The sequence below is a fragment of the Oncorhynchus tshawytscha genome, linkage group LG19 (assembly GCF_018296145.1).
Source record: "Oncorhynchus tshawytscha isolate Ot180627B linkage group LG19, Otsh_v2.0, whole genome shotgun sequence".
NCBI classification, from domain to species: domain Eukaryota; kingdom Metazoa; phylum Chordata; class Actinopteri; order Salmoniformes; family Salmonidae; genus Oncorhynchus; species Oncorhynchus tshawytscha.
In genome coordinates this window covers 54,537,735-54,602,425 of record NC_056447.1, presented here as the reverse complement: position 1 = coordinate 54,602,425, position 64,691 = coordinate 54,537,735, and the positions used below count along the sequence as shown (strand labels likewise).

General features: G+C 42.7%; 1 protein-coding gene, 1 long non-coding RNA gene, 1 other non-coding gene and 2 pseudogenes across 3 annotated transcripts; 4 read left to right on the top strand and 1 right to left on the bottom strand.

Moving 5' to 3' along the window:
• Positions 1 to 21,258: 21,258 nt before the first annotated feature.
• Positions 21,259 to 21,425, top strand: LOC121840131 (annotated as a pseudogene).
• A 1,292-nt stretch (positions 21,426 to 22,717) lies between these two features.
• LOC112219249 lies at positions 22,718 to 22,908 on the bottom strand. The gene has a single exon (XR_006079424.1). It is a non-coding gene; the product is annotated as a U2 spliceosomal RNA (small nuclear RNA).
• Positions 22,909 to 25,653: 2,745 nt separating this feature from the next.
• On the top strand, positions 25,654 to 25,779 carry LOC121840133 (annotated as a pseudogene).
• Positions 25,780 to 27,150: 1,371 nt separating this feature from the next.
• On the top strand, positions 27,151 to 37,903 carry si:dkey-29p10.4. The gene is made up of 9 exons (XM_024422404.2): positions 27,151 to 27,599; positions 28,344 to 29,301; positions 29,519 to 29,654; positions 29,872 to 29,967; positions 32,546 to 32,647; positions 35,282 to 35,428; positions 35,626 to 35,648; positions 36,711 to 36,856; positions 37,755 to 37,903. The coding sequence occupies exons 1-9, from the start codon at positions 27,329 to 27,331 to the stop codon at positions 37,901 to 37,903; spliced, it is 2,028 nt and encodes a 675-aa protein (XP_024278172.2). The 5' UTR covers positions 27,151 to 27,328.
• On the top strand, positions 37,881 to 39,115 carry LOC121840105. Its single transcript, XR_006079413.1, has 3 exons — positions 37,881 to 37,967; positions 38,603 to 38,725; positions 38,897 to 39,115. It is a non-coding gene; the product is annotated as an uncharacterized LOC121840105 (long non-coding RNA).
• Positions 39,116 to 64,691: the final 25,576 nt, after the last annotated feature.

The window sequence follows — 64,691 nt, the reverse complement described above, 5'->3', positions numbered from 1 at the left end:
AGGTGTAGTAGACCTTACAGTGAAATGCTGAATACAACAGGTGTAGTAGACCTTACAGTGAAATGCTGAATACAACAGGTGTAGTAGACCTTACAGTGAAATGCTGAATACAACAGGTGTAGTAGACCTCACAGTGAAATGCTGAATACAACAGGTGTAGTAGACCTTACAGTGAAATGCTGAATACAACAGGTGTAGTAGACCTCACAGTGAAATGCTGAATACAACAGGTGTAGTAGACCTTACAGTGAAATGCTGAATACAACAGGTGTAGTAGACCTTACAGTGAAATGCTGAATACAACAGGTGTAGTAGACCTCACAGTGAAATGCTGAATACAACAGGTGTAGTAGACCTTACAGTGAAATGCTGAATACAACAGGTGTAGTAGACCTTACAGTGAAATGCTGAATACAACAGGTGTAGGTAGACCTTACAGTGAAATGCTGAATACAACAGGTGTAGTAGACCTTACAGTGAAATGCTGAATACAACAGGTGAGTGAAATACTGAATACAACAGGTGTAGTAGACCTCACAGTGAAATGCTGAATACAACAGGTGTAGTAGACCTTACAGTGAAATACTGAATACAACAGGTGTAGTAGACCTCACAGTGAAATGCTGAATACAACAGGTGTAGTAGACCTCACAGTGAAATGCTGAATACAACAGGTGTAGTAGACCTTACAGTGAAACGCTGAATACAACAGGTGTAGTAGACCTTACAGTGAAATGCTGAATACAACAGGTGTAGTAGACCTTACAGTGAAATGCTGAATAACACAGGTGTACTAGACCTTACAGTGAAACGCTGAATACAACAGGTGTACTAGACCTTACAGTGAAATGCTGAATACAACAGGTGTAGTAGACCTTACAGTGAAATGCTGAATACAACAGGTGTAGTAGACCTCACAGTGAAATGCTGAATACAACAGGTGTAGTAGACCTTACAGTGAAATGCTGAATACAACAGGTGTAGTAGACCTTACTGTGAAATGCTGAATACACCAGGTGTAGTAGACCTTACAGTGAAATGCTGAATACAACAGGTGTAGTAGACCTCACAGTGAAATGCTGAATACAACCGGTGTAGTAGACCTTACAGTGAAATGCTGAATACAACAGGTGTAGTAGACCTTACAGTGAAACGCTGAATACAACAGGTGTAGTAGACCTTACAGTGAAATGCTGAATACAACAGGTGTAGTAGACCTTACAGTGAAATGCTGAATACAACAGGTGTAGTAGACCTTACAGTGAAACGCTGAATACAACAGGTGTAGTAGACCTTACAGTGAAATGCTGAATACAACAGGTGTAGTAGACCTTACAGTGAAATGCTGAATACAACAGGTGTAGTAGACCTCACAGTGAAATGCTGAATACAACAGGTGTAGTAGACCTTACAGTGAAATGCTGAATACAACAGGTGTAGTAGACCTTACTGTGAAATGCTGAATACACCAGGTGTAGTAGACCTTACAGTGAAATGCTGAATACAACAGGTGTAGTAGACCTCACAGTGAAATGCTGAATACAACCGGTGTAGTAGACCTTACTGTGAAATGCTGAATACACCAGGTGTAGTAGACCTCACAGTGAAATGCTGAATACAACAGGTGTAGTAGACCTTACAGTGAAATGCTGAATACAACAGGTGTAGTAGACCTTACAGTGAAACGCTGAATACAACAGGTGTAGTAGACCTTACAGTGAAATGCTGAATACAACAGGTGTAGTAGACCTTACAGTGAAATGCTGAATACAACAGGTGTAGTAGACCTCACAGTGAAATGCTGAATACAACAGGTGTAGTAGACCTTACAGTGAAATGCTGAATACAACAGGTGTAGTAGACCTTACTGTGAAATGCTGAATACACCAGGTGTAGTAGACCTTACAGTGAAATGCTGAATACAACAGGTGTAGTAGACCTCACAGTGAAATGCTGAATACAACCGGTGTAGTAGACCTTACAGTGAAATGCTGAATACAACAGGTGTAGTAGACCTTACAGTGAAACGCTGAATACAACAGGTGTAGTAGACCTTACAGTGAAATGCTGAATACAACAGGTGTAGTAGACCTTACAGTGAAATGCTGAATACAACAGGTGTAGTAGACCTTACAGTGAAACGCTGAATACAACAGGTGTAGTAGACCTTACAGTGAAATGCTGAATACAACAGGTGTAGTAGACCTTACAGTGAAATGCTGAATACAACAGGTGTAGTAGACCTCACAGTGAAATGCTGAATACAACAGGTGTAGTAGACCTTACAGTGAAATGCTGAATACAACAGGTGTAGTAGACCTTACTGTGAAATGCTGAATACACCAGGTGTAGTAGACCTTACAGTGAAATGCTGAATACAACAGGTGTAGTAGACCTCACAGTGAAATGCTGAATACAACCGGTGTAGTAGACCTTACTGTGAAATGCTGAATACACCAGGTGTAGTAGACCTCACAGTGAAATGCTGAATACAACAGGTGTAGTAGACCTTACAGTGAAATGCTGAATACAACAGGTGTAGTAGACCTTACAGTGAAATGCTGAATACAACAGGTGTAGTAGACCTTACAGTGAAATGCTGAATACAACAGGTGTAGTAGACCTTACAGTGAAATGCTGAATACAACAGGTGTAGTAGACCTTACTGTGAAATGCTGAATACAACAGGTGTAGTAGACCTTACAGTGAAATGCTGAATACAACAGGTGTAGTAGACCTTACAGTGAAATGCTGAATACAACAGGTGTAGTAGACCTTACAGTGAAATGCTGAATACAACAGGTGTAGTAGACCTTACAGTGAAATGCTGAATACAACAGGTGTAGTAGACCTTACAGTGAAATGCTGAATACAACAGGTGTAGTAGACCTTACAGTGAAATGCTGAATACAACAGGTGTAGTAGACCTTACAGTGAAATGCTGAATACAACAGGTGTAGTAGACCTTACAGTGAAATGCTGAATACAACAGGTGTAGTAGACCTCACAGTGAAATGCTGAATACAACAGGTGTAGTAGACCTCACAGTGAAATGCTGAATACAACAGGTGTAGTAGACCTCACAGTGAAATGCTGAATACAACAGGTGTAGTAGACCTTAGTGAAATGCTGAATACAACAGGTGTAGTAGACCTTAGTGAAATGCTGAATACAACAGGTGTAGTAGACCTTAGTGAAATGCTGAATACAACAGGTGTAGTAGACCTTAGTGAAATGCTGAATACAACAGGTGTAGTAGACCTTAGTGAAATGCTGAATACAACAGGTATAGTAGACCTGACAGTGAAATGCTGAATACAACAGGTGTAGTAGACCTTACAGTGAAATGCTGAATACAACAGGTGTAGTAGACCTTACAGTGAAATGCTGAATACAACAGGTGTAGTAGACCTTACAGTGAAATGCTGAATACAACAGGTGTAGTAGACCTCACAGTGAAATGCTGAATACAACAGGTGTAGTAGACCTTACAGTGAAATGCTGAATACAACAGGTGTAGCAGACCTGAATACAACAGGTGTAGTAGACCTTATAGTGAAATGATGAATACAACAGGTGTAGTAGACCTGAATACAACAGGTGTAGTAGACCTTACAGTGAAATGATGAATACAACAGGTGTAGTAGACCTGAATACAACAGGTGTAGTAGACCTGAATACAACAGGTGTAGTAGACCTCACAGTGAAATACTGAATACAACAGGTGTAGTAGACCTTACAGTGAAATGATGAATACAACAGGTGTAGTAGACCTTACAGTGAAATGATGAATACAACAGGTGTAGTAGACCTGAATACAACAGGTGTAGTAGACCTGAATACAACAGGTGTAGTAGACCTTACAGTGAAATGATGAATACAACAGGTGTAGTAGACCTGAATACAACAGGTGTAGTAGACCTGAATACAACAGGTGTAGTAGACCTCACAGTGAAATACTGAATACAACAGGTGTAGTAGACCTTACAGTGAAATGCTGAATACAACAGGTGTAGTAGACCTTACAGTGAAATGCTGAATACAACAGGTGTAGTAGACCTTACAGTGAAATGCTGAATACAACAGGTGTAGTAGACCTTACAGTGAAATGCTGAATACAACAGGTGTAGTAGACCTTACAGTGAAATGCTGAATACAACAGGTGTAGTAGACCTTACAGTGAAATGCTGAATACAACAGGTGTAGTAGACCTGACAGTGAAATGCTGAATACAACAGGTGTACTAGACCTTACAGTGAAATGCTGAATACAACAGGTGTACTAGACCTTACAGTGAAATGCTGAATACAACAGGTGTACTAGACCTTACAGTGAAATGCTGAATACAACAGGTGTAGTAGACCTTACTGTGAAATGCTGAATACAACAGGTGTAGTAGACCTTACTGTGAAATGCTGAATACAACAGGTGTAGTAGACCTTACTGTTAAATGCTGACTACAACAGGTGTAGTAGACCTGACAGTGAAATGCTGACTACAACAGGTGTAGTAGACCTTACAGTGAAATGCTGAATACAACAGGTGTAGTAGACCTTACAGTGAAATGCTGAATACAACAGGTATAGTAGACCTGACAGTGAAATGCTGAATACAACAGGTGTAGTAGACCTGACAGTGAAATGCTGACTACAACAGGTGTAGTAGACCTTACAGTGAAATGCTGAATACAACAGGTGTAGTAGACCTTACAGTGAAATGCTGAATACAACAGGTGTAGGTAGACCTTACAGTGAAATGCTGAATACAACACGTGTAGTAGACCTGAATACAACAGGTGTAGTAGACCTTAGTGAAATGCTGAATACAACAGGTGTAGGTAGACCTTTCCAGTGAAATGCTGAATACAACAGGTGTAGTAGACCTTTCCAGTGAAATGCTGAATACAACAGGTGTAGTAGACCTCACAGTGAAATGCTGAATACAACAGGTGTAGTAGACCTCACAGTGAAATGCTGAATACAACAGGTGTAGTAGACCTTACAGTGAAATGCTGAATACAACAGGTGTAGGTAGACCTTACAGTGAAATGCTGAATACAACAGGTGTAGTAGACCTTACAGTGAAATGCTGAATACAACAGGTGTAGTAGACCTTACGGTGAAATGCTGAATACAACAGGTGTAGTAGACTTGAATACAACAGGTGTAGTAGACCTGACAGTGAAATGCTGAATACAACAGGTGTAGTAGACCTTACGGTGAAATGCTGAATACAACAGGTGTAGTAGACTTGAATACAACAGGTGTAGTAGACCTTACAGTGAAATAATGAATACAACAGGTGTAGTAGACCTTACAGTGAAATGCTGAATACAACAGGTGTAGGTAGACCTTACAGTGAAATGCTGAATACAACAGGTGTAGTAGACCTTAGTGAAATGCTGAATACAACAGGTGTAGTAGACCTTAGTGAAATGCTGAATACAACAGGTATAGTAGACCTGACAGTGAAATGCTGAATACAACAGGTGTAGTAGACCTTACAGTGAAATGCTGAATACAACAGGTGTAGTAGACCTTACAGTGAAATGCTGAATACAACAGGTGTAGTAGACCTTACAGTGAAATGCTGAATACAACAGGTGTAGTAGACCTCACAGTGAAATGCTGAATACAACAGGTGTAGTAGACCTTACAGTGAAATGCTGAATACAACAGGTGTAGCAGACCTGAATACAACAGGTGTAGTAGACCTTATAGTGAAATGATGAATACAACAGGTGTAGTAGACCTGAATACAACAGGTGTAGTAGACCTTACAGTGAAATAATGAATACAACAGGTGTAGTAGACCTGAATACAACAGGTGTAGTAGACCTGAATACAACAGGTGTAGTAGACCTCACAGTGAAATACTGAATACAATAGGTGTAGTAGACCTTACAGTGAAATGCTGAATACAACAGGTGTAGTAGACCTTACAGTGAAATGATGAATACAACAGGTGTAGTAGACCTGAATACAACAGGTGTAGTAGACCTGAATACAACAGGTGTAGTAGACCTGAATACAACAGGTGTAGTAGACCTGAATACAACAGGTGTAGTAGACCTGAATACAACAGGTGTAGTAGACCTGAATACAACAGGTGTAGTAGACCTCACAGTGAAATGCTGAATACAACAGGTGTAGTAGACCTTACAGTGAAATGCTGAATACAACAGGTGTAGTAGACCTTACAGTGAAATGCTGAATACAACAGGTGTAGTAGACCTTACAGTGAAATGCTGAATACAACAGGTGTAGTAGACCTTACAGTGAAATGCTGAATACAACAGGTGTAGTAGACCTTACAGTGAAATGCTGAATACAACAGGTGTAGTAGACCTTACAGTGAAATGCTGAATACAACAGGTGTAGTAGACCTGACAGTGAAATGCTGAATACAACAGGTGTACTAGACCTTACAGTGAAATGCTGAATACAACAGGTGTACTAGACCTTACAGTGAAACTGAATACAACAGGTGTACTAGACCTTACAGTGAAATGCTGAATACAACAGGTGTAGTAGACCTTACTGTGAAATGCTGAATACAACAGGTGTAGTAGACTTTACTGTGAAATGCTGAATACAACAGGTGTAGTAGACCTTACTGTTAAATGCTGAATACAACAGGTGTAGTAGACCTCACTGTGAAATGCTGAATACAACAGGTGTAGTAGACCTTACAGTGAAATGCTGAATACAACAGGTGTAGTAGACCTGACAGTGAAATGCTGACTACAACAGGTGTAGTAGACCTTACAGTGAAATGCTGAATACAACAGGTGTAGTAGACCTGACAGTGAAATGCTGACTACAACAGGTGTAGTAGACCTTACAGTGAAATGCTGAATACAACAGGTGTAGTAGACCTTACAGTGAAATGCTGAATACAACAGGTGTGGTAGACCTTACAGTGAAATGCTGAATACAACACGTGTAGTAGACCTGAATACAACAGGTGTAGTAGACCTTAGTGAAATGCTGAATACAACAGGTGTAGGTAGACCTTTCCAGTGAAATGCTGAATACAACAGGTGTAGTAGACATTTCCAGTGAAATGCTGAATACAACAGGTGTAGTAGACCTCACAGTGAAATGCTGAATACAACAGGTGTAGTAGACATCTCCAGTGAAATGCTGAATACAACAGGTGTAGTAGACACTTCCAGTGAAATGCTGAATACAACAGGTGTAGTAGACCTTACAGTGAAATGCTGAATACAACAGGTGTAGTAGACCTTACAGTGAAATGCTGAATACAACAGGTGTAGTAGACCTTACGGTGAAATGCTGAATACAACAGGTGTAGTAGACTTGAATACAACTTGTGTAGTAGACCTGACAGTGAAATGCTGAATACAACAGGTGTAGTAGACCTTACGGTGAAATGCTGAATACAACAGGTGTAGTAGACTTGAATACAACAGGTGTAGTAGACCTTACAGTGAAATAATGAATACAACAGGTGTAGTAGACCTTACAGTGAAATGCTGAATACAACAGGTGTAGTAGACCTTACAGTGAAATGCTGAATACAACAGGTGTAGGTAGACCTTACAGTGAAATGCTGAATACAACAGGTGTAGTAGACCTTACGGTGAAATGCTGAATACAACAGGTGTAGTAGACTTGAATACAACAGGTGTAGTAGACCTGACAGTGAAATGCTGAATACAACAGGTGTAGTAGACCTTACGGTGAAATGCTGAATACAACAGGTGCAGTAGACTTGAATACAACAGGTGTAGTAGACCTTACAGTGAAATGCTGAATACAACAGGTGTAGTAGACCTTACAGTGAAATGCTGAATACAACAGGTGTAGTAGACCTTACAGTGAAATGCTGAATACAACAGGTGTAGTAGACCTTACAGTGAAATGCTGAATACAACAGGTGTAGTAGACTTGAATACAACAGGTGTAGTAGACCTTACAGTGAAATGCTGAATACAACAGGTGTAGTAGACCTTACAGTGAAATGCTGAATACAACAGGTGTAGTAGACTTGAATACAACAGGTGTAGTAGACCTTACAGTGAAATGCTGAATACAACAGGTGTAGTAGACCTTACAGTGAAATGCTGAATACAACAGGTGTAGTAGACCTTACAGTGAAATGCTGAATACAACAGGTGTAGTAGACTTGAATACAACAGGTGTAGTAGACCTTAGTGAAATGCTGAATACAACAGGTGTAGTTAGACCTTACAGTGAAATGCTGAATACAACAGGTGTAGTAGACCTTACAGTGAAATGCTGAATACAACAGGTGTAGTAGACCTTACAGTGAAATGCTGAATACAACAGGTGTAGTAGACCTTAGTGAAATGCTGAATACAACAGGTGTAGTAGACCTTAGTGAAATGCTGAATACAACAGGTGTAGTAGACCTTAGTGAAATGCTGAATACAACAGGTGTAGTAGACCTTACAGTGAAATGCTGAATACAACAGGTACATTTCACCTTACAGTGAAATGCTGAATACAACAGGTGTAGTAGACCTTACAGTGAAATGCTGAATACAACAGGTGTAGTAGACCTTACAGTGAAATGCTGAATACAACAGGTGTAGTAGACCTTACAGTGAAATGCTGAATACAACAGGTGTAGTAGACCTCACAGTGAAATGCTGAATACAACAGGTGTAGTAGACCTTACAGTGAAATGCTGAATACAACAGGTGTAGTAGACCTGAATACAACAGGTGTAGTAGACCTTATAGTGAAATGATGAATACAACAGGTGTAGTAGACCTGAATACAACAGGTGTAGTAGACCTTACAGTGAAATGATGAATACAACAGGTGTAGTAGACCTTACAGTGAAATGATGAATACAACAGGTGTAGTAGACCTTACAGTGAAATGCTGAATACAACAGGTGTAGTAGACCTTACAGTGAAATGCTGAATACAACAGGTGTAGTAGACCTTACAGTGAAATGCTGAATACAACAGGTGTAGTAGACCTTACAGTGAAATGCTGAATACAACAGGTGTAGTAGACCTGACAGTGAAATGCTGAATACAACAGGTGTACTAGACCTTACAGTGAAATGCTGAATACAGGTGTAGTAGACCTTACAGTGAAATGCTGAATACAACAGGTGTAGTAGACCTTACAGTGAAATGCTGAATACAACAGGTGTAGTAGACCTTACAGTGAAATGCTGAATACAACACGTGTAGTAGACCTGCTGAATACAACAGGTGTAGTAGACCTACAGTGAAATGCTGAATACAACAGGTGTAGGTAGACATTTCCAGTGAAATGCTGAATACAACAGGTGTAGTAGACCTCACAGTGAAATGCTGAATACAACAGGTGTAGTAGACCTCACAGTGAAATGCTGAATACAACAGGTGTAGTAGACCTTACAGTGAAATGCTGAATACAACAGGTGTAGGTAGACCTTACAGTGAAATGCTGAATACAACAGGTGTAGTAGACCTCACAGTGAAATGCTGAATACAACAGGTGTAGTAGACACTTCCAGTGAAATGCTGAATACAACAGGTGTAGTAGACATTTCCAGTGAAATGCTGAATACAACAGGTGTAGTAGACCTCACAGTGAAATGCTGAATACAACAGGTGTAGTAGACCTTACGGTGAAATGCTGAATACAACAGGTGTAGTAGACTTGAATACAACAGGTGTAGTAGACCTTACAGTGAAATAATGAATACAACAGGTGTAGTAGACCTTACAGTGAAATGCTGAATACAACAGGTGTAGGTAGACCTTACAGTGAAATGCTGAATACAACAGGTGTAGTAGACCTTACAGTGAAATGCTGAATACAACAGGTGTAGGTAGACCTTACAGTGAAATGCTGAATACAACAGGTGTAGTAGACCTTACAGTGAAATGCTGAATACAACAGGTGTAGTAGACCTTACGGTGAAATGCTGAATACAACAGGTGTAGTAGACTTGAATACAACAGGTGTAGTAGACCTGACAGTGAAATGCTGAATACAACAGGTGTAGTAGACCTTACGGTGAAATGCTGAATACAACAGGTGCAGTAGACTTGAATACAACAGGTGTAGTAGACCTTACAGTGAAATGCTGAATACAACAGGTGTAGTAGACCTTACAGTGAAATGCTGAATACAACAGGTGTAGTAGACCTTACAGTGAAATGCTGAATACAACCGGTGTAGTAGACCTTACAGTGAAATGCTGAATACAACCGGTGTAGTAGACCTTACAGTGAAATGCTGAATACAACAGGTGTAGTAGACCTTAGTGAAATGCTGAATACAACAGGTGTAGTAGACCTTAGTGAAATGCTGAATACAACAGGTGTAGTAGACCTTAGTGAAATGCTGAATACAACAGGTATAGTAGACCTGACAGTGAAATGCTGAATACAACAGGTGTAGTAGACCTTACAGTGAAATGCTGAATACAACAGGTGTAGTAGACCTTACAGTGAAATGCTGAATACAACAGGTGTAGTAGACCTTACAGTGAAATGCTGAATACAACAGGTGTAGTAGACCTCACAGTGAAATGCTGAATACAACAGGTGTAGTAGACCTTACAGTGAAATGCTGAATACAACAGGTGTAGTATACCTGAATACAACAGGTGTAGTAGACCTTACAGTGAAATGATGAATACAACAGGTGTAGTAGACCTGAATACAACAGGTGTAGTAGACCTTAGTGAAATGCTGAATACAACAGGTGTAGCTAGACCTTACAGTGAAATGCTGAATACAACAGGTGTAGTAGACCTTACTGTGAAATGCTGAATACAACAGGTGTAGTAGACCTTACTGTTAAATGCTGAATACAACAGGTGTAGTAGACCTCACTGTGAAATGCTGAATACAACAGGTGTAGTAGACCTTACAGTGAAATGCTGAATACAACAGGTGTAGTAGACCTGACAGTGAAATGCTGACTACAACAGGTGTAGTAGACCTCACAGTGAAATGCTGAATACAACAGGTGTAGTAGACCTTTCCAGTGAAATGCTGAATACAACAGGTGTAGTAGACCTCACAGTGAAATGCTGAATACAACAGGTGTAGTAGACCTCACAGTGAAATGCTGAATACAACAGGTGTAGTAGACCTTACAGTGAAATGCTGAATACAACAGGTGAAGTAGACCTTACAGTGAAATGCTGAATACAACAGGTGTAGTAGACCTTACAGTGAAATGCTGACTACAACAGGTGTAGTAGACTTGAATACAACAGGTGTAGTAGACCTTAGTGAAATGCTGAATACAACAGGTGTAGGTAGACCTTACAGTGAAATGCTGAATACAACAGGTGTAGTAGACCTGAATACAACAGGTGTAGTAGACCTTAGTGAAATGCTGAATACAACAGGTGTAGGTAGACCTTTCCAGTGAAATGCTGAATACAACAGGTGTAGTAGACCTTTCCAGTGAAATGCTGAATACAACAGGTGTAGTAGACCTTTCCAGTGAAATGCTGAATACAACAGGTGTAGTAGACCTCACAGTGAAATGCTGAATACAACAGGTGTAGTAGACCTCACAGTGAAATGCTGAATACAACAGGTGTAGTAGACCTTACAGTGAAATGCTGAATACAACAGGTGTAGGTAGACCTTACAGTGAAATGCTGAATACAACAGGTGTAGGTAGACCTTACAGTGAAATGCTGAATACAACAGGTGTAGTAGACCTTACAGTGAAATGCTGAATACAACAGGTGTAGTAGACCTTACAGTGAAATGCTGAATACAACAGGTGTAGTAGACCTTTCCAGTGAAATGCTGAATACAACAGGCGTAGTAGACCTTACAGTGAAATGCTGAATACAACAGGTGTAGTAGACCTCACAGTGAAATGCTGAATACAACAGGTGTAGTAAACCTCACAGTGAAATGCTGAATACAACAGGTGTAGTAGACCTTACAGTGAAATGCTGAATACAACAGGTGTAGTAGACCTCACAGTGAAATGCTGAATACAACAGGTGTAGTAGACCTTACTGTGAAATGCTGAATACAACAGGTGTAGTAGACCTCACAGTGAAATGCTGAATACAACAGGTGTAGTAGACCTCACAGTGAAATGCTATATACAACAGGTGTAGTAGACCTTACAGTGAAATGCTGAATACAACAGGTGTAGTAGACCTTACAGTGAAATGCTGAATACAACAGGTGTAGTAGACCTTACAGTGAAATGCTGAATACAACAGGTGTAGTAGACCTTTCCAGTGAAATGCTGAATACAACAGGCGTAGTAGACCTTACAGTGAAATGCTGAATACAACAGGTGTAGTAGACCTCACAGTGAAATGCTGAATACAACAGGTGTAGTAAACCTCACAGTGAAATACTGAATACAACAGGTGTAGTAGACCTCACAGTGAAATGCTGAATACAACAGGTGTAGTAGACCTCACAGTGAAATGCTGAATACAACAGGTGTAGTAGACCTCACAGTGAAATGCTGAATACAACAGGTCTAGTAGACCTTACAGTGAAATGCTGAATACAACAGGTGTAGTAGACCTCACAGTGAAATGCTGAATACAACAGGTCTAGTAGACCTTACAGTGAAATGCTGAATACAACAGGTGTAGTAGACCTCACAGTGAAATGCTACGGTACAGAGTCAATGTGGAGGCTATATACAGGGTATTAAGGTACAGAGTCAATGTGGAGGCTATATACAGGGGGTTACGGTACAGAGTCAATGTGGAGGCTATATACAGGGGGTACCAGTACAGAGTCAATGTGGAGGCTATATACACACCGGTACAGAGTCAATGTGGAGGCTATATACAGGGGGTACCGGTACAGAGTCAATATGGAGGCTATATACAGGGGGTACCAGTACAGAGTCAATGTGGAGGCTATATACAGGGTGGAGGTATACAGGGTGTTACAGAGTCAATGTGGAGGCTATATACAGGGTGTTATGGTACAGAGTCAATGTGGAGGCTATATACAGGGTGTTATGGTACAGAGTCAATGTGGAGGCTATATACAGGGTGTTATGGTACAGAGTCAATGTGGAGGCTATATACAGGGTGTTTCGGTACAGAGTCATTGTGGAGGCTATATACAGGGGGTACCGGTACAGAGTCAATGTGGAGGCTATATACAGGGTATTACGGTACAGAGTCAATGTGCAGGGCACCAGTGTCAAGGTAATTGAGGTAATATATGGGAAGGCTCTTTCAGCATGAATACCCCCGTGCACAAAGCGAGGTCCATGCAGAAATGGTTTGTCGATCAGTGTTTGACTGCATGCACAGAGACCTGACCTCAATCCCATCGAAAGCCTTCGGGATGAATTGGAATGCTGACTGCGGGCCTAATCGCCCAACATCAGTGCCGACCTCACTAATGCTCTTGTGGCTGAATGGAATCAACTCCCCGCAGCAATGTTCCAACATCTAGAGGAAAGCCTTCCCAGAAGAGTGGAGGCTGTTATAGCAGCAATGTACCAACATCTAGTGGAAAGCCTTCCCAGAAGAGTGGAGGCTGTTATAGCAGCAATGTACCAACATCTAGTGGAAAGCCTTCCCAGAAGAGTGGAGGCTGTTATAGCAGCAATGTACCAACATCTAGTGGAAAGCCTTCCCAGAAGAGTGGAGGCTGTTATAGCAGCAATGTTCCAACATCTAGTGGGAAGCCTTCCCAGAAGAGTGGAGGCTGTTAAAGCAGCAATGCTCCAACATCTAGTGGAAAGCCTTCCCAGAAGAGTGGAGGCTGTTATAGCAGCAAAGGGGGGACCAACTACATATTAATGCCCATGATTTTAGAATGAGATGTTCAACAAGCAGGTGTCCACATACTTTTGATCATGTAGTGTATGTTGAATGATAAATATTTAAGGTTGACAGTCTACACATATTACAGATTCATAGAAAGCTTTAGAGAATCTGCGATTTATATTGCAAAATGTCTGGTTTTAGCATCAAGAGTTTTAGACATTGTCAACACCAGTTGCCTGTGGAAAGCTTCATATCATTGGTGCTCAAATACTTTTTTTCCTTCTCAAATCAGGTGTCGTTAACAACGTAAAAGGAATTGATGCCATAAGCCCGTCTTCTAAAGATGAGTTCACAGAGTTTGAAAAGTTGTTAAAAGACAAGATATCACCTTTTGAGACTTCAATACACTATTCCGGCTTCCTGGAGTCCTTGTTTCGAGACCTCTGTCTCTCATGCAAGTATTGATTTAATAATATACCGTTTGAAAAGTAACCGATGATATTGGTCATGCATCTCAATGGTCAGTGGGGCTGTATGTCCCTGTATTATATGAAATACTGTTTTAACTGTGCATCTCTTATGTTACAGTGGAGGTGGAGGACTTGAAGAAAGTCAGCAACTCCCTGACAGTCTTACTAAGTGAAAAACAGAAACAGGAAAAGGTTAGTGGGTTTAAAAAAAAAATCTTTTTCAAAGGGACAGACAAAAAAAAAATCAGTGACAAAACTGACATGCTTTATTTACAAAAAACAAACAAAAGCAAGCTTTTAAAATGGTTACAGACAGAGACATTTATCACCAGTATCCATGGTCTACTTAGACCGGTATTCAGTCATGTTCATTAGGCATCAAACGGAAGACAACAGACTGAAACAGTGAGGCCCTAATGGAAATGATGATCAAATGAATTACTGTCATAAGACAAAACGAGTCTTTATTTCCAACAGCAGCTGAATAAAGGAAAGAAGGAAAAGAAAGGTGTGGTTGCTGCCGGAGGGATGAAGTCCAAGATGAAGGATGACCTATCGGACTACGGCGAGTTCCATGGAGGTTACGCACAAGACTACGAGGACTTCATGTGACGTGACACCAACCCGATTTCTGCGTCTCAAATGACACCCTGTTCCCGATGTAGAACCCTTATATAGGGGATCGGGTGGCATTTAGTAGGCTTCCACTGTCTGTCCCCATTCCCCCTCCGCTCTGCTCCACCCAGCCCCTCAGAGCATGACCTATGACCTATTCTACTGCCCAGAGCCATCCAATGATAACCACCCTTATGTCGCCCACCGCCAGCCGCACACAAACTCGATTCTGAAAGAAGTGTTGAATGGTTTGACGAGGAACGTCTGATTTCAACGGGGTTGTTTCTCCTCGTTAGAAATTCCTTCAACGGTTCCTCGAAACTGACTGACCAATAAGACTGTGTTCTGATACCAAAATGTTTCACCTCCCATAATGAGATGCGAAAACCCAGCAGCAAACTTGTTTTTTTTCCCAATCCTAGAATGAATTTAATTTGATCTTTTAAAAGAAATGATCTGTCAAACTAAATTTAATTGTTACTGTTTGACGAAGGAAAATACATTTTGTGTTCCGTGCAAATCAGATTATTACTATTTTTCTCACTCAAAGGATGGCTATTGGCATTCTGAAATATAATACTACATTGTTATGTAAAGAATATAGTTCTCCAAATGTCAGTTCGGTGCTCATCACATATTACACTTGGGAATATATTGATCCTTGACATCATATAGTATTTTTCAGGAGAACATGTCCAAATAAGTCAAGGAGTTTAGGACCAGTTGAGAAAAGCAACATTGACATGTTAGATAAATTCAGGACTTGGTTTGCATGGTCACATAGTCTACAAATATGTTTTGGGGGGTGAATTCCTAAATTCCGTGTTTATAGAATGTTTAAAGATTGATTACTTGTAGTTGTAAGGAGGGTAATATTGCCCGGAACATTCTTCCCCCTACATTATATTAATTTTCTAGGAAAATAATACAAAATGTTATGAGTAATTTAAGGCTAGGAAGTATTGAAGCCACACAAGTCAATGTGTGAACAGAGGCCCATATACTGCTGAAATGAATATGATGTAACCATAGTCTTAACTGTCCGTGTATTTTAATGGAGGAATGATGGCGCTGAAAATAATCTGTTATGTAGCATTTCAATAAATAGTCAGTAGTCAAGTAGAAAACACAGCGCTGACCATTTCATCCTGGGCCTGTGTTCACAAAACGTCTGAGTAGATACGCTGATCTAGAATCAGATCCCCCCCTTTATTCATTATGATCAGAAAAGGCTAAACTGATCCTAGAGCAGCACTGCTACGCTGAGAAACCCAGTATAATCACTTCCACTGAGTTGAAGCAACAATCACTCTAGGTCTCCTTGGCATAACTTTGCACGGCTTGTATCAAGTGAGGTGAGAAACAGACCAAATGTATTTAGGAAAGAAGGTTGTAATCACTTGTTTTTCTTTTTCACAGCACATTTTCAGGATTGGTAATGGAAATATAAACATAATATTAAAGACTAGTTGTCTTATTTTATCCACCTAATTTAATAAAATCATTTTTTTAAAAAAGTATATTTTTTTTAATGCATTTTAGAATTTGGATAATTTTGGCTAAACAAATATGATGTATTTTTAATGTTATTTATGGGTTGATCTGCTAATTGCGCCCAGAGCATAACGGGGAAGAGTGGTGAACGAGTTACCGACTAACTACCATAACGTCAAAAGAAATAACTACCTTCAACAAACAGTCTCCATTGGGGGAATTCATCTCGTTCATCAGACGACTTGAATCAGTGTTTTTGTCAACGTATTGTGACATGGAATCCATGTGGGAAATATATTGGATTTGGAAGAAGAAAAAAGGTCTCGACTTGTTTCGAGGGTGACATTTCAAACCACAATATTATGTCGTCATGGTAACCACAATATTATGTCGACACGGTAACCACAATATTATGTCGTAACCACAATATCATGGTAACCCCATTTGAACATAGACAAACCTTGCAATGCAAGTTGAACATGTTGCTTTAAAACAATGTCATGTCCACGATCAGAAGAAAGAAAACAATAGGCTACGCAGTACATCCTACTGGAAAAATAGCTATGATAGTTGTCACTGACTATTACCAATGAGCTATCGTGTGAATGATTGTCGAAAGGTCTCCACTTGAAAACGAAATAGATTCACTGTTGCTATCGAAGTCATTCTGAAGGGTAGATTTAAGAGATGCAAATGATCCTGCTTTATCACTATTTAGGCCTGTAAAGTGAGTGTACAAAACATTAGGAACACCTTCCTAAATTTGAGTTGCACCCCCTTTTGCCCTCAGAACAGACTCAAAGTATATTTGGGTACAAAAATAAAATCTTAATTAAAACAATAGCAGGGCATAACCAGTCATTATTATTCCTGAACTCTACAAGGTGTTGAAGGCGTTCCACAGGGATGCTGGCACATGTTGACTCCAATGCTTCCCACAGTTGTGTCAAGTTGGCTGGATGACCTTTGGTGGTGGACCATTCTTGATACACACGGGAACTGTTGAGCGTGAAAAACCCAGCAGCGTTGCAGTTCTTGACACAAACCATCTACTACCATACCCCGTTCAAAGGCACGTAAATATTTTTTGGTCTTGCCCATTAACCCTCTGAATGACACACAAACCCAATCCATGTCTCAATTGTCTCAAAGCTGAAGAATCCTTCTTTAACCCGTCTCCTCCCCTTCATCTACACTGATGGAAGTGGATTTAACAAGTTACATCAGTAAGGGATTTTAGCTTTCACCTGGATTCACCTGGTCAGTCTGTATCATGGAAAGAGCAGGTTTTGTATGTATACATCATTTGCAAAGTCATCAACAGCTACTGTTTCGATTCAACCCAAAAAAATAGACAATACAATGGTTTCAGGTTCTGTTAGATTTCAAATGTATTGATACAGTATTCACAATCTCCGCTGTGGAGCTTTGCAGACTTCTGGTGCAACCAATTACCTTCAGATCTTATTTAGGGGCTTCATAGCAAAGGGGAGGGGCTTCACAGCAAAGGGGAGGGGCTTCACAGCAAAGGGGGTGAATATACATATATGGAAGCACCACTTTTGCATTTTATATTTATTTAAAAAAAAAAATTCTGAACCAAGTTATTTTTTACATTTCACTTCAACAATTTGGACTATTTTGAGTCTGTCCATTACATGAAATCCAAATAAAAATCAATTCAAATTACAGGTTGTAATGTAACAAAATGGGAAAAACAGCAAGGGTATGAATACTTCCGCAAAGCTCTGTATTTAGTGACCCGCTCCTCTGGGCTGCAGTGACCCGCTCCTCTGGGCTGCAGTGATCCGCTCCTCTGGGCTGCAGTGACCCGCTCCTCTGGGCTGCAGTGACCCGCTCCTCTGGGCTGCAGTGACCCGCTCCTCTGGGCTGCAGTGACCTCTGGGCTGCAGTGATCCGCTCCTCTGGGCTGCAGTGGCTCCTCTGGGCTGCAGTGACCCGCTCCTCTGGGCTGCAGTGACCCGCTCCTCTGGGCTGCAGTGACCAGTCTCCTCTGGGCTGCAGTGACCCGCTCCTCTGGGCTGCAGTGACAGTCTGGGCTGCAGTGACCCGCTCCACTGGGCTGCAGTGACCCGCTCCTCTGGGCTGCTACACCTGCAACGTGGTACTCTCCTCTGAGACAGTCTGCTACACCTGCAACGTGGTACTCTCCTCTGAGACAGTCTGCTACACCTGCTACGTGGTACTCTCCTCTGAGACAGTCTGCTACACCTGCAATGTGGTACTCTCCTCTGAGACAGTCTGCTACACCTGCTACGTGGTACTCTCCTCTGCTACACCTGCTACTCTCCTCTGAGACAGTCTGCTACACCTGCTACGAGGTACTCTCCTCTGAGACAGTCTGCTACACCTGCTACGTGGTACTCTCCTCTCCTCTGCTACACCTGCTACGTGGTACTCTCCTCTGAGACAGTCTGCTACACCTGCAACGTGGTACTCTCCTCTGAGACAGTCTGCTACACCTGCTAAGTGGTACTCTCCTCTGAGACAGTCTGCTACACCTGCTACGTGGTACTTTCCTCTGAGACAGTCTGCTACACCTACAACGTGGTACTCTCCTCTGAGACAGTCTGCTACACCTGCTACGTGGTACTCTCCTCTGAGACAGTCTGTTACACCTGCTACGTGGTACTCTCCTCTGAGACAGTCTACTACACCTGCAACGTGGTACTCTCCTCTGAGACAGTCTGCTACACCTGCAACGTGGTACTCTCCTCTGAGACAGTCTGCTACACCTGCAACGTGGTACTCTCCTCTGAGACAGTCTGCTACACCTGCTACGTGGTACTCTCCTCTGCTACACCTACAACGTGGTACTCTCCTCTGAGACAGTCTGCTACACCTGCTACGTGGTACTCTCCTCTGAGACAGTCTGCTACACCTGCGTGGTACTCTCCTCTGAGACAGTCTGCTACACCTGCTATGTGGTACTCCTCTGAGACAGTCTGCTACACCTGCAACGTGGTACTCTCCTCTGAGACAGTCTGCTACACCTGCAACGTGGTACTCTCCTCTGAGACAGTCTGCTACACCTGCTACGTGGTACTCTCCTCTGAGACAGTCTGCTACACCTGCTATGTGGTACTCTCTCTGAGACTCTGCTACACCTACAACGTGGTACTCTCCTCTGAGACAGTCTGCTACACCTGCTACGTGGTACTCTCCTCTGAGACAGTCTGCTTCACCTGCAACGCGGTACTCTCCTCCGACAGTCTGCTACACCTACATAACAGAACCAGTAGAAAGTGAGAATAAAGCCTGGTCCAACAATGGGCTGGTTGTGCTCTGAACATCCTTATGTAAAAAAATTGAAGACATAGTTCCTCAAGAAAGATTTATTTTTTATTCACAAGCACTGGTGGTAATCTGAGTACAGTAAAACAATGTCTGTCTTCATTCGGTCAATCCACAGACATCTTGGATATCTCAGTTACAATCACATGCTTCTGAAACTTCACACGAGATACAACTAAGATGATAAAAATCAAGAGGATGTAGGCTGCTTTTCCATTCAATTAGAATTCTAAAAGGTTATTAGTAAGACAGAGATAAATCAGATAAAAGCACAGTTTTGCAGGCCACAGCCTGTCTGAAAGCACAACATCTATTATCCACTTTTATGTTTGGATGTTCAGGGAATACAAAAGGAATTATACTTAAAAGGTTGATTTAAAAATTGGTAGATAAGTGATTGTTGGGCTCCTGAGTAGCGTAGAGGTCTAAGGCACTGCATCGAAGTGCTAGAGACGTCACTCCAAACCCTGGTTTGATTCCAGGCTGTATCACAACCGGCCGTGATTAGGAGTCCCATACTGCGGCGCACAATTGGCCCAGTGTCGTCCGGGTTTTGCCCGGTCGGTAGACCGTCATTGTAAATAAGAATTAGTTCTTAACTGACTTGCCTAGTTAAATAAAAGGTTAAATAAATGAGTCGAGAGGAGGAAACAAAAGAAGAGGATGAAGAGGAAGAGGTTGGACGAAGATGAGGAAGAGGAGGTGTGGTGAGCTTTAGTGTTAATACTGGAGAAAGGCCTGTCCCAGTCTCTCTCTATATGTACCACTAATGTAAATGTAAATATCAAAACAGATACCAAACATTAAGAAACTATTAGGAAGAGAAGAGTAACTGCAATGAAATAAACCAGGGACCTGTGGAAAGAAGCCCCTGATCTCCTCGTGTCCGCCAGCAGGGGAGCTCAGACACAGCGCCTCAGCTCAGGACACAGCGCCTCAGCTCAGGACACAGCGCCTCAGCTCAGGACACAGCGCCTCAGCTCAGGACACAGCGCCTCAGCTCCTGCTGTAACAGCGGTGGACAGCCTCAGGACACAAGGCTGTAACGGGTCCATTCCACCAAGCTCTGGCTCACCCTCACGTGTCTGAAGGACGCACTGTGGTCCTCTGACAACTTGTTGGTAGGGAAACGCATGGAGACCACCCATCAGACAGTGGCCTTGATAGCCACGGAAGCCCTGAGGTGGTATGGACAAAATAGAGCCTCGACCCCAGACAAAGTATCACCCACAACATCTAAGGTCCCGGCCTGACAGTGCTGCAGCGCCGAGGGGAGGGATCTCTTCTGGGCCCTGAAGGATGGGGCGGAGTTGATTCGGAAGAGCAGGAGGAGGCAAATTTGATAAGGACTCACCTCGTTCCTGCACAAAGGAGAGAAGACCTCTTTTTTAATAAAGGGACTTTTAAACCGTTTACATGTCTTTAAAAGGTATACTCGTTTGAATTATATGTTCACATTTGAAATGGTTTTACAGATTGGATATGTTTAAAAGTACTTCTTTCTTAGGGTGTTTTGTTTTAATAACATGTACTTTTAACATATGTTTCAACGCAGTTTTTTATGCATATTATGTCGTTTTAAAGCATACAAATGATTATGTTAAAAGTATGAGCTATTTTAAGAAACGCTGCGACAATAACCATTTATCCAAAATAAAATAAATCTGTTCTTATCAGTTTAATATCTGATATGTCCTCTATCTGGGGACAATATATTAAATGGATTTTTCCACAGTGAAGTAGGTTATACATAACTGTGCCATTATGCAGAATTCTGATTGTGTGCTGTCATAATTAGCTTGTATGAAATTTGAAGCTTATAGGCTTCTGTAGGGCTAAACCTGCCGAGCTGAAAACATGCGATTTAGAAGGGTTTGATTATATGCCCAGGCTTTTATTTTACAATTAGTATCAGCAACGATCTGGAGCCGTCTGTCAGTAATACCCACATACATTTATTTTAGCGATCATTTTGGACATGTAGCCTATTGTAATCATTATGGAACTATGTAGCAGGTTAAACCTGGAGCCTGGCGCACGGTTCACGACGACTGGACTGTTGTCATACAGTTCCACGATTAGTGAGAATGAAAGTAGATTTGTAGGATTATAGTTCAACCACTATTGGACACTTTCTCCACATTCCAATATTTCATGGATGGAACTTAAATATGACAACTTTCAGTATGAATCAAAACAGTGCATGTTTTATTCATCGATATACAGTATTTCACGAGTAGATAGATGCTCTCCAACCCAATAGGCCTATTGGTATTTTATGTGCATGATATGAAGTTTGCTGTAGTGACTGACTAAGCTTAACTGTAAAAGTGTGCCTCAACAGAGCCATGTTTACAAAAGTGTATTATGCGAAGCACACATTTAGTTAGGCAGCCAGGACCGTAGGATGCATTGTCGGTCTAGCTCTCACTGCAGTCCAGTGCCATGGACATCTTTGAAGTTTGGCCTCTAGTAATTTAGGAGGGCAACTTTATAAAGGTCTCCTCACAATGACCTTATCATGCAAGGCTCTACAGACAGATTTAAAAAACATAGGCTATTTTTATTTCATGCATTATTTGTGTTGATGATGTACTATGTAATGAAGTCGAGTGGTTCAACATTAAAATGCATTTTGATTGAACACACAGCTTGAACAAGGCGACGGTCGGTGGAAGTCTGGCGCCACCAAGTGGACAATTATTTTACCTGAGATATTTTGTAAAAGATCAAATGTTGTGTCAATATTGTTATCTGCAAATTGTTTCATACACCCCTATTTGATAGATTATTATTCCAGATTAGCTGTAAATCTGCTTTTATTAGAATCATTACGTTAGAGCAAGTCTGTCAATGATGCCTAGAAAGTGGTGCAAGTGAGAACAGGTGTTTTCTGGAAGTTTTGTTGCATTTCCTTTGAAAACAGCTCATCTGTATTTTTGTACATCATTTTATACACATACAAACGGCATAAAAGCATCAAGGCCGAGTGGCTTCACCACCTTTCTAGGCATCATTGACAGACTTGCTCAAACGTAATGATTCTAATAAAAGTAACATCCGGGTAACTCGGTCTAATTTATATTTACAATGGCAGGGGGTGCACCGTTCCTGGAGGTACTGCAATACCAGGTCGATGCGTGGAGTGGACGGAGCAAGCCCCTATTCCATCTCCCTATTCCAAAAATCAATTTAATATATGGTCCCCAGATAGGGGACGTATCAGATATTAAACTGATAAGAACAGATACTACACTTGATCTTAGCCAAAAGGCCGAGAAGCGATACCGCAATGCTTTCGGGAGGAAGGTGCCGTTCTCAGACACGTCAAATCCGGTAAAGGTTACACCAAAATGAGCTCTGTACACTTTACAACAAATATCAAAGATGATGCTATTTAAAATGAATGGTGACATAGACTGGGAGTTGATCAACGTCGGGAAAAGACACTTTTCACTGTTACAATGTAACACATTGGAAGGTTCCAAAGGGACGTGGACATCCGCCCTCCAATCGGAAACGAGACAAATCCTTATTGAGTTAATACCAGATTTACAGCTAAATTGGAATAAGAATCTATCAAATAGGGGTTGGAGAAATAATTCATATTGACATAACATGTTCTTTTATATAATATCTCAGGAAACGTTGATGCCACAAGGGAACTAAAATAATTGTCCACTTGGTGGCGCCAGACTTCCACCGACCGTCGCCTCTCCTATGTGGTCAATCAAAACGCATTTGAATGTTGAACCACTTTGAAAACTATATTTAACTAGGCAAGTCAATTCAGAACAAATTCTTATTTTCAATGACGGCCTAGGAACAGTGGATTAACTGCCTTGTTCAGGGGGCAGAACAATAGATTTGTACCTTGTCAGCTCAGTGATTTGATCCAGCAACCTCTCAGTTACTGGCCCACAATGCTCTAACTACTAGGCTATTTGCCGCCCCAGTTGACTTCAATACATACACCAACGCAAAAATAGCCTATGTATTTTTAAATCTGTCTGTAGAGCCTTGCATGATAAGGTCATTGTGAGGAGGCCTTTATAAAGTTGCCCTCCTAAATTACTAGAGGCCAAACTTCAAAGATGTCCATGACACTGGACTGCAGTGAGAGCTAGACCGACAATGCATCCTACGGTCCTGGCTGCCTAACTAAATGTGTGCTCAGCATAATACACTTTTGTAAACATGGCTCTGTTGAGGCATACTTTTACAATTAAGCTTAGTCAGTCACTACAATAAACTTCATATCATGCACATAAATTGCCATTACGCAGAAAATACTTTATATTGATGAATAAAAACTACACTGGTTTGATTCATCCTGAAAGTTAGGTTTAGGCTACGACATGATACTGTCCCTGTACCCATCATTGGTTCCTACAACCTATCCTATGAAAGAAAGTTTACAACATAGGTGAACACAGGTTGAGAGATATTTTGAGTAATCAAGGTGACAGACATTATTGACACATTCAATACCGCCTTGTTCAATCTTGCCTTCATCTAGCGGATCTAGAGTGTAATCATTAGTCCAACATTTGCAAATGAGAGTTTCCATTGGACAAATTCAGGTATGTTTATCCCTGTTTGGTTCCGTTTGCTTTCGCTTTAAGAAACGTTTTTCAACAGAATGAATACACCCCTGATCACACGCAAACACAGATCATTTTCAAAACAGCACGATCCCTTTGATCGTTGGATAATTCCTTCTGGCACCTACGTGCTCTCCTCCTCTGACCTTTAACCTTCGCTTGTGGACTTCAGTGCACAACACATCAGCTGTCTGTGACCAGGCGAAAAAAAACCTTACCAAGCCAAACCTTCATATCATAACCACTAACTGCTACACACAGCCTACAATAGAGTACCACATTATGAGTCATAATACCCATAACACCTAGCTGTCAAACAGGGAAATGGTTCCAAGTATTTCGGCAAGGCCATTTTCTTGCCTGCAGAAATTCTCCCCCCACTTCTAATTTACTTCATTTTGTGGCTAGAGTCAAACACTTTCTGTGGCACATATCAGAGTCAAATAGTTTCTGTGGCACATATCAGAGTCAAATAGTTTCTGTGGCACATATCAGAGTCAAATAGTTTCTGTGGCACATATCAGAGTCAAATAGTTTCTGTGGCACATAGAGTCAAATAGTTTCTGTGGCACATAGAGTCAAATAGTTTCTATAGAACAAACGTCACGATAGGCAACACGAAAGGAATAATTAATGTATGTGTGTTACATTAAACATAGATGAGGGAGTAAAATGTAGTCAAGCAATAAACATTTCAGAACAACTACTAGTTGAATAAGACATGGGAGAGATGATGAATTTTGGCAAAGAGATTTATTTATAGACTAATACACTTGAAACAAAGCAAACGCGAAAAATGCAGACAACACACAGTGGGGCAAAAAAGTATTTAGTCAGCCACCAATTGTGCAAGTTCTCCCACTTATTTTCCACCATAATTTGCAAATAAATACATTAAAAATCCTACAATGTGATTTTCTGGATTTTTTTTCTCTCATTTTGTCTGTCATAGTTGAAGTGTACCTGTGATGAAAATTACAGGCCTCTCTCATCTTTTTAAGTGGGAGAACTTGCACAATTGGTGGCTGACTAAATACTTTTTTGCCCCCACTGTATATTGACTATGACAGCTGATATGAATGGTGAGTTGATCATCACATCAACGTTTATTCGTCACGTGCACAGGATACAGGGTGTAAACGGTACAGTGAAGTGTTTACGTGCATCATATATACATTACAATACAATACGCCCGGTCTCGGAAGCTAAGCAAGGTCAGGCCTGGTTAGTCCTTGGATGGGAGACTGCCTGGGAAAACCAGGTGCTGTCAGCATTTTTGTAGCTCATGGTACTGCACTCTTGTACTATTTAAATTAGGAAACAACCTATTACAGTTTCTCAATCGTCTACAAGCATTTTTTTTGGAACAAGGTTGTTGAGTTTTGAGAACAAAGCCCATAAGACACAGAGCTGTTGCAAAACAGTAAATGGATTTTCAAAATGTAGACCATATATTAAATAGATTTTTGGAATAGGGAGATGGAATAGGGGCTTGCTCCGTCCACTCCACATCCACCTGGTATTGCAGTACCTCCAGGAACGGTGCACCCCCTGCCGTTGTAAAGGAAAAGTAGACCAAGTTAACCGGGTGGCTCTTTTATCAGAATCATGATGGATATTACATTTGAGGTAGTTAACTAGTGACTCCCCATCCCGCATGAGGGAGCGTAATTATCGACTGACACTAATTAGCATAACGCAACGGACATAAATATCCCTAGAAAATAATTCATATTCATGAACATCACAAGTGAAATATATTTGAGACACAGCTTAGCCTTTTGTTAATCACCCGGTCATCTCAGATTTTCAAAATATGCTTTACAGCCAAAGCTAGACAAGCATTTGTGTAAGTTTATCGATAGCCTAGCATAGCATTTTGTCCAGCTAGCAGCAGGTAACTTGGTCACGGAAATCAGAAAAGCAATCAAATTAAATCGTTTACCTTTGATGAGCTTCGGATGTTTTCACTAAGGAGACTCCCAGTTAGACAGCAAATGTTCCTTTTTTCCCCAAAAATATTATTTTTGTTGGCAAAATAGCTCCGTTTTTTCTTCATGTTTGGCTGAGAAATCTCACTGAAAACACCGAAAAATATTACAAATTAGCTCCATAAATATCGACAGAAACATGGCAAACGTTGTTTATAATCAATCCTCAAGGTGTTTTTCAAAGTGGCCTGCTATAGGACAGACACTTCAAAACACAGCCTGCTATAGGTCAGAGACTTCAAAAAGTGGCCTGCTATAGGACAGACACTTCAAAAAGTGGCCTGCTATAGGACAGACACTTCAAAAAGTGGCCTGCTATTGGACAGACACTTCAAAAAGTGGATTGCTATAGGACAGACACTTCAAAAAGTGGCCTGCTATAGGACAGACACTTCAAAAAGTGGCCTGCTATTGGACAGACACTTCAAAAAGTGGCCTGCTATAGGACAGACACTTCAAAAAGTGGATTGCTATAGGACAGACACTTCAAAAAGTGGATTGCTATAGGACAGAAACTTCAAAACGCGACCGATCTGTTTCTAAACGCACTACTTCACGTCTGAGCTCCAAAAGCCCAGGCCACTTTGGAGAATTTAAACTATGAATGAAACACAGAACACGTATTGGAATTGTTTAGTAAACCAGATGAAGAAATAATTGAAAGGTTAGAGTAGACCTATGTTCAGAGACTAACTTCCACAATCTATGTTTACAAGCCATTCAAAATGTATTTCATGTGACGTTAAAATGGTGAGAGGCCAGTACGCTTTTAACCCCTTGGGTACCTTACAATCACAGCAATCCTGAAACTGCCGGGTAGGGCAACAGGTACGCATGCTTTTTCCTCGCGTGTATGTTTTCTTCAAATGATGACACTAGTGCAGACCTCTGCGTAGTTTGATCTGTCGACCTAACGAGCTACATGTATTTGGGTCAGAGAAGACATTGTTTTCCTGTACCTTTAAGAGTGGGGCGCAGTGTGCAGGACTACACTGGGGACGTAAATTCAAACACTTGGCTCCTCCTAATTTTACGGTTTCGTTTCCTGGAGGTCGAGCCTGTCGTGTTGTTGACAAAAACACGTAACAAATATCGTTTTTTACTGGGCAAAATGGGTCAGTCGTTGCCGACCCCGGACTGCGAGCCCTCGGTGTGTCCTTTGTGCCACGGTTTCTGTCGGAATCCGACCGCGCTGAGATGCAAACATATTTTCTGCTACTGCTGTATACAGGAGTTATGGAGTGGTTCGCCCACCGGTCCATACTACTGCCCCGAGTGCAAGGAGGAGTACAAGACATTACCGGTGGGGTTCAAGAGAGACACTACCGCAAGTCCGTGGCGACATGAAGCGCCTGCACGTACACGCACCACCGCAGCCACAGGTAACTTCCCGAATTCACCAGACACTTCTGCCCATGCGCAATTAGGCTGGGGACAACGATACAGGGGTTTATTCATTACGCCGATTCTGTTACAAAACGTTTTGCAACACAAACCGTTTATTTCAAACGGAAAACCTTTTGCAACGAAAACGAGAATTTAATATTGGACCAATTCTGATAGGTCCCTCCACGCTTCATTCCGTTTGCTCTGTTTGGTTCATAAACGGTAAACGGTTTCCCGTTCCAATAAATACACCCCAGGTTCGCTGACTAGTCATGGGAACGAACATTTCCAAAGGTAGGCTACTGCTGGGGAAGATGTACCTGTGTAATGGTACTTGGCCTACAGTTTAAAACAATAACACATTGTTTAATATGGTGATGATGACTTGGCTATGATAGAAACATTAACAACAATATTACGCTATATTGACTGACGCACACGAGTAACGACACAGGTCAAAGTCTACTGAAGTCCATTGACTTGCCTTAAAATCAATCGACCTTATTCTATCTTAAAATAATATGATATTTATGATATTTCCCATCATTTTTTAACTCTGCATCATTGGGAAGGGTTTGTAAAGCAAGCATTTCGCTTAAAGTCTACACCTGTTGTATTCTGTGCTGTGACAAATACAATTTGATTTGATTTAGCTAGGTTTGTGTCCTTTTGATGTAACCTAAGTAGGCCTAATCACTACTAATTTATTTGTGTTATGTATGTTGTGTTGGGTATACAAGGCAGAGCCAATGAAGAGGATGTCATTGAGATCAATTCGGCGGGCTGGACCCTTGGGAAGAGAGCCTCCATCTCTCAATCCAAGCGTCTGTTAGGGAAGAGACCAGCCAGTTCTCCTGTCCCAGGAGGCCATCTTCACGACAACAAGAGACAAGCCACTGGCAGCTCCTCTTCCTCCCACTCCAGTGGACAGTCTGGTGACCGTAAGAGACCCGCCACTTCCTCTTCCTCCTCTTCAGCCAATCAGAACACGTCGTCTGACGTCGAGTTGTCCAGTGAGGAGGAGGTGCCAGCAGCACCATTCTCCTTAGCAACCAAACCGTCTAGTACTGCGTCCGTCGCCGTCAGAGGTCCGGACCTGACACGTGATAGGTCTAGGTCCCCTAGGAGAGACCCACCCATTGAGCTGGACCAACCCCCTGCTGCAACAGAACCTCTTACAAGAGAACCCCTGAATGACCCTAGAAAATCACCTGAAGCAGCCGCAGGTCACATGACCAACACATCGCCAAGAAGAATCACCACCGTTGAACTGGACCCACCTCCACCCCCTGCAAGAGATCCGTACACACCCGCCAAGAATCCTGCTGAAACGACCCAAACAAGCCATTTACGTTTAGCCACCCCTACGAAGGAGAAGCCTGTTGAAGCTGAGCGGGAGCCTCTTCCAGAGATCTCCAACAGATCTGGTCCAATCGGCACCTCCACCTCTCCTACCCGTGCTGCCAACAACCTGTCCCCTGGACGTACCAACCTGTCCCCCAGCCTGGCTCGTCAAACCTCTAGGGAGACCTTCCTACCCTGCCACTATTGCCCCAGCCAGGGCTCTCTCCCTGCGGTGAAGACCTGCCTAGTGTGTGGAGCCTCCATGTGCTCCGACCACCTCCGGCCTCACCTGGAGTCCCCTGTCTTCCAGAGCCACACCCTGGTACCCCCTGTGGAGGACACCTCACCCTGGAGGTAAGGTTTCACTCTTATTTGGGGAGAATCTCAATTGTATTTCCTTTTCTGAGCTGCACAAAGTGAAATTCCTAACAACTTTGCAGTAACGTCTTGAATTCTTGTAAATACTTTTTGTTTCAACATTTCATTTAAAGTTGACGATTGTTTTATTTAATTTATGACAAATCATTAAACAACTGGCAGCAAGCTGTAGTATAACTTACATTGTCATCAGGTGCCCGGAACACCAGGAGATGAACCGAATCTACTGCCGTCAGTGTAGTGTGTGTGTCTGTACCGTGTGTACCGTGATCGGATCGCACCGGGACCACGCTTGCGTCAGCATCAGAGAGGCTGAGAGGGAGCTGAGGGTGAGAAACGGAGGAGTATTTACCAAACACATACCAACATACCAAAAAAATACCTGATCACATCCCAGTTGTATGAGCCGTAGTATTACTGTTGTCTAAGTATCGTTAGTGGTGAATAAACATATCACACGTGTTATAGTATAAATGCGTGTTTCAGAGAGCTAAAGCATGTTTTCTATTGACGGCAGGATGACGTCACTGTGTTTTTGTCTTGCAGGGGAACCTGAAACAGGAGATGAAGAAGATGCAGGGAACGGAACAGTCTTTAATCAGCAGAGTGACTGAGATGACAGAGAAGAAACAGAGATTCCAGGTAAGAACAGGACCTCAGTTGGACCAGGTATTTTTTTTTTTTAGGTCTGACCTGACGCAAAAGCCTAATAATGTACACACCCTGTATCCCTCTAAATCAAATGTTACAGTTCACCATACAGTGAAATGCTGAATACAACAGGTGTAGTAGACCTTACAGTGAAATGCTGAATACAACAGGTGTAGTAGACCTTACAGTGAAATGCTGAATACAACAGGTGTAGTAGACCTTACAGTGAAATGCTGAATACAACAGGTGTAGTAGACCTTACAGTGAAATGCTGAATACAACAGGTGTAGTAGACCTCACAGTGAAATGCTGAATACAACAGGTGTAGTAAACCTCACAGTGAAATGCTGAATACAACAGGTGTAGTAGACCTCACAGTGAAATGCTGAATACACCAGGTGTAGTAGACCTTACAGTGAAATGCTGAATACAACAGGTGTAGTAGACCTGACAGTGAAATGCTGAATACAACAGGTGTAGTAGACCTTACAGTGAAATGCTGAATACAACAGGTGTAGTAGACCTCACAGTGAAATGCTGAATACAACAGGTGTAGTAGACCTTACAGTGAAATGCTGAATACAACAGGTGTAGTAGACCTCACAGTCAAATGCTGAATACAACAGGTGTAGTAGACCTCACAGTCAAATGCTGAATACAACAGGTGTAGTAGACCTTACAGTGAAATGCTGAATACAACAGGTGTAGTAGACCTTACAGTGAAATGCTGAATACAACAGGTGTAGTAGACCTTACAGTGAAATGCTGAATACAACAGGTGTAGTAGACCTTACAGTGAAATGCTGAATACAACAGGTGTGGTAGACCTTACAGTGAAATGCTGAATACAACAGGTGTTTTTTATTTAATTTAATTTCACCTTTATTTAACCAGGTAGGCTAGTTGAAAACAAGTTCTCATTTGCAACTGCGACCTGGCCAAGATAAAGCAAAGCAGTGTGAGCAGACAACACAGAGTTACACATGGAGTAAACAATTAACAAGTCAATAACACAGTAGAAAAAAAAGGGGGGAAATCAAATCAAATCAAATTTATTTATATAGCCCTTCGTACATCAGCTGATATCTCAAAGTGCTGTACAGAAACCCAGCCTAAAACCCCAAACAGCAAGCAATGCAGGTGTAGAAGCACGGTGGCTAGGAAAAACTCCCTAGAAAGGCCAAAACCTAGGAAGAAACCTAGAGAGGAACCAGGCTATGTGGGGTGGCCAGTCCTCTTCTGGCTGTGCCGGGTGGAGATTATAACAGAACATGGCCAAGATGTTCAAATGTTCATAAATGACCAGCATGGTCGAATAATAATAAGGCAGAACAGTTGAAACTGGAGCAGCAGCACAGTCAGGTGGAAGTTGAAACTGGAGCAGCAGCAGGAAAAGAGTCTATATACATTGTGTGCAAAAGGCATGAGGAGGTAGGTGAATAATTACAATATAGTGTAGTAGACCTCACAGTGAAATGCTGAATACAACAGGTGTAGTAGACCTTACAGTGAAATGCTGAATACAACAGGTGTAGTAGACCTCACAGTGAAATGCTGAATACAACAGGTGTAGTAGACCTCACAGTGAAATGCTGAATACAACAGGTGTAGTAGACCTTACAGTGAAATGCTGAATACAACAGGTGTAGTAGACCTCACAGTGAAATACCGAATACAACAGGTGTAGTAGACCTTAGGCTATATACAGGGTGTTATGGTACAGAGTCAATGTGGAGGCTATATACAGGGTATTACAGTACAGAGTCAATGTGGAGGCTATATACAGGGGTTCCGGTACAGAGTCAATGTGGAGGCTATATACAGGGTGTTACGGTACAGAGTCAATGTGGAGGCTATATACAGGGTATTACAGTACAGAGTCAATGTGGAGGCTATATACAGGGTATTACAGTACAGAGTCAATGTGGAGGCTATATACAGGGGTTCCGGTACAGAGTCAATGTGGAGGCTATATACAGGGGTACCGGTACAGAGTCAATGTGGAGGTTATATACAGGGGGTACCGGTACAGAGTCAATGTGAAGGTTATATACAGGGGGTACTGGTACAGAGTCAATGTGGAGGCTATATACAGGGGGTACCGGTACAGAGTCAATGTGGAGGCTATATACAGGGGGTACTGGAACAGAGTCAATGTGCAGGGGCACCAGTGTCGAGGTAATTGAGGTAATATGTACATGTAGGTAGAGTTAAAGTGACTGTGCATAGATAATACACAGAGTAGCAGCAGCGTAGAAGAGGAGGGGGGTGGGGGTCCATGACCAGGGTCCATGATGCTCCATGACCAGGGTCCATGATGCTCCATGACCAGGGTCCATGATGCTCCATGACCAGGGTCCATGATGCTCCATGACCAGGGTCCATGATGCTCCATGACCAGGGTCCATGATGCTCCATGACCAGGGTCCATGATGCTCCATGACCAGGGTCCATGATGCTCCATGCATTAGACGCACTACTACACTGGATGTGTCTGTACGTTAGGCGTTTGGATACAACTATGTCTACATACTGTCACTATGTCAACCCTGACTCCTCCTCTCCCCAGGTGTTGCTAGGTGACGCGCGTGCGGGTGTGCAGCAGCAGTACGAGACCATGCGTGAGGCCCTGCAGCAGGAGGAGGACACGGCCCTGCTGTGTGTGACTCGGGTAAATAAGGAAGAGAACCCAGGCTCAACTCTAGCCTAAAAAACAAACAATGAATCTGGGCTTGGAAGTCAACCGAGGTGGCTGTAAACCTGCAAATGCATGTATTCTAGTAGGATAATGGTGGCTTAAAGCTGAAAATAAGAGAAACAAAGCCTTAATTGTGACTGCAATTAAAGGGGGGGAGAAACAGTTCAAGGCTAGAACAAAATCATGGGCTATACTTTAAGTAGGAACACCGTTGTCGCGCAGCCTGGCTCAATATAAGTAGGCTTTGATTGAAGCTTAGCGTTACATTCAAATCTCCCTACCATCACATCACAGCCAATATGACACCAATGTCCGTGACAACTGGAATTCGTCCTGATTGGAGGTACACAACACACTCCCTGCCTCTCGTCATGAGGTGGAAGTGACAGTCCGGGTGTTACCTAGAACCACATACTGGATTTTTAACAAGGTCGTTAGCATTAGGCAACAAAGACAATGTCTTGCCCTGACCTAGCTCAATATCTAGGTGTCCATGAAGTGACCATCGACTTGCCACCTTTCGTACTGAATAAGTTTGTAGGGGGCAACAGTTTGATTAAATATATAATTTATCGCTCTCATGTGCTCATTTCTGTCCATGAAGAACCGAAGATGTGCTACCTATTTGTAGCATTTCTGACATTTCTAACATGTTTATTTGTTTTAAATCCAAAGCTCAGTTCTAACACTGGGTCTCAACTCAGTTGCTTGGCAACAACACAATTAATACTAAATGACAAAAGCCTGCTCGTCGAACATCTCATTCCACAATCATGGGCATTAATATTGAGTTGTCGCCCCCCTTTGCTGCTATAACAGCCTCCACTCTTCTGGGAAAGCTTTCCATTAGATGTTGGACCATTGCTGCGGGGACTGATGTTGGGTGATTAGGCCTGGCTCGCAGTCGGCGTTCCAATTAATCCCAAAGTTGTTCGTTGAGGTCAGGGCTTTGTGCAGGCCAGTCAAGTTCTTCCACGCCGAACTCGACAAACCATTTCTATATAGACTTGTCATGATGAAACAGGAGAGGGCCTTCCCCAAACTTCAAATGGCTAGCTAAACATGACATGTAAACAGATAAACAGAGCCTCTGTTGTACACTGACTGCAGCTTGGTAGCATCAGAAAAACTCCACGGTTTCTAACATCCATAATAAATTCCAGTACGCTGCTTCTCCTGTCTTCTTGCCATTTTAATTCCGAATGTGTGCTGATTTAACAGTGCCAAACTAACAAAGACCTGGTATTGCAGTACCTCCAGGAACGGTGCACCCCCTGCCGTTGTAAATATAACTTATATTATTTTACTTTCACTTTAATCTGAATGTGTGCTGATTTAACAGTGCCAAACGAAACAACTCTGCCAGGTGTTGGATATTTGTCAACAACTCTGCTATGCAAGGCCATTCCAGTGGCGCAGCTCAGGCTTTTCATGTGGAAATCTTGTATAATGCACACATTTAACAGAGAATCTACTTCCAGTGTACAAACCATGACAATTAAAAAATAAATAATAATAAATAAATGTAAAAAATTAAGTGAGAAGTAAGCATTAGTCTGAAGAAAGGAAATTCCCATGAGCACCACGATGCCTACTCCACCCATGCTCTACCAAGGTTTTACAGCACCACGATGCCTACTCCACCCATGCTCTACCAAGGTTTTACAGCACCACAATGCCTACTCCACCCATGCTCTACCAAGGTTTTACAGCACCACGATGCCTACTCCACCCATGCTCTACCAAGGTTTTACAGCACCACAATGCCTACTCCACCCATGCTCTACCAAGGTTTTACAGCACCACGATGCCTACTCCACCCATGCTCTACCAAGGTTTTACAGCACCACGATGCCTACTCCACCCATGCTCTACCAAGGTTTACCAGCACCACAATGCCTACTCTACCCATGCTCTACCAAGGTTTTACAGCACCACGATGCCTACTCCACCCATGCTCTACCAAGGTTTTCCAGCACCACGATGCCTACTCCACCCATGCTCTACCAAGGTTTTACAGCACCACGATGCCTACTCCACCCATGCTCTACCAAGGTTTTACAGCACCACGATGCCTACTCCACCCATGCTCTACCAAGGTTTACCAGCACCACAATGCCTACTCCACCCATGCTCTACCAAGGTTTTACAGCACCACAATGCCTACTCCACCCATGCTCTACCAAGGTTTTACAGCACCACATGCCTACTCCACCCATGCTCTACCAAGGTTTACCAGCACCACAATGCCTACTCCACCAAGGTTTTACAGCACCACAATGCCTCCTCCACCCATGCTCTACCAAGGTTTACCAGCACCACAATGCCTACTCTACCCATGCTCTACCAAGGTTTCACAGCACCACGATGCCTATTCCACCCATGATCTACTAACGTTTTCCAGCACAGCTTTGACCTGCTACAGTAGCTATGTTGGTCTATTGTAATTTAAACAATGTGTATGCAGGTTGCTTAGGATTCAAAACCTGTGAATTTCCTTTTATTTTTCAACCTCAGACCAATGCCTACTTCTCACTTAAAACGTAGTTAAAAATTTTTTTTTAAAGTGCATTAGTGTGAGTTTTTATTATGTGTGTGTGTACCCAGGAGGAGAGCAGGGCGGTGGGGGGACTGGAGGAACAGCTGACACAGCTACAGGAAACCCTCTCCTCCCTCCAACGGGGTCTTCATACTCTGGAAGGGCTGGCTGACACCCGGGGCGCCGCACGCGTACAGGAACAGTCCTTCATCATGGTACTTCCTCAATCCTCTTACTTCCTGTAGGAACATAGGGCACATACTAAAGGGTACTACTACAAGGAAAGTGTTTGTGTGCATACCGCACCTTGCCCTGACCTAAATACACATGGAACAGTGGCTTGTCTCTTGTTGTCGTGACGATGGTCACCGGGAACACACGTTTTCTTATATTTTTGTTTTGTTCTTGACAGGAGTACAGTAAGATAACCAAAAGGTAAGCAACTATTATACATGACGATAGGCTAATTCTCATATAGTTTCTAAGAAAGAAACAAAGTTTAGAAAAGTGAAATAGCTAGAAAAGTTAAGTCCTACCAAGTCAGAACTGAGTCAGTATGTTAAGTAGAAAACCTTGTCTAAGCTCTTTTATATAAGTATAGAATCATTTTATAAATTACTTAGACCACTATTCCCAAACAGATTTATTACCTTGGTGAAAATATGTATACTACGTTTTTCTGTAGATCAGCCCGCATTTCCTGTTGTAGCATTGTGATGCTGTAGTTAGCATTGTGGCGTGTACGGATGCTGTAGCTAGCATTGTGACGTGTACAGATGCTGTAGCTAGCATTGTGAAGTGTACGGATGCTGTAGCTAGCATTGTGGCGTGTACGGATGCTGTAGCTAGCATTGTGGCGTGTACGGATGCTGTAGCTAGCATTGTGAAGTGTACGGATGCTGTAGCTAGCATTGTGGCGTGTACGGATGCTGTAGCTAGCATTGTGAAGTGTACGGATGCTGTAGCTAGCATTGTGGCGTGTACGGATGCTGTAGCTAGCATTGTGAAGTGTACGGATGCTGTAGCTAGCATTGTGGCGTGTACGGATTCTGTAGCTAGCATTGTGGCGTGTACGGATTCTGTAGCTAGCATTGTGGCGTGTACTGATGCTGTAGCTAGCATTGTGGCGTGTACTGATGCTGTAGCTAGCATTGTGAAGTGTACGGATGCTGTAGCTAGCATTGTGGCGTGTACGGATGCTGTAGCTAGCATTGTGGCGTGTACGGATGCTGTAGCTAGCATTGTGACGTGTACGGATGCTGTAGCTAGCATTGTGACGTGTGACGGACGCTGTAGCTAGCATTGTGACGTGTACTGATGCTGTAGCTAGCATTGTGACGTGTACTGATGCTGTAGCTAGCATTGTGAAGTGTACGGATGCTGTAGCTAGTTTCCGGTATATTTACAGAATAAAAATAGTTGTATAACAGTTTCTTAGTTATAGTAGTACAGCCAGTATTGAGAGTAAACCTCATATCCTGTCTCCTCTCCCTGCAGTGTGTCTGAGAGCTGTTCTGTGGAGGAGCTGGAGGTTCCACAGGAGGTGGACAGGGCCAGGCTGAGATGCCTACAGCAGTGGACTGAGAGGCGGCTGGTCTCAGTGGTCATCTCCCTGCCTGACCGGGACCCCTTCAGGCTGCTCTGTAAGGGACACCCCCCCGCCCCCTGCATCTCATACAGTACCTACACCAAGGGTTCCCAAAATTTTTGTCCTGCGGCCCATAAAATATGCGACCCCAACTTGTGAAAAAAAGTGACGTAATCAACGGCAAATGTTTACTTAAAAAAATATTTAAAAATCGGGCTATGACCATCTGTTACAAATCAGTCTGACAGAACATGACAGTATTTAAATCGGAAGGAAGTAACTGAAATGCATCAGAAAAGGTATTGGCAAGTTCAGAAGACAAGGCAAATAATTGTTGTCTGATTTTCTGTTTAGAAATTAACGTTGTTAATGATCTTTAAACCCCTAGTCTGATTTAGTGCCTGGTCTTGTCCACTTGGTCCCTGTAGAAGGAAACTGAAGACACACGTACGTGTTCGTGAGTGTCTTATCTGTCAGTGAAAGGTAATATGATAATAAAACATAATATGTTGTAGCTTTAAAGTTCAAAAAGAAACGTTTTGTAGGAAGAAAACAGAAAGCGCGGCTATCTGAGGTGACTGACGCTCTATTAAACAAGCACGATTTTTAATTTCATAGTTTTCTCTCGCGATCCCGTTTTAAAATCAGGCCCTTTCCCTAGTTTGGGAAACGCTACCTTACACCATACCAGCTCCCTACTAAAAGGAAGTGGATATATTCAACCAAGGGTATTAAAATAGGTTACGGTTAGGATTAACATTAGAGTTTAGGTTAAGGCATTGGGGTTAGTGATCCGCCATCCGGAACCATTCCAAATCTGCCTGTCTATATCAATCACAGCATCCCAGACAAGTTCTGTTAGACACAATGCCAATGACTATGGGTAGTTTTTTGACTGACAAACCTCTTCTGCTGATGCCCCTCGTGTGTGTGTGTGTGTGTGTTCTGTGCAGATGGCGCCAGCCCCGTCTGGACCCGGACACAGCCCACCCCAAGCTGCTCATCTCTGAGGAGAACAGGAAAGTGTCTTACAGCGAGGTCCAGCAGGCCTACCCGGAGCAGGGGGCTCGCTTTAGCTCCTTCCCCAGGTCCTGGCCTCTAAACCCCTGGAGGGAGGCCGTGCGTACTGGGAGGTGGAGGTGGAGGAAGACGAGGGAAAATGGAAGGTAAGAGGTCAGAGGGTGTACCGTTTGGGGTCAGAGGGTGTACCGTTTGGGGTCAGAGGGTGTACCGTTTGGGGTCGTTTGGGGTCAGAGGGTGTACCGTTTGGGGTCAGAGGGTGTACCGTTTGGGGTCAGAGGGTGTACCGTTTGGGGTCAGAGGGTGTACCGTTTGGGGTCAGAGGGTACCGTTTGGGGTCAGAGGGTGTACCGTTTGGAGTCAGAGGGTGTACCGTTTGGAGTCAGAGGGTGTACCGTTTGGAGTCAGAGGGTGTACCGTTTGGGGTCAGAGGGTGTACCGTTTGGGGTCAGAGGGTGTACCGTTTGGGGTCAGAGGAGGTTATAGACAGGCAGATTACTGTTTGTTTCTAAGCGTCTGCTAAATGGCATATTATTCTAATATGTTACAAGAGGAGATTTATAATTTCTCATTTTTAATAATTTTATTAAGGTAAAACATCACATAGCATATAGTTAGTAACGCATCACAACGTTTTCACATTCCCGATTGCATTAACTGAGCCCTGTCAAGAGGACATCATTGATTTAGATGTACAGAAACCCTTCGTTGGCACTATTTAGCGAAATCAAATGTCCCTACCTAGTACAGCGTTGTCATAGTCCCCTGCGCTTATCTACAGGTGGGAGTCTGCGAGGGTCAGATCGGCCGTAAGGGCCAGAAAGACACCTGCCGTATCGGCTTCAACCCCTATTCTTGGTGCCTGCTGAGTGAGAAGGGGAAGATAGAAGCCCTGCACGACAAGGTATGTGGATGTGATCGCTGATGTGGATGCTTCCGTAAAAGTCATATATAGAATTGAATCAGATCTCTATGAAAGCGTCTATGTACAACACCAAGAGAAATTCCTAGGGACATTTTTGTTGTTGTTGTTGCCACATTGCTTTACATTCTCTCTCTCGTTCTGATTCCGAAGGTGGCTGTCCCTGTGGAGGTCGACGGACTGGGAAGGGTTGGGGTGTTGCTGGATTTCGAGGAGGGTAGCCTGTCGTTCTATAAAGTGGCACAAGGGGGCGCTCTGAGCTTGCTCCATTGTTTTAAACAGAGGTTCAGTGAACCATTGTATCCTGCACTAGCCGTGTCTAAAACCCAGCTCAACATCCCTGATCTGTTCCAGGCAGAATCTGTTAAGTCAGAGTAGTTACACGGGTACTTCAGGTCTCTATAAATCTTTTTTTTTTTAAAGGCAATCTGTGATTCAAACAACAACAAGGGGTCAATCCGCCACTATTTTGTTCTGTAAACCGCTGATGAGTGGGGCTAGAGAAGGGAATGGTTCCAGACAGGCTCAGTAGAATAGTGCACAGTGGGGAAGATAAGTTTTCTATAGATCATAAATACCTTTTTTGTGTAAGCAATAAAACATTTTTTTTTTAAACTTTTTATAAATGTTAATCAAATAGAGGATCGCTAAGAGAAATCTCAACGATAATCTTAAATTATTCTTATGTTTCATTCTTTTCAAATGTAGATGTAAAATGAGAAGCATCAATACACTGAGTGGACAAAAAATTAGGAACACCTGTCCTTTCCATGACATAGACTGAGAAGCCGAAAGCTATGATCCCTTATTGATGTCACTTGTTAAATCCACTTCAATCAGTGTAGATGAAGGGGAGGAGACGGGTTAAAGAAGGGTTTTTAAGTCTTGAGCCATGGATTGTGTATGTGTGTCATTCAGAGGGTGATTGGGCAAAACCAAATAATTAAGTGCTTTTGTACAGGGATATGGTAGTAGGTGTCAGGCGCACCGGTTTGGGTCAAGAACTGCAACGCTGCTGGGTTTTTCACGCTCAACAGTTTCCTGTGTGTATCAAGAATGGTCCTCCACCCAAAGGACATCCAGACAACTTGACACAACTGTGGGAAGCATTGGAGTCAACATGGGACAGCATCCCTGTGGAACGCCTTCGACACCTTGTAGAGTCCATGCCGTGATGAATTGAGGCTGTTCTGGGGGAGGGGGGTGGCAACTCAATATTAGGAAGGTGTTCTTAATGTTTTGTATACTCAGTGTAGAGATCTCTGTTCAGTATAATCTGCATTGCTTGCGGTTTGGGGTTTTAAGTTGGGTTTCTGTACAGCACTTTGTGATATCTGCTGATGTAATAAATGGCTTTATAAATACATTTGACTTACCCTTCCATTTCCTGACCAGTTGTCTGGGCTTTTGTTTTGATGTGCCAATTTGTAGGCATGTTCTCTGGGTTTGATGCTACCAACACCATGAAACTGGTCTGCGAGATTCTTGATATGTTTATCAAGCTCAGACTCTGTGTCATCAGATACAACTTTGTGTTCCTCTGCTCCTCTAAGTGGAGGGGCGGCAGGGTAGCCTAGTGGTTAGAGTGGAGGGGCGGCAGGTAGCCTAGTGGTTAGAGTGGAGGGGCGGCAGGCTAGCCTAGTGGTTAGAGCGTTGGGCTAGGAACTGAAAGGTTGCAAGTTCAAATCCCCGAGCTGACAAGGTACAAATCTGTCGTTCTTCCCCTGAACAAGGCCGTTAACTGACTTGCCTAGTTAAATAAATGTTTTTTAAAAATACTCTCACACAGGTATGTTTTTCTCAGTGTACCTCTTCAGTGACATTCTGTTTTTTGTCCTGCTACTCTACTGGACCTGGTTGCTCTCTAAAGAACCTCAAGGGAGGGTTCTGTGTTCTAGACCCCTGTGTTGCGTTCCCTCTCCCTAGAGGCGTGCGTAACACCCTGCTTGTTCTACATTTGTTTACACATATCTGCTATGTAACGATACACACGTCACAGTCTGGAGTTTGTGTACATGACGTGTTTTTAAAATACTATGTGTATTATTTATAAAACAGACTAAAATGTTTTTATTTGTATTGGGTATTTGATTCGATTTATTAGGACAATGCTTTTGCTTCACTCTGCAGTCCAACTCAATTGGGTTGAGGTCAGGTGATTGTGGAGGCCAGGTCATTGATGCAGAACTCTCATTCTTGGTCAAATAGCCCTTACACAGCCTGGATGTTGTGTTGGGTCATTGTCCTGTTCAAAAACAAATGATAGTCCCACTAAGCGCAAACTAGATGGGATGGCATATCACTGCAGAATGCTGTGGTAGCCATGCTGGTTAAGTGTGCCTTGAATTCTAAATAAATCACTGACAGTGTCACCAGCAAAGCACCCCCACACCATCACACCTCCTCCTCCATGCTTCACTGTGGGAACCACATATGCAGAGAGCATCCGTTCACCTATTGTGCATCTCACAAAGACACGGATGTTGGAACAAAACATCTCTAATCTGGACTCACCAGACCAAAAGGACAGATTTCCACCGGTCTAATGTCCATCTAATGTCGTTTTTCTTGGCCCAACAAGTCCCTTCTTATTAGTGTCCTTTTGCTTTGTAGCAATTCAACCATGAAGGCCTGATTCATGCAGTCTCCTCTGAACAGTTGATGTTGAGATGTGTCTGTTACTTAAACCCTGTGAAGCATTTATTTGGGCTGCAATTTCTGAGGCTGGTAACTCTAATGAACTTATCCTCTGCAGCAGAGTTAACTCTGGGTCTTCCTTTCCTGTGGCGGTCCTCATGAGAGCCAGTTATCTCTAATGAACTTATCCTCTGCAGCAGAGGTAACTCTGGTCTTCCTTTCCAGTGGCAGTCCTCATGAGAGCCAGTTTCATCATAGCGCTTGATGGTTTATGCAACTGCACATGAAGAAACTTTTAAAGTTCTTGACATTTACCAGATTGACTGACCTTCATGTGTTAAAGGGCTCCAGCGGTCTCTACAGTCCCTGGTTCAAATCCAGGCTGTATCACATCTGGCCTTGATTGGGAGAACCATAGGGCGGCGCACAATTGGCCCAGCGTCGTCCGGGTTTGGCCGGGGTAGGTCGTCATTGTAAATAAGAATTTGTTCTTAATTGACTTGCCTAGTTACATAACAACTTTAAACATTAAAGTAATGACAGACTGTTGTTTCTCTTTGCTTATTTGAGCTGTTCTTGCCAGAATATGGACTTGGTCTTTTACCAAATAGGTCTATGTTCTGAATACCACCCCTACCTTGTCACAACACAACTGATTGGTTCAAACACATTAAGAAGGAAAGAAATTCCACAAATTAACTTTCAACCAGGCACACCTGTTAATTTAAATGCATTTCAGGTAACTACCTCATGAATCTGGTTGAGAGAATGCCAAGAGTGTACAAAACTGTCATCAAGGCAGAAGGTGGCTACTTTGAAAAATCTAAAATATATTTTGATTTTGTTGAACACTTTTTGTTTTTTTTGGTTACTAGATGATTCCATATGTGTTATTTCATAGTTTTAATGTCTTCACTATTATTCTGGCCAGTACTGTGCCATGAGGTGTTTTTTATTTTATTACTATATAAGTCCACAAAGCCTCTTTCATGCTAGGTTTAGGACCTCATATTGTATCCTATAGAGACAACTGACGTATACAACTATCTGTTTTGATTTAGATACAAGCAGTATGAAACCTGGAACACTAACAAAACAGTGGGCAGCACCGATTTCTCTATCAGCCCTATAAGGCAGCACCTATTTCTCTCTCAGCCCTTCAGGGCAGCACCTATTTCCCTATCAGCCCTTCGGGGCAGCACCTATTTCTCCATCAGCCCTTCGGGGCAGCACCTATTTCTTTATCAGCCCTTCAGGGCAGCACCTATTTCTCTATCAGCCCTTCAGGGCAGCACCTATTTCTCGATCAGCCCTTCAGGGCAGCACCTATTTCTCTATCAGCCCTTCAGGGCAGCACCTATTTCTCTTCTCAGCCCTTCAGGGCAGCACCTATTTCTCTATCAGCCCTTTGGGGCAGCACCTATTTCTCTCTCAGCCCTTCAGGGGAGCACCTATTTCTCGATCAGCCCTTCAGGGCAGCACCTATTTCTCTCTCAGCCCTTCAGGGCAGCACCTATTTCTCGATCAGCCCTTCAGGGCAGCACCTATTTCTCGATCAGCCCTTCAGGGCAGCACCTATTTCTCTCTCAGCCCTTCAGGGCAGCACCTATTTCTCTCTCAGCCCTTTGGGGCAGCACCTATTTCTCTCTCAGCCCTTCAGGGGAGCACCTATTTCTCGATCAGCCCTTCAGGGCAGCACCTATTTCTCTCTCAGCCCTTCAGGGCAGCACCTATTTCTCGATCAGCCCTTCAGGGCAGCACCTATTTCTCGATCAGCCCTTCAGGGCAGCACCTATTTCTCTCAGCCCTTCAGGGCAGCACCTATTTTCTCTCAGCCCTTTGGGGCAGCACCTATTTCTCTCTCAGCCCTTCAGGGAGCACCTATTTCTCTATCAGCCCTTCAGGGCAGCACCTATTTCTCTCTCAGCCCTTCAGGGGAGCGCCTATTTCTCTCTCAGCCCTTCAGGGCAGCACCTATTTCTCTATCAGCCCTTCAGGGCAGCACCTATTTCTCTATCAGCCCTTCAGGGCAGCACCTATTTTCTCTAGCCCTTCAGCCCTTCAGCCCTTCAGGGCAGCACCTATTTTCTCTCTCAGCCCTTCAGGGCAGCACCTATTTCTCTCTCAGCCCTTCAGGGCAGCACCTATTTCTCTATCAGCCCTTCAGGGGCAGCACCTATTTCTCTCTCAGCCCTTCAGGGCAGCACCTATTTCTCTCTCAGCCCTTCAGGGCAGCACCTATTTCTCTATCAGCCCTTCGGGGCAGCACCTATTTCTCTATCAGCCCTTCAGGGCAGCACCTATTTTCTCTCAGCCCTTCAGCCCTTCAGCCCTTCAGGGCAGCACCTATTTTCTCTCAGCCCTTCAGGGCAGCACCTATTTCTCTATCAGCCCTTCAGGGCAGCACCTATTTCTCTCTCAGCCCTTCAGGGCAGCACCTATTTCTCTATCAGCCCTTCAGCCCTTCAGGGCAGCACCTATTTCTCTCTCAGCCCTTCAGGGCAGCACCTATTTTCTCTCTCAGCCCTTCAGGGCAGCACCTATTTTCTCTATCAGCCCTTCAGGGGCAGCACCTATTTCTCTCTCAGCCCTTCAGGGCAGCACCTATTTCTCTCTCAGCCCTACAGGGCAGCACTTCTTTCTTCGTTTTTAGTTTTTAAAATGTCACAATGAATTCAATTTTTATCCTGGAAGCACAGGAGGTTGGTTGGGGAGGACAGGGGAGGATTGGGGAGGACAGGCTCGTGGTAATGGCTGGAGCAGAATGAGTGGAGTGGTATCAGGCACATGGGTTCCATGTGGAAGGCCCTAAAAATTGTCAAAGACTCCAGCCACCCCAGTCATAGACTGTTCTCGCTGCTACTGCATGGCAAGCGGTACCGGAGCACCAAGTCTAGGTCCAAGAGGCTTCTAAACAGCTTCTACCCCCAAGCCATAAGACTCCTGAACATCTAGTCAAATGGCTACCCAGACTATTCACATTACCCCCCTCCACACCACTGCCACTCTCTGATGTCATCTATGCATAGTCACTGTAATAACTCTACCTACTTGTACATACTACCTCAACTAACCGGTGCCCCCACACATTGACTCTGTACCGGTACCCCCTGTACATATTGTTATTTTTTACTGCTGCTCTTTAATTACTTGTTACTTTTATCTCTTATTCTTGTCCGTATTTTTTGAAAATGCACTGTTGGTTAGAGGGCTCGTAAGTAAGCATTTCACTGTGAGGTCTACTATACCTGTTGTATTCAGCATTTCACTGTAAGGTCTACTACACCTGTTGTATTCAGCATTTCACTGTAAGGTCTACTACACCTGTTGTATTCAGCATTTCACTGTGAGGTCTACTATACCTGTTGTATTCAGCATTTCACTGTAAGGTCTACTACACCTGTTGTATTCAGCATTTCACTGTAAGGTCTACTACACCTGTTGTATTCAGCATTTCACTGTAAGGTCTACTACACCTGTTGTATTCAGCATTTCACTGTAAGGTCTACTACACCTGTTGTATTCGGCGCATAACATTTCATTTGATTTAACTAGAACCAGACGTTGGAGAGTAACTAACTAGAACCAGACGTTGGAGAGTAACTAACTAGAACCAGACGTTAGATCGTAACTAACTAGAACCAGACCGTAGTAGTCTCCACTGAGTTCCAAGTTAATTGTCTTATCCTGGTGGAGTTCCATGTCAATTGTCTTATCCTGGTGGAGTACCATGTTAATTGTCTTATCCTGGTGGAGTTCCATGTTAATTGTCCTATCCTGGTGGAGTTCCATGTTAATTGTCCTATCCTGGTGGAGTTCCATGTTAATTGTCCTATCCTGGTAGAGTTCCATGTTAATTGTCCTATCCTGGTGGAGTTCCATGTCAATTGTCCTGGTAGAGTTCCATGTCAATTGTCCTGGTAGAGTTCCATGTTAATTGTCCTATCCTGGTAGAGTTCCATGTTAATTGTCCTATCCTGGTAGAGTTCCATGTTAATTGTCCTATCCTGGTAGAGTTCCATGTTAATTGTCCTATCCTGGTAGAGTTCCATGTTAATTGTCCTATCCTGGTGGAGTTCCATGTCAATTGTCCTGGTAGAGTTCCATGTTAATTGTCCTATCCTGGTAGAGTTCCATGTTAATTGTCCTATCCTGGTAGAGTTCCATGTTAATTGTCCTATCCTGGTAGAGTTCCATGTTAATTGTCCTATCCTGGTAGAGTTCCATGTTAATTGTCCTATCCTGGTAGAGTTCCATGTTAATTGTCCTATCCTGGTAGAGTTCCATGTTAATTGTCCTATCCTGGTAGAGTTCCATGTTAATTGTCCTATCCTGGTAGAGTTCCATGTTAATTGTCCTATCCTGGTAGAGTTCCATGTTAATTGTCCTGGTAGAGTTCCATGTTAATTGTCCTATCCTGGTAGAGTTCCATGTTAATTGTCCTATCCTGGCGGAGTTCCATGTCAATTGTCCTGGTAGAGTTCCATGTTAATTGTCCTATCCTGGTAGAGTTCCATGTTAATTGTCCTATCCTGGTAGAGTTCCATGTTAATTGTCCTATCCTGGTGGAGTTCCATGTCAATTGTCCTGGTAGAGTTCCATGTTAATTGTCCTATCCTGGTGGAGTTCCATGTCAATTGTCCTGGTAGAGTTCCATGTTAATTGTCTTATCCTGGTAGAGTTCAATGTTAATTGTTTTCTCATCCTTCTTCATTGTGATCCACAATGCGTCAGCCAATCCAATGATTACTCCTACCGTTAGTAAATAGTTTGTGTGTTGATGCACAGTGAGTCTGTAATCATTACTAATGCGCTGTACTGCGTGTGGCTCATTAAAGCCAGTGTGTCCGTTAGCTGCGTGATGTCTTTGGGAGTGTTCACAGACCACAGTGCCGCGCTGCCAGGAGACGCTTAGTAGGCCGCTGTGATGCCACGTAGCTCTGTGTGTGTGTGTCAGTGCGCGCCATGCTCTGTGTCTGAGACAGCTGCTGTCTGTCGGCTGCCATCCTGCAGCCAGGCCTCGTCCCAGATGGCATCCATGGGACTCTGGTCAGACGTAGTGTACTATGGTAGAACACTTCTTTATTGTAATATTCACTCTGAAGACACTGTTTCCTCTTCCTGCTCTGTGTATCACCTTCCTTTTTGTTTTTCTCTCAGGTTTTATTCTCTTATGTCTGGTCTCTTCTGTCTCCTCTCCTCTGTCCTGTTTGCCTCTTCTGTCTTCTGTCTTGTCTCTTTTATACTGTTTGTCTCTTCTGTCTTCTGTCTCCTCTCCTCTGTCCTGTTTGCCTCTTCTGTCTTCTGTCTCCTCTCCTCTGTCCTGTTTGCCTCTTCTGTTTTCTGTCTTGTCTCTTTTATACTGTTTGTCTCTTCTGTCTTCTGTCTCCTCTCTTCTGTCCTGTTTGCCTCTTCTGTCTTCTGTCTCCTCTCCTCTGTCCTGTTTGCCTCTTCTGTCTTCTGTCTTGTCTCTTTTATACTGTTTGTCTCTTCTGTCTTCTGTCTCCTCTCTTCTGTCTTCTGTCTCCTCTCTTCTGTCTTGTCTCTTCTGTCTTCTGTCTTGTCTCTTCTGTCCCGTTTGTCTCTTCTACCTCTGCTAAAGTCCTTCATTATAGTAGTCTGTCTGGTAGGACAAAGGTTCCTGCTGCTCTCCTTGTCCCTCTCCACCACACCCCTCGTCGCGAGACAACATTACTTAGGTTGTGTCCCAAATGCCACCCAAAACCTACATCAGGGATGGGTGACTCCAGTCCTCGGAAGCCTGATTTAGTGTCTCACACTTTGCCCCAGCTAACACACCTGACTCCAATAATCATCCGATTATGATCTATTGGTTTAGAATGCAATTAGTATTAATTACGGTGTGTTAGCCAGGGATAGAGGACAACGTGTGACTTTAGCCCTTTGACAACTGTAGTTAACCATCCCTGCCCTACATAGTGCACTACTTTTAACTAAGAGTCCTATGGGCCTTGGACAAAGGTAGAGAACAGGGTGCTGTTTTGGACGTAGCCGTACTTAGGAAAAGAGGGATATTCCTTCACAGCTCTGACGTGTGTGTTTGTCCTGACTGCCCTGTGTTGGCATGGCAACGTGTGAGCTTCTGGTCCCTGGCATCTGACTAACCCGGTCACCGGTGCCACAGTGTCTCTATCGCTCTCTCTCTATATATCTCTCTCACACACAGACACGAAAGCTGGTCTCTGGCGGCTCTGACGCCGAGGCCACCTGTGGAACGGTGTCAACAGAAATCAGATGAGGATGTGATGAGACTGTTATTGGGTGACACGCCTATTAATTTCTCCATCCTACCTTCCCTCCCACCTATTCATTTCTCCATCCTACCTTCCCTCCCTCCTATTCATTTCTCCCCTCATCCTACCTTCCCTCCCTCCTATTCATTTCTCCCTCATCCTACCTTCCCTCTCCTATCCTTTTCTTCCCTCAACCTACCTTCCCTCCCTCCTATTCATTTCTCCCTCATCCTACCTTCCCTCTCTCCATTCATTTCTCCCCTCATCCTACCTTCCCTCTCTCCTATTACCATTCCCTCCCTCCATTCCTACCTCATCCTACCTTCCCTCCCTCCTATTCATTTCTCCCCTCATCCTACCTTTCCCCCTCCTATTCATTTCTCCCCTCATCCTACCTTCCCTCCTCCTATTCATTTCTCCCCTCATCCTACCTTCCCTCCCTCCTATTCATTTCTCCCCTCATCCTACCATCATTTCTGCCTATGAATTTCTATCTCCCCCTCTATTCCCTCCCCCTCTATTCCCTCACCCTGCCTATTCATTCATTACCCTTTTCTATTCCCCGTGCAGACAAATCAATCCTCCGTGTGCACCTTCACACAAAGCAGGCCCTATTGACTTTCATGACTGAATCTTTCATCTTTCCCCTGTTTGTTTGTTTGCCCGTCTGTGAGCAAGGTCTTTATATTGTGTAACAGAAATACCTTGTGGAATAGAGGTGAAACTTACATGGGCTTTTGAATCAGGGGCATTTCACACAAACACTCCATTATCTTATTTTTTAAAGGTGACGTTAGCATTACTGATTATCTTATTTATTTATTTAAAGGTGACGTTAGCATTACTGATTATCTTATTTATTTAAAGGTGACGGTAGCATTACTGATTATCTTATTTATTTAAAGGTGACGTTAGCATTACTGATTATCTTATTTATTTAAAGGTGACGGTAGCATTACTGATTATCTTATTTATTTAAAGGTGACGGTAGCATTACTGATTATCTTATTTATTTAAAGGTGACGTTAGCATTACTGATGATCTTATTTATTTATTTAAAGGTGACGGTAGCATTACTGATTATCTTATTTATTTATTTAAAGGTGACGTTAGCATTACTGATTATCTTATTTATTTTTTAAAGGTGACGTTAGCATTACTGATTATCTTTTTTTTTTTTTTTAAAGGTGACGTTAGCATTACTGATTATCTTATTTATTTATTTAAAGGTGACGGTAGCATTACTGATTATCTTATTTATTTATTTAAAGGTGACGTTAGCATTACTGATTATCTTTTTTTTTTTTTAAAGGTGACGTTAGCATTACTGATTATCTTATTTTTTTTTAAAGGTGACTGTAGCATTACTGATTATCTTTTTTTTTTTTTTAAGGTGACGTTAGCATTACTGATTATCTTATTTATTTATTTAAAGGTGACGTTAGCATTACTGATTATCTTATTTATTTATTTAAAGGTGACGGTAGCATTACTGATTATCTTATTTATTTATTTAAAGGTGACGTTAGCATTACTGATTATCTTATTTATTTATTTAAAGGTGACGTTAGCATTACTGATTATCTTATTTTTTAAAAGGTGACGTTAGCATTACTGATTATCTTATTTATTTATTTATTTAAAGGTGACGTTAGCATTACTGATTATCTTATTTATTTATTTAAAGGTGACGGTAGCATTACTGATTATCTTATTTATTTATTTAAAGGTGACGTTAGCATTACTGATTATCTTATTTATTTATTTAAAGGTGACGTTAGCATTACTGATTATCTTTTTTTTTTTTTTTAAAGGTGACGTTAGCATTACTGATTATCTTATTTATTTATTTAAAGGTGACGTTAGCATTACTGATTATCTTATTTATTTATTTATTTAAAGGTGACGTTAGCATTACTGATTATCTTATTTATTTATTTATTTAAAGGTGACGTTAGCATTACTGATTATCTTATTTATTTAAAGGTGACGTTAGCATTACTGATTATCTTATTTATTTATTATTTTAAAGGTGACGTTAGCATTACTGATTATCTTATTTTTTTTAAAGGTGACGTTAGCATTACTGATTATCTTATTTATTTATTTAAAGGTGACGTTAGCATTACTGATTATCTTATTTATTTATTATTTTAAAGGTGACGTTAGCATTACTGATTATCTTATTTTTTTTAAAGGTGACGTTAGCATTACTGATTATCTTATTTATTTATTTAAAGGTGACGTTAGCATCACTGACGTCACCGTTGCTCCCGGGCCGATAGTCTGAAAACATTGTGCCGTCTGACGTTAAGACTATATATTGACAAGCCCTGTAATCCATTTGGAAATATAATGAAATTGAACCCACACATGTACTGACATGCTGATTAACTTCTTGTCTGGTCACAGTATTCATTGAATGAGGCATATCTACACTGAACGAGGCATATATCTACACTGAACGAGGCATATATCTGCACTGTGAATGAGGCATATATCTACACTGAACGAGGCATATATCTGCACTGTGAATGAGGCATATATCTACACTGTGAACGAGGCATATATCTACACTGAACGAGGCATATATCTACACTGAACGAGACATATATCTACACTGAACGAGGCATATATCTGCACTGTGAACGAGGCATATATCTACACTGTGAATGAGGCATATATCTGCACTGTGAACGAGGCATATATCTGCACTGTGTGTGTGAAAGGATATTGAGATACATGATCTAAATCACACAAGTTCATCTCGCTGTGCATCATATTTCCAACAGCTTTATTGCACCTGAGGTCATTGTGGTAAATGTGTATTTTTACTCCTAGTGTTGTTATTAGGATATGTTCCTAATGGTAACCTGTTCCCCATATAGTGTACCCTATGGGCTCTGGTCTAAAGTAGTGCACTATATAGGGAATAGGGTTCTATAGAGCTCTGGTCTAAAGTAGTGCACTATATAGGGAATAGGGTTATACAGGCCTCTGGTCCAAAGTAGTGCACTATATAGGGAATAGGGTTCTATAGGGCTCTGGTCCAAAGTAGTGCACTATATAGGGAATAGGGTGCCAGTAGGGACTGATCCTTGGTGCTTAAAGGCCATTACTGCTAACTGCTATGTAATCTCCTCTCTCTCTGCCCACGTTGTAATGGAGATGCCCTTTACTGTGGCCAAATGAACCATCAACGTATCAACACACAGTGATTAGGAGGAGACAGAGGGGCCAGGGAAGAGACAGAAAGAGAGGGGCCAGGGAGGAGAGAGAGAGGAGACAGGGAGAGAGGGGCCAGGGAGGAGACAGAGAGAGGGGCCAGAGAGGAGACAGAGAGAGAGGGGCCAGGGAGGAGACAGAGAGAGAGGGGCCAGAGAGAGAGAGAGAGGAGACAGAGAGAGGGAGAGAGGGGCCAGGGAGGAGACAGAGAGAGGGGCCAGAGAGAGGGAGAGAGGAGACAGAGAGAGAGGCCAGAGAGAGGGAGAGAGGGGCCAGGGAGGAGACAGAGAGAGGGGCCAGAGAGAGGGAGAGAGGAGACAGAGAGAGAGAGGCCAGAGAGAGGGAGAGAGGGGCCAGGGAGGAGACAGAGAGAGAGGGGCCAGAGAAAGAGAGAGAGGGGGCAGAGAGAGAGAAGGGCCAGAGAGAGGGGAGAGGGGCCAGAGTTAGAGAGAGAAGGGCCAGAGAGAGGGAGAGAGGAGACAGAGAGAGGGAGAGAGGGGCCAGGGAGGAGACAGAGAGAGGGGCCAGAGAGGAGACAGAGAGAGAGGGGCCAGGGAGGAGACAGAGAGAGAGGGGCCAGAGAGAGAGAGAGAGGAGACAGAGAGAGGGAGAGAGGGGCCAGGGAGGAGACAGAGAGAGGGGCCAGAGAGAGGGAGAGAGGAGACAGAGAGAGAGGCCAGAGAGAGGGAGAGAGGGGCCAGGGAGGAGACAGAGAGAGGGGCCAGAGAGAGGGAGAGAGGAGACAGAGAGAGAGAGGCCAGAGAGAGGGAGAGAGGGGCCAGGGAGGAGACAGAGAGAGAGGGGCCAGAGAAAGAGAGAGAGGGGGCAGAGAGAGAGAAGGGCCAGAGAGAGGGAGAGAGGGGCCAGAGTTAGAGAGAGAAGGGCCAGAGAGAGGGGAGAGAGGGGCCAGAGAGAGGGAGAGAGGGGCCAGAGAGAGAGAGAGAAGGACGAGAGAGGGCGATAGGAGACAGTGAGGGAGAGGGCATCTATCTCATACTGCAGCCTCTCTATGGATGGGAGGGCTTCAGCTCTGGTGCCTCCCTGTCTCTATCTCTGTTTGTAGTCTCTCTCTCTCTCTCTCCCCCTTAACCCACTAGCTGTCTCTCAAGACGTCTGTCTCTGAGCTTGTAAGTTGGCCAATGTGTTCAGGAGTTAAGAGTTTTTTCGGATGACTTTTGGAGACGGCTCTGTGTTTTTTTTTTTTTTTTGTGTCTGCCTTCAACCTCCACGGTCAAATTGTCAGCTAGGAAAGGTCTCCTCTCGTCTCAATGCTGTCTGGGTCCTAGCATTTCACTGACTGGGTTCCCTAGCAACCTCTTAACACATACTAGACATTTTTTGTACCATCACATATTATTCTGAATGAATGTGAACTTGCGTTCTTGCTACGTCTCGAAGCAGGTAAACGGAATGGTCTCGTCGAGCCAACACTCCTACAGTATATGTGGTAATAGAGCTCGCCAGTCCTAAAACCACAGAAATTAGTTACGTGTGGTTGGTTCAGCCATCCCTACGGGGGAAAATGAATGGGGAATTTAAAATTGAGTTTTGGGATTACCGCCGAAAATAAGGTCGGAGATTAACACAAGTTTAGATCATTTGCTCGTTTTTTTAAAAATTACATAAATGCTTCAAAATTAAACAAAAAAAAGTGACGTTAGCTGATAATCTTTATCTCATAGAACAAAACGTATGAGATCTCCTAAGCCTGTGTTTACCACAGACCTTATTTTCGGGTGTTTCTCCCCCCAAAAAACTACGAAAATGCCCTTTAATTTCCCCATAGGATTTGTCCAACGAACCATAGAGGAACTAGCATCTACAAAAAGACGCCATTACTATTTCTGGCTATAGCAGAGCAATGTTTTTTTAAACAGCCGAAAATGTATAGACATTTTCCTCATATTTGAGACTTGTTTTTATTTATTTTTTAATTAACCTGAATTACGCAGTAACAGCCTGTTACATTCTGAAATTGTAGCCATAGCTGCAGGCCTGCACTGAGCCACATAAAACTACGGAAGCCCATCCCCACCAAAAAACACATGTCGAATGTAGATCAAACCAATAGGATATGTATTTGTAACATTGTGTGATAGTTTCAGAGGTGGCACCACAGGTCTTAAGAGTGGTTGGGTGGAAATGGTTTTCCTGATCTGGTAGTAGACCAACCTAACCAACTCTGGACCCTACATGGTGCAATGCCATCGTAATAAACTGTTTTATCTGGGCTGTTATGGGGCCAGAACCTTTCTTATGAATCAGGGCATATTTGTTGGGGGCTGCAGGTACAGAGCCTTGCAAAAGAATTCATCCCCCTTGGTGTTTTTCCCATTTTGTTACATTACAACCTGTAATTTTAAAGGATTTTTCTTTGGATTTCATGTAACGGACAGACACAAAATAGTTCAAATTGGTGAAGTGATTTTTTTTTTAAATGACTTGGTTCAAAAAATATAAAACGCAAAAAGTGGTGCTTCCATAAATGCATATTCACCCCCTTTGCTGTGAAGCCCCTCCCCTTTGCGGCGAAGCCCCTCCCTGTTGCTGGGAAGCCCCTCCCATTTGCTGTGAGGCCACTCCCCTTTGCTATGAAGCCCACCCCCTTTGCTATGAAGCCCCTCCCCACTGCTATGAATCCCCTCCCATTTGCTGTGAAGCCACTCCCCTTTGCTGTGAAGCCCATCCCCTTTGCTATGAAGCCCATCCCCTTTGCTATGAAGCCACTCCCCTTTTCTATGAAGCCCCTCCCCTTTGCTATGAAGCCCCTAAATAAGATCTGGTGCAACCAATTATCTTCAGCAGGGGGTGGGTGAAGCACGCTCCATTTGTCTGTTTTTTTGTCCTATTTCTTCTTTGTTTCACAAGTGATAGGCATGTTGTGTAAATCAAATGATACAACGCCCCCCCCCCAAAAAAAAATGTTTTTTTTAATTCCAGGTTGTAATGCAGCAAAATAGGAAAAATGCTAAGGGGGGTGAACACATTTGCTAGCCACTGTAGCCTAGTGGTTAGGGCGCTGGGCCGGTAACAGGTTGCTGGATCGAATCCCCCGAGCTGACGAGGTGAAAGTCTGTCGTTCTGCATCTAAACTAGGCAGTTAACCCCACTGTTCCCCAGTAGGCCATCATTGTAAATAAGAATTTGTTCTTAACTGACTTGCCTAGTTAAATAAATAAATATAAATAAAAAGTAAGGCAAGGATGTAATGTGAATTAAAAAGTAGAATTCTCTTTCCCAGTCCTCAGACTGTTCTTCATATCACCTAGTGGGAATATCTGACCTGGGTTGGGACACACACAGTCAGAGCTCAGGTTTAGGTGAAACTCCATTGGCATTTTTCAGCCACACAATAGGAATCTGTGTGGTTAAAATGTGGTCTTTGTAGGTTCTGGCTGTAGAGTGTAACAGGCTGATGTGGAGAAAGAGAGGGTTGTAATGGGTTTGATCCATGGATCCTGTGGTGTTGAGGTGAGAGCACCACAAAAGCCCGGGCAGAGGCAGTATTATGTATGAATCCTGTCTGTAGGGTCAGTATTATATATGAATCCTGTCTGTAGGGGCAGTATTATGTATGAATCCTGTCTGCAGTATTATGTAGGAATCCTGTCTGTAGGGGCAGTATTATGTATGAATCCTGTCTGTAGGGGCAGTATTATGTATGAATCCTGTCTGTAGGGGCAGTATTATGTATGAATCCTGTCTGTAGGGGCAGTATTATATATGAATCCTGTATGTAGGGGCAGTATTATGTATGAATCCTGTCTGCAGTATTATGTAGGAATCCTGTCTGTAGGGGCAGTATTATATATGAATCCTGTCTGTAGGGGCAGTATTATATATGAATCCTGTATGTAGGGGCAGTATTATGTATGAATCCTGTCTGCAGTATTATGTAGGAATCCTGTCTGTAGGGGCAGTATTATATATGAATCCTGTCTGTAGGGGCAGTATTATATATGAATCCTGTCTGTAGGGGCAGTATTATATATGAATCCTGTATGTAGGGGCAGTATTATGTATGAATCCTGTCTGCAGTATTATGTAGGAATCCTGTCTGTAGGGGCAGTATTATATATGAATCCTGTCTGTAGGGGCAGTATTATATATGAATCCTGTATGTAGGGGCAGTATTATGTATGAATCCTGTCTGTAGAGGCAGTATTATATATGAATCCTGTCTGTAGGGGCAGTATTATATATGAATCCTGTCTGCAGAGGCAGTATTATGTATGAATCCTGTCTGTAGGGGCAGTATTATGTATGAATCCTGTCTGTAGGGGCAGTATTATATATGAATCCTGTCTGTAGGAGCAGTATCAAATCAAATCAAATCTAGGACTGTAGATTTTGACTGTAGAGGCAGTCAAATATAGGACTGTAGAGGCAGTATTATGTATGAATCCTGTCTGCAGTATTATATATGAAACCTGTCTGTAGGGGCAGTATTATGTATGAATCCTGTCTGTAGGGGCAGTATTATATATGAATCCTGTCTGTAGGGGCAGTATTATGTATGAATCCTGTCTTGCAGAGGCAGTATTATATATGAATCCTGTCTGTAGGGGCAGTATTATGTATGAATCCTGTCTTGCAGAGGCAGTATTATGTATGAATCCTGTCTTGCAGAGGCAGTATTATATATGAATCCTGTCTGTAGGGGCAGTATTATATATGAATCCTGTATGTAGGGGCAGAATTATATATGAATCCTGTCTGTAGGGGCAGTATTATATATGAATCCTGTCTGTAGGGGCAGTAGGTCTGTAGAGGCAGTATTATATATGAATCCTGTCTGTAGGGGCAGTAGGTCTGTAGAGGCAGTATTATATATGAATCCTGTCTGTAGGGGCAGTAGGTCTGTAGAGGCAGTATTATGTATGAATCCTGTCTGCAGGGGCAGTAGGTCTGTAGGGGCAGTATTATGTATGAATCCTGTCCTCTAGAGGCAGTATTATATATGAATCCTGTCTGTAGGAGCAGTATTATATATGAATCCTGTATGTAGGGGCAGTATTATATATGAATCCTGTCTGTAGGGGCAGTATTATATATGAATCCTGTCTGTAGAGGCAGTATTATGTATGAATCCTGTCTGCAGTATTATGTATGAATCCTGTCTGTAGGGGCAGTATTATGTATGAATCCTGTCTGCAGGGGCAGTATTATATATGAATCCTGTCTGTAGGGGCAGTATTATATATGAATCCTGTCTGTAGGGGCAGTAGGTCTGTAGGGGCAGTATTATGTATGAATCCTGTCTGTAGGGGCAGTATTATGTATGAATCCTGTCTGCAGAGGCAGTAGGACTGTAGAGGCAGTATTATGTATGAATCCTGTCTGCAGTATTATGTATGAATCCTGTCTGTAGGGGCAGTATTATACATGAATCATGTCTGTAGAGGCAGTATTATATATGAATCCTGTCTGTAGGGGCAGTATTATATATGAATCCTGTCTGTAGGGGCAGTATTATGTATGAATCCTGTCTGTAGAGGCAGTATTGTATATGAATCCTGTCTGCAGAGGCAGTAGGACTGTAGAGGCAGTATTATGTATGAATCCTGTCTGCAGTATTATATATGAATCCTGTCTGTAGAGGCAGTAGGTCTGTAGAGGCAGTGATATGTATGAATCCTGTCTGTAGGGATAATATTATATATGAATCCTGTCTGCAGAGGCAGTATTCTATGTGAATCCTGTCTGTAGGGGCAGTATTATATATGAATCCCGTCTGTAGGGGCAGTAGGTCTGTAGAGGCAGTATTATATATGAATCCTGTCTGTAGGGGCAGTAGGTCTGTAGAGGCAGTATTATATATGAATCCTGTCTGTAGGGGCAGTAGGTCTGTAGAGGCAGTATTATGTATGAATCCTGTCTGCAGGGGCAGTAGGTCTGTAGAGGCAGTATTATGTATGAATCCTGTCTGCAGGGGCAGTAGGTCTGTAGAGGCAGTATTATATATGAATCCTGTCTGCAGGGGCAGTAGGTCTGTAGAGGCAGTATTATGTATGAATCCTGTCTGCAGGGGCAGTAGGTCTGTAGGGGCAGTATTATATATGAATCCTGTCTGTAGGGGCAGTATTATATATGAATCCTGTCTGTAGGGGCAGTATTATGTATGAATCCTGTCTGCAGTATTATGTAGGAATCCTGTCTGTAGAGGCAGTATTATGTAGGAATCCTGTCTGTAGGGGCAGTATTATGTATGAATCCTGTCTGTAGGGGCAGTATTATATATGAATCCTGTCTGTAGGGGCAGTATTATGTATGAATCCTGTCTGTAGGGGCAGTATTATATATGAATCCTGTATGTAGGGGCAGTATTATGTATGAATCCTGTCTGCAGTATTATGTAGGAATCCTGTCTGTAGGGGCAGTATTATATATGAATCCTGTCTGTAGGGGCAGTATTATATATGAATCCTGTATGTAGGGGCAGTATTATGTATGAATCCTGTCTGCAGTATTATGTAGGAATCCTGTCTGTAGGGGCAGTATTATATATGAATCCTGTCTGTAGGGGCAGTATTATATATGAATCCTGTCTGTAGGAGCAGTATCAAATCAAATCAAATCTAGGACTGTAGATTTTGACTGTAGAGGCAGTCAAATATAGGACTGTAGAGGCAGTATTATGTATGAATCCTGTCTGTAGAGGCAGTATTATATATGAATCCTGTCTGTAGGGGCAGTATTATGTATGAATCCTGTCTGTAGGGGCAGTATTATGTATGAATCCTGTCTGTAGGGGCAGTATTATATATGAATCCTGTCTGTAGGAGCAGTATCAAATCAAATCAAATCTAGGACTGTAGATTTTGACTGTAGAGGCAGTCAAATATAGGACTGTAGAGGCAGTATTATGTATGAATCCTGTCTGCAGTATTATATATGAAACCTGTCTGTAGGGGCAGTATTATGTATGAATCCTGTCTGTAGGGGCAGTATTATATATGAATCCTGTCTGTAGGGGCAGTATTATGTATGAATCCTGTCTTGCAGAGGCAGTATTATATATGAATCCTGTCTGTAGGGGCAGTATTATGTATGAATCCTGTCTTGCAGAGGCAGTATTATGTATGAATCCTGTCTTGCAGAGGCAGTATTATATATGAATCCTGTCTGTAGGGGCAGTATTATATATGAATCCTGTATGTAGGGGCAGAATTATATATGAATCCTGTCTGTAGGGGCAGTATTATATATGAATCCTGTCTGTAGGGGCAGTAGGTCTGTAGAGGCAGTATTATATATGAATCCTGTCTGTAGGGGCAGTAGGTCTGTAGAGGCAGTATTATATATGAATCCTGTCTGTAGGGGCAGTAGGTCTGTAGAGGCAGTATTATGTATGAATCCTGTCTGCAGGGGCAGTAGGTCTGTAGGGGCAGTATTATGTATGAATCCTGTCCTCTAGAGGCAGTATTATATATGAATCCTGTCTGTAGGAGCAGTATTATATATGAATCCTGTATGTAGGGGCAGTATTATATATGAATCCTGTCTGTAGGGGCAGTAGGTCTGTAGGGGCAGTATTATGTATGAATCCTGTCCTCTAGAGGCAGTATTATATATGAATCCTGTCTGTAGGAGCAGTATTATATATGAATCCTGTATGTAGGGGCAGTATTATATATGAATCCTGTCTGTAGGGGCAGTATTATATATGAATCCTGTCTGTAGAGGCAGTATTATGTATGAATCCTGTCTGCAGTATTATGTATGAATCCTGTCTGTAGGGGCAGTATTATGTATGAATCCTGTCTGCAGGGCAGTATTATATATGAATCCTGTCTGTAGGGGCAGTATTATATATGAATCCTGTCTGTAGGGGCAGTAGGTCTGTAGGGGCAGTATTATGTATGAATCCTGTCTGTAGGGGCAGTATTGTATATGAAACCTGTCTGCAGAGGCAGTAGGACTGTAGAGGCAGTATTATGTATGAATCCTGTCTGCAGTATTAATTATGAATCCTGTCTGTAGGGGCAGTATTATACATGAATCCTGTCTGTAGAGGCAGTATTATATATGAATCCTGTCTGCAGTATTATGTATGAATCCTGTCTGTAGGGGCAGTATTATGTATGAATCCTGTCTGTAGAGGCAGTATTGTATATGAATCCTGTCTGCAGAGGCAGTAGGACTGTAGAGGCAGTATTATGTATGAATCCTGTCTGCAGTATTATGTATGAATCCTGTCTGTAGGGGCAGTATTATACATGAATCCTGTCTGTAGAGGCAGTATTGTATATGAATCCTGTCTGTAGGGGCAGTATTATATATGAATCCTGTCTGTAGGGGCAGTAGGTCTGTAGGGGCAGTATTATATATGAATCCTGTCTGTAGGGGCAGTATTATATATGAATCCTGTCTGTAGGGGCAGTAGGTCTGTAGGGGCAGTATTATATATGAATCCTGTCTGTAGGGGCAGTATTATATATGAATCCTGTCTGTAGGGGCAGTATTATATATGAATCCTGTCTGTAGGGGCAGTATTATATATGAATCCTGTCTGTAGGGGCAGTATTATATATGAATCCTGTCTGTAGGGGCAGTATTATATATGAATCCTGTCTGTAGGGGCAGTATTATATATGAATCCTGTCTGTAGGGGCAGTATTATATATGAATCCTGTCTGTAGGGGCAGTATTATATATGAATCCTGTCTGCAGAGGCAGTATTATATATGAATCCTGTCTGTAGAGGCAGTATTATATATGAATCCTGTCTGTAGGGGCAGTATTATATATGAATCCTGTCTGCAGAGGCAGTATGATATATGAATCCTGTCTGTAGAGGCAGTATTATATATGAATGCTGTCTGTAGAAGCAGTATTATATATGAATCCTGTCTGTAGGGGCAGTATTATATATGAATCCTGTCTGCAGAGGCAGTATTATATATGAATCCTGTCTGCAGAGGCAGTATTATATATGAATCCTGTCTGTAGGGGCAGTATTATATATAAATCCTGTCTGCAGAGGCAGTATTATATATGAATCCTGTCTGCAGAGGCAGTAGGTCTGTAGGGGCAGTATTATATATGAATCCTATCTGTAGGGGCAGTAGGTCTGTAGAGGCAGTATTATATATGAATCCTCTCTGCAGTATTATGTATGAATCCTGTCTGTAGGGGCAGTATTATATATGAATCCTGTCTGTAGGGGCAGTATTATATATGAATCCTGTCTGCAGAGGCAGTATTATATATGAATCCTGTCTGTAGAGGCAGTATTATATATGAATCCTGTCTGTAGGGGCAGTATTATATATGAATCCTGTCTGCAGAGGCAGTATTATATATGAATCCTGTCTGTAGAGGCAGTATTATATATGAATCCTGTCTGTAGGGGCAGTATTATATATGAATCCTGTCTGCAGAGGCTGTATTATATATGAATCCTGTCTGTAGGGGCAGTATTATATATAAATCCTGTCTGCAGAGGCAGTATTATATATGAATCCTGTCTGTAGGGGCAGTATTATATATAAATCCTGTCTGCAGAGGCAGTATTATATATGAATCCTGTCTGCAGAGGCAGTATTATGTATCCTGTCTGTATGAAACCATTTTCTCTCACAGCTTTGCAGTAGTGTCTGATCCTGATCAGTCCAGGTAATTTCACCCCACACATTGTTTCATTGTCTAGGTGTCCAAGTTAATTCCCTATATGATCTTTTAACGGTTATACATGTCTTATTTGGGGCGGCAGGGTAGCCTAGTGGTTAGAGTGTAGAGGAGGTAGGTAGCCTCGTGGTTAGAGTGTAGAGGAGGTAGGTAGCCTCGTGGTTAGAGTGTAGAGGAGGTAGGTAGCCTAGTGGTTAGAGTGTAGAGGCGGCAGGTAGTCTAGTGGTTAGAGTGTAGAGGAGGTAGGTAGCCTAGTGGTTAGAGTGTAGAGGAGGTAGGTAGCCTAGTGGTTAGAGTGTAGAGGCGGCAGGTAGTCTAGTGGTTAGAGTGTAGAGGAGGTAGGTAGCCTAGTGGTTAGAGTGTAGAGGAGGTAGGTAGCCTAGTGGTTAGAGCGTTGGACTAGTAATCGGAAGGTTGCAAGTTCAATCCCCCGAGCTGACAAGGTACAAATCTGTGGTTCTGCCCTGAACAGGCAGTTAACCACTGTTCCTAGGCCGTCATTGAAAATAAGAATTTGTTCTTAACTGACTTGCCTGGTTAAAAATAAAAATATCTTCCAACAAGTAGACAAGTTTAAATGAGGAAATTACATACCTTCTTGTCTTGGAATAGAGATCCGCAAGAGAAAAACACTTTTAGAACACCACTTGACGGAGCAGTCTAATTATGCACATTGCTTAAGTTAAGCTTCCCCCCTACTTTTTCGGAAATTCTGTTAAAAATCGCGCAACATTTTGGCGTCCTGCTACTCAGGCCAGGAATATAGTATATGCATATGATTAGTATGTGTGGATAGAAAACACTCAGACGTTTCCAAAACTGTTTAAATCACGGCTGTGACTATAACAGAACGTCTGTTTCATCGAAAAGCGCAGGAAAATCTGATCACTGGAGATGGAAAAAAATATCCATGCGCCACTCCCATGAATTGTTAAAGGTGAACCGTAATATATGGGGCCGAGCTTGCAGTACCTACAGCTACCACAGGATCTATAGAGTCTCCTCATTTGAATCTGAATTGATTCTTGGTAGATCCGCCCAAAGGGAACCGATTCTCTCCGACCACCGACCCGAGGCATTGTCTCTGTGTTTTTCCGGACATTTTTCCACACGGCAGGCTATCGAATTTACATCGCCTCCTGATGATTTTTATAGCTTATTAACGTGTAGTTATACCTAAAGTTGCATTAGAAAGGTATTTCGAAGTGTTTTGTGAAAGTTTATCGTCGAATTTTTAACTTTTAAAAAATGACGTTACGTTATGAAACGCTCTTTTTTTCCGTTTTCCACACAGTCTTCATAGATCGATATCTAGGCTATATATGGACCGATTTAATCCAAAAAAGACCCAGTATTGATTATGGGACATCAAGGTGTGCAAAGAAAGAAGATGGTCAAAGGTAATTAATGTTTTATATTTTATTGTGCGGTTTGTGTAGCGCCGACTATGCTAATTCTTTTGTTTACATCCCCTACGGGTCTTTTGGGGTGTTGCATGCTATCAGATAATAGCTTCTCATGCTTTCGCCGAAAAGCATTTTAAAAATCTGACACGGTGGCTAGATTCACAATGACTGTAGCTTTATTTTAATACCAAACATGTGTATTTTAATGAACGTTTGCGTTTTAACTAATACTATTAGCATGTAGCGTCGCGCATGTGCATTTCTAGAGCTCTAGGTGGGACGTCTGCGTCTCAAGTAAGCTCAAGAGGTTAATTGTTTGGGTCCCTGGGTAAATTATCTCTTTCGCCTTTAATTGGGGATGAGCAACAGTGTGATTTAGTCTCTCATTAAAACATATCCCAACTGGTTGTTCTGACGAGTCTCCCCAAACCCTCACAGTTTAATTGCTCTTTCTTAACAGGTCACACATCTTGTGGCTGTGATGGCACACTGTGGTATTTCACCCAATAGATATGGGAGTTGAACACAACTTGATTCTTTTCATTATTCTTTGTGGGTCTGTGTAATCTGAGGGAAATATGTATCTCCAATATGATCATACATTTGTCAGCTGGTTGGAAAGTACAGCTCAGTTTTCACCTCATTTTGTGGGCAGTGTTCACATAACTCTCCTGTGATGATCTGAAGGATCAGGTTACAGTGGGTCCTCTCTACAGTGTGCTCTCTCTCATAGAGGGGGAATGTCATGACTCTCCTGTGATGATCTGAAGGATCAGGTTACAGTGGGTCCTGTCTACAGTGTGCTCTCTCTCATAGAGGGGGAATGTCATGACTCGCCTGTGATGATCTGAAGGATCAGGTTACAGTGGGTCCTGTCTACAGTGTGCTCTCTCTCATAGAGGGGGAATGTCATGACTCGCCTGTGATGATCTGAAGGATCAGGTTACAGTGGGTCCTCTCTACAGTGTGCTCTCTCTCATAGAGGGGGAATGTCATGACTCTCCTGTGATGATCTGAAGGATCAGGTTACAGTGTGTCCTGTCTACAGTGTGCTCTCTCTCATAGAGGGGAATGTCATGACTCTCCTGTGATGATCTGAAGGATCAGGTTACAGTGGGTCCTCTCTACAGTGTGCTCTCTCTCATAGAGGGGGAATGTCATGACTCGCCTGTGATGATCTGAAGGATCTGGTTACAGTGTGTCCTGTCTACAGTGTGCTCTCTCTCATAGAGGGGGAATGTCATGACTCTCCAGTGATGATCTGATCTCTCGTAGAGGGAGGCTGTTTTATGGCGGTCGTAAAATACACAGCCTCTATTCTCTGTGGTGTTGGAGATTGGAATGTAAACGGTGGAACACGGAGAGACACTTGGACAATCAAAAGTTTGAATAATTAAACAATATATCTATTTTTGAGAATGTGGGAATGGTCCGTGGGTATTTAAAGAACAATCCTGTCAAAGTTGCTTCATTTGGTGAAAGACAGGAGACTCACATTACTGTCTCTCTGTTTTTGTCAGATTTACATCTATATGTTGGATAAAATTAACAAATATGAAACTATTTGTGAAAAGTTGTAAATGTGATGTTAGCCTTCTAAATGAGAGTGTGGATTTTCATATAAAGATGAACTAGTCAGTGGCCACGCCCGAGGGAGGCCAGACATTACATCAGGTGCCCCTTTTTTCCCCACAGAGTATAAAACCATTTCCTACAAAATGTACATTAAGTCAGAGAACTCTGGGACGGAGTCCCCACGTTGGAATGGCTACAATTCTATAGGCGATTAGACTAGAAAACATGCAACTGACGCTACATGTGAAATAGTTAAGAACTACAATTCTATAGGCCACGGAGACCAGACGGCGTGTAGCGGTTGGCTACACGGCTAGAAATGACAACTCTAAAAACATTGCCACAGAAGGAGCCAATGTTAGGGACGAGTCCTTTTCAGTCTGCAGCTGGAAATGTACATAGCCCAGGACGAAGAATATGGCAGACCGCCGAAACATCTATTCTATGCGACAACCTGGGCACGCCTGATGTATCCATTAGGAACGCAACCAGAGGGCTTTTCTGTTGACTCTCTCAGCAGATGGACCGGCCGACCACAGAGCGAGACAACAAGACATACACTCGTAAATATGTCAATTGCCATTTATTTTCGAATGAGTGGTTGTTCATGTTCAAAGTATTAGCAATATCTATGAGTGTAGTTATCAGCTATGAGTCTCCCCGCTCTTGATCGGTCCCCACCCCTTTCCATTGTCTACCAAGCCATCATATCTTTTTGTCCATTACTTTTTCTTTGGACTTTTCCTTATTTGTGTGTATTTCTGGGATTTGATTAGCCAGTTAGTAATTAAGCCATGCTGAATACTCAATCAGATCCAAAACTGATGAACTTAATTGTAAGCTATGAAAAACAAAAAGTTATTTCTGGGATTTGAAACTCTATAAACAACAATCCCGTGGAGGGACTTCCTAGCCAACATAACTAGTTTAATCCTGATTAAATTACACATAGAGAGTTTTGACAACAAACAGAAACATTTAAGATAGAGAGGGACAACAAACAGATCCGGGAGAGAGAGAGAGGGACAACAAACAGATCCGGGAGAGAGAGGGACAACAAACAGATCCAGAGAGAGAGCAGGGACAACAAACAGATCCAGTTAGAGAGAGAGAGAGGGACAACAAACAGATCCAGAGAGAGAGAGAGAGGGACAACAAACAGTCCATTTAATGAGAGGCAGGGACAACAAACGAATCCGGAGAGAGAGAGAGGGACAACAA

Coding starts and splice junctions, on each gene's coding strand:
- si:dkey-29p10.4 (XM_024422404.2), top strand. CDS start 27,329: ATGGGTCAGTCGTTGCCGACCCCGGACTGCGAGCCCTCGGTGTGTCCT. Junction 29,302..29,518: donor GAGGACACCTCACCCTGGAG/GTAAGGTTTCAC, acceptor CATTGTCATCAG/GTGCCCGGAACACCAGGAGA. Junction 35,649..36,710: donor TACAGTAAGATAACCAAAAG/GTAAGCAACTAT, acceptor CTCTCCCTGCAG/TGTGTCTGAGAGCTGTTCTG.